This window comes from Pocillopora damicornis, chromosome 5, assembly GCF_964200805.1.
Source record: "Pocillopora damicornis chromosome 5, jaPocDami1.2, whole genome shotgun sequence".
In the NCBI taxonomy this organism is placed as follows: domain Eukaryota; kingdom Metazoa; phylum Cnidaria; class Anthozoa; order Scleractinia; family Pocilloporidae; genus Pocillopora; species Pocillopora damicornis.
The window spans coordinates 18,862,738-18,934,826 of NC_142674.1; the positions used below are offsets into that span (position 1 = coordinate 18,862,738).

General features: G+C 37.3%; 7 protein-coding genes, 1 long non-coding RNA gene and 2 pseudogenes across 9 annotated transcripts; 7 read left to right on the forward strand and 3 right to left on the reverse strand.

Annotated features, from left to right (window-relative positions):
• The first annotated feature begins 8,644 nt into the window (after positions 1–8,644).
• Positions 8,645–11,735, forward strand: LOC149045802 (uncharacterized). Its single transcript, XR_016186650.1, has 4 exons — positions 8,645–8,971; positions 9,843–9,946; positions 10,211–10,320; positions 10,884–11,735. It is a non-coding gene; the product is annotated as an uncharacterized LOC149045802 (long non-coding RNA).
• A 5,373-nt stretch (positions 11,736–17,108) lies between these two features.
• Positions 17,109–18,248, forward strand: LOC149045803 (histamine H2 receptor-like). The gene has a single exon (XM_089206086.1). The coding sequence runs from the start codon at positions 17,274–17,276 to the stop codon at positions 18,246–18,248; it is 975 nt and encodes a 324-aa protein (XP_089062212.1). The 5' UTR covers positions 17,109–17,273.
• Positions 18,249–21,245: 2,997 nt separating this feature from the next.
• On the reverse strand, positions 21,246–23,514 carry LOC149045804 (beta-4C adrenergic receptor-like). Its single transcript, XM_089208382.1, has one exon. The coding sequence runs from the start codon at positions 22,468–22,470 to the stop codon at positions 21,499–21,501; it is 972 nt and encodes a 323-aa protein (XP_089064508.1). The 5' UTR covers positions 22,471–23,514; the 3' UTR covers positions 21,246–21,498.
• Positions 23,515–35,317: 11,803 nt separating this feature from the next.
• LOC149045805 (histamine H2 receptor-like) lies at positions 35,318–37,728 on the forward strand (annotated as a pseudogene). Its single transcript, XR_016186838.1, has one exon. The product of XR_016186838.1 is annotated as a histamine H2 receptor-like (transcript).
• Positions 37,729–41,084: 3,356 nt separating this feature from the next.
• On the forward strand, positions 41,085–42,064 carry LOC149045806 (beta-1 adrenergic receptor-like; annotated as a pseudogene).
• Positions 42,065–46,456: 4,392 nt separating this feature from the next.
• LOC149045807 (histamine H2 receptor-like) lies at positions 46,457–47,821 on the forward strand. The gene has a single exon (XM_089205847.1). It carries the CDS (start codon positions 46,457–46,459, stop codon positions 47,429–47,431), a length of 975 nt encoding a protein of 324 aa, XP_089061973.1. The 3' UTR covers positions 47,432–47,821.
• A 2,957-nt stretch (positions 47,822–50,778) lies between these two features.
• LOC149045808 (beta-4C adrenergic receptor-like) lies at positions 50,779–51,804 on the reverse strand. The gene has a single exon (XM_089206565.1). It carries the CDS (start codon positions 51,802–51,804, stop codon positions 50,830–50,832), a length of 975 nt encoding a protein of 324 aa, XP_089062691.1. The 3' UTR covers positions 50,779–50,829.
• A 9,968-nt stretch (positions 51,805–61,772) lies between these two features.
• Positions 61,773–63,595, forward strand: LOC149045809 (histamine H2 receptor-like). Its single transcript, XM_089207199.1, has one exon. The coding sequence runs from the start codon at positions 61,773–61,775 to the stop codon at positions 62,745–62,747; it is 975 nt and encodes a 324-aa protein (XP_089063325.1). The 3' UTR covers positions 62,748–63,595.
• Positions 63,596–66,247: 2,652 nt separating this feature from the next.
• Positions 66,248–67,322, reverse strand: LOC149045810 (adenosine receptor A3-like). The gene has a single exon (XM_089208294.1). It carries the CDS (start codon positions 67,320–67,322, stop codon positions 66,348–66,350), a length of 975 nt encoding a protein of 324 aa, XP_089064420.1. The 3' UTR covers positions 66,248–66,347.
• Positions 67,323–69,815: 2,493 nt separating this feature from the next.
• On the forward strand, positions 69,816–71,039 carry LOC149045811 (beta-1 adrenergic receptor-like). Its single transcript, XM_089208295.1, has one exon. It carries the CDS (start codon positions 69,941–69,943, stop codon positions 70,907–70,909), a length of 969 nt encoding a protein of 322 aa, XP_089064421.1. The 5' UTR covers positions 69,816–69,940; the 3' UTR covers positions 70,910–71,039.
• The last annotated feature ends 1,050 nt before the right edge of the window (positions 71,040–72,089 follow it).

Genomic DNA, 72,089 nt, shown 5'->3' on the forward strand with positions numbered 1-72,089 from the left:
AAAAAATTGCATTCATGGGTAAAACGAACAACGAGTGACAAAACCTCATTCAAAGTTAAGGTCTTCGATCAGGCTCGTAATTTCGTTTTCTTCCTCCGTCTCATCGACTTTCTATTTTGATGTTAAAGAGAAGACGAAAACTTTGGTGCAGATAATATCATATCTCTTTAAGTACCTTCATAATTTCCACCATTCTCTAAAGTAAAACCAGCTTTACTTTCAATTTAATCTCTCCTTCTTTGCTTCTGCAATTCCTACATACATTATTTCATTAAAAAAATTGAAGTGCGCAGTAATTTTGGCCATTGGGACGTATAATTGAGTCTAAATACAATTTTGTATCTCCAGTCCCTGTTTACTCTAACGACAGCCTACCGTGACCATGAGTCATGTAGACCCTCACTCTACAGCATGTACGAGCATTTACAAAAGAGACTTTTTCTATTGCCTCCTCGAAATTTTCTCAATGATTTATGCCTTTAACTTAAGTTACTAAATTCGCTTACCTACTTTTGGAAACGTTTATTAAATTAAATATAACAATTTCTATCGGTTGCATAATTTCTCAATTTCTTCTGGGGAGATTTTCATTCTCACGATGGGGTAACATCAACATATCATGATATAACTGCCGAATTAATTAAATGTTTCTTTAATTTGAGTTCACCAGCCGTGAGACAATCTTGTAATGCTGGTATTGCGTGACTAGCCTAATTCACAGCAGTCCACAGTTACGCTGAAAAAACTCCACCGCGTTAATCATGAAAACCAACTAGGTCACAATCTAAACAACTTTCACAAATAGTGAGACGAAATTTTTTCCAAGTGAAGGTGAATTATATTCCTGAAGAAAAACGGCAAAACAGGTCTGAAAAGATTATGCACTAAATAAAAACACTTGCGGGAAATGAACAACTTAGTTATCAAAACAAACTGGATTCCCATGGCGCATTGTGTTCAAAGGAATTGGCTCTTGAAATTTTACGAAAGGATAAGAAAGGATACAACAGATGAGTTTCACATTTATAGGAACACTTCTTTGAACGGCTAAATGTTGTTACTATTTTTGACGTGTATAACACGAACGCATAAAGCTGATTTGCATATAGGAATTATTAACGAAGTATTTTTCCGGAAAATTTGAGCCATTTCGTGAAAATATGGCCATAATGATGAATTATATCGATCTTGATACTCCATCACATAATCGTTGGGGGACCTTCAAGTATTTTAGGGCTGCTTTAGAAACCTATCTGCAGGTCGGACCGCCTTATCGTTGGTTTCAATCAAGATGGCGAATATTTATGAAATTCGCGAAGTTCTCTACGATGCAGGATGGAGAGTGCCCAAAAGTTTTATTCTATGTTTAACTTGCTCTATCTAAGTACTTTTAAGCTGCAATAGACTTGACTCTAGATCAGGTCCCACGTAAGAGAAAATAGCTTTCAACCGCATGTACCTCAATCCTCACAAATTTCAATGCTCACGATAAGGTATTTTGAAAGTTTCACAACTCGGTAAAATTTTTATAGAATGCAATCATTTTACCTTTAAAGTATTGAAATAAAGTCATTCTTAAATATGTGAAATAATCAGCAGTAAATAAGGATTTGGTAGCGCTCGATATTTATACCTTAATAATAAGAGTCACCGAGGGCAGTTTTGGGGTGACCTTTAAAATTGTCTGATAAAAAATGAAAAAGGATGAAAAATTATCAAAATAAATGTGATATTTGTACATGGGATAGAATTATCGACTTTCACTGAAAAACATAGGGAAATCGGTGAAGGGACGAAAGTTGCCTTATACGTTCTTACGCGGACAGCCTCTTAAGAGGACATCCGTGCAAAAATCGAACAAAAATGGTATTTCTGACGATTGAGTCTGCGAATAAGGCAGAAATAAATATTTTGTCGGCACGAGATACGACAAGGCCCGGGCCTTAGGCCCGAGCATCATGGGTAATGAGGCAGTGGTATATAAAGGGGAGTATAGCACGTGGCGTCCATCTAGGCCTCAGAACCAACCGTCCACCTCTGACTGATGACAAATTTATTTTAGTTTGAAAACTTATTTTCTTTAACTGTGAAGCCTCGTAGGACGGGTTGCCAACTGCTCTGAGTGTGGGCCATGGTTCCTACCCAGATTTCCTGTCATATTTTTTCCCCAAAGGGGTTTTTTTTTTCTGGCAGGTTTTTTCTGGCCTCCGTATAACCGTAGTAATGTCCTTGTAAGCGGTTGCCCACCTCTGTTAATCCCGACTTGGTGAAGTGTGCATGTTAGTAATTTATACCTATTTTGAATGTGTAAGAAATTGACTTTATATCAGGATTGTATATGGTATATCAGTTGCGAATGTATGTATGCACGCCTCGGACTATATATGCCTCGGGTTGGTTCTCGGCAGGCTTCCCTAAATAAACTTATTTGGTGTACACTACTGTGTTTTTTGTTGTGTAGTGGAGACTAAATATGAAATTTTTATGGCAAGGGTCAAAAATTTAAATTGTCTCAAGTTTTGCACACAAGTAGAACCTAGTAAGACAAGAAAGACAAGAAAGACTGTGTATTTTTTTTCCTCAAATATGTTTTAATTTTCGAGAAAAACGAACTTTTTACTTTCACCCTCTAGAATCGATGGATCGGGTCATGACAGGTCGAAAATTGAACGCTTTCGCTCGCCTCGCATTTCAAAGATATTTCATCAAGGGAAATCTAACAAACGTGTGCTCTTTCATTGAGTCTTCGTCTTCTGTAAAGTGTAAGTTGTGTGGGAATTGGTTGCTTAGAAGCTTTTGGCCATGCGAAAAAGCAATGTCCTCTCTTCCGTTCCAAAAAAATGTCGGTGAAGGAAACCTCTTTTTTCACCATGTGCCATTATTCAGAATTCCACCAAACGTATGTAAATTTCCGAAGGAATGATTTTCAAAATGACGTAAAGTTTTCTTTGGGCAAATGTTTTCCCGCGACGCAGGAAACTCTTCAAAATAGCACACGGAAGACATAAAATCACGCAATGTGTAGATTGCGTGACCAAAGAGTTAAGGAGCATTCCTGCCTTCGAAATGACTCCGGATCCAACAGCAGAACTTTTTCAGAAACAAATAACATAGTTATACCCAGTTTTATTAAATTACTTTTTCGTTTATCGTTCGAAGCTTGTTTCTGCAGAGATATTCTGCCATCGTTCTGTCTAGTACAATTAATCACCAGTGCTAGTAACGGTATACGATTGAAGACTTTGCTGGTCTCTCGCATACGAATCTTAAGTTTCTGCCCATTGTTTAACTTTCTCTATGTGCTTACCCGTGCCTTTTAACCAGCACTCGATAAAAACTAACAGAGTTTTCAAAGTGAGATTTTTGCAGGAGTTAAGTGGACTAACTGAGGGCTTGCATGACCCAATTAGCATAATTGCAGGTATGGTCACTCGACGGTCATTTTGGGTACTGTTATTTTCTTTTCGGATGATAATTTCAATGTTCTTTCACCAAATGAAAGTTTTTGGATAATGTGTTCACTTGTGATGAAGTTAAGGAAGTGGTCGAGCTGTGTGGCTGAGACATACATCCTCGGCACACTACGAGTTTCAACTTCAGCACCTCCTCCATACATGTGAGCGTGTTTCCTGGCGACATTAAATCTATATCGTGGTAGACCGGGAATCCAACTCTGTAACGTTCGATAGTTTACTTTGTCAGCAATAATGGATAGGATTTGCCTTCGTGGGCTCCAGTGGCTCGCATTCTTGTAGCAACTTGGTCCTCTGTCTGTGCCACGTCGTTTGATATCACTATTTTATTCAAGAAGATTTCAGCGTTTCCAGGCGCAGTTTCTTCTAGGGCTGCCATCACGACTTGTCTTACTTTACGAATGTGGTAGTGTTGTGTTCTGCGAGCTAATGAACCCCCTGATGTTAGCAACTGATGACGTACAGGGCTGACATCCCTACATACTGGGAATACATTGAGTGCTTTTCTAGAACTACCTTTTGCCTCTTTTGCACCATCGGATAATTCAGAGCTCTCAGATGGGTGGTAAAAGCTCCCAGGTGTTTCCGCGGTCAGTCCCGGTGGTATTCAGAACTACTACAAGTACCTATTACCTCTTTTGCGCTTTCAAAATCTTCTGAGCTCTTAGATGGGTGGTAAAGGCTCTCCGTTGTTTCCATAGCCAATGCCAATGTTTTCTGGAGTAACCGTAGGATTCATCGGTATGTCACTACTGTTGGCCTGAGGATATATTCAAAGCACAAGTTTGAGTAGCGGCTATATGGCTTGGCACTCTATTTACGGAATTTTTTTGCACTGCAGCAGGCTCGTCGGTTCTCTTGCTTAATAAGGCCCTCCTACATTACTTACAACAACAAATAGAAATTTTAGTATAACTTTATTTACTTCCTCAAAAAGTGTTATTGCGTTAGGAAAAGGCAGTGCAATTCTATTGAACCTATCGATTAGATTGCTCACCATCTTTAGATCCTTGACTGCAAGCGTTAGCTCATCAATCTGTGACTTGCTTTCAAAACTCTCTCTGCATTTTCTACAGACACCTGTGCAATGGTAATAGAAGAAACAGTGATGAAAACGATAACGGTAATGATAATGACAATGATAATAATAATGATGCTGGTGATGTTTATGATGATAATAACGACAATCATGATGAAGACGATGACGACAACAACGATGACGAGTAAAATGACTTTCAGTGAAAGTTAACTTTGACATGGAGCTCTTCCTTCCCATGATCGAAAAAATGACTACAAATCGTGGGCAAGTAATACAGAAAAAAACAAACTTGGCCTAGCCCGTAGCCGTCAAACCTTCGACGTTCTTAATTCAAGGTATGAGTTCCTATCATCTCTAATCTGGACCTGAATCAATTTTAAGACTCACGCAGCCAATAATTTATGTCTACTGAAAAATTGCATTTCTTAAAAAGCACCAATATCTGAATACATAGAGCACATATATTACACAACAATTATCTTTTTTGCAATAGGGTTCATGAAAGCCATGCCTGAACCCAGAGGTACAAGGATGCCGGTTCTCTGAAATATAACTTTTGATATCGCTCTACTAACGCCTTTGTCTCCTCCTTCGCCATCCAGTGCCAAGCTCAGAACGGTGTTAAGGCGTTTATATCCTTTGCACTCATGTAAAAAATGTCTGCTCAGGAAAGGATGAGTTCACTCTCGTTCTCAACTCCGGCAAAACACCAAGCACTTTTATGACCCTGTACATCCTTATTGCACGATACCAAGGGAACCACCTCAAATAATTTACTCCTGTCTCGTCGGTCGTACGAGCAAGCACTTCCAACTCTAAACTTAAATGAGCAAGAAGCTTCCATTTCATTCACAAGTGAGACTTGATTCAGAAAGGGCGGGAAATAATTATTTTTCTTAGTTTCGCGTGAGAAAAATCGAATGGAGCAATGTTTATTAGGTTTTGTTAATTAAATTAATTGTCTCGCTTTTAAATAGAAAAGTCAACAAATATCATAGTTTTACTCACGCAGAAAATAAAATAACACGAGTAAAAATTGAGGAAAACTCAGAGCTAAATGGATATCTAGACTTATTATTTCTTTTCCTCGTATTCGTGCCTATTTAAATGCGGTCGACCGACCCCACTCGTAGGTGTAAATTATTCTGTCACACGAGCACGACGACTCGTACCGCAATTATGCAAACTAGGTCACGCAAGCCCTCAGTTAACTCTTGCAGGGGCCTCTGTAAGGTAACATTTTGTGGATTTTCGTTTACCATGGGCTAGTTAAAAGGCACGGGTTAGCAAGTCAAACAAAGGGCAGAAACTTAAGATTCGTATGCGAGAGACCAGCAAAGTTTTTAATCGTAGACCGCTACTGGCACTGGTGCATAATCGTACTAGACAGAACGATGGCAGAATATCTCTGCAGAAACAAGCTTCAAATGATAAAAGACAAAGTAATTTAACAAAACTACGTATAAATTTGTTATTTGTTTTTGAAAAAGTTCTCCTGTACGATTTTGAGTAATTTCAAAGGCAGGAATGCTCCTTAACTCTTTGGTCATGCAATCTACATATTGCGTGGTTTTATGCTATTTTGAAGAGTTTTTCTGTGTCGCGAGAAAACATTTGCCCAAAGAAAACTTTACGTCATTTTGAAGATCATTCCTTCGGAAATTTACATACGTAGTTTGGTGGAATTCTGAATGATGGCACATGGTGAAAAAAGAGGTTTCCTTCATCGACATTTTTTTGTAACGGAAGAGAGCACATTGTTTTTTCGCATGGCTAAAAGCTTCTAAGCAACCAATTCCTACACAACTTACATTTTACAGAAGACGAAGAGTCTATGAAAGAGCACACGTTGATAAGATTTCCCTAGACGAAATATCTTTGAAATGCGAAGCGAGCGAAAGTATTCAATTTTCGACCTGTTATGACCCGTTCCATTGATTCTAGAGGGTGAAAGCGAAAAGTTCGTTTTTCTCGAAAATAAAAACATATTTGAGGAAAAAAATACACAGTCTTTCTTGTCTTATTAGGTTCTACTTGTGTGCAAAACTTGAGACAATTTGAATTTTTGACCCTTGAAATAAAAATTCCATTTTTGTTTGATTTTTGCACGGATGTCCTCTTAAGAGTGATTGTCAGTAAAAATCAAAGAAATCGTGGCCACGGTCAAAAAATCGATTTCGCTCATACTTTGTCAGTTTGAAGGCCTAGGTAAGTAACTGAAGGATATGAGGTTAGTTTTTTGAAATTTTCCATATAACGGCAGAAAACCACGAAAAACGGTCACCCTACCGGAAGCTCGGATTTCACTTAGCGGAAACTCGAAATTTTACACTTTTCAGCTTCTCGCTACACAGACGTTTACATAGCTGTGAATCTTTCTTAAGTATAATTGAATTCATTGATTCTTCCTTAGTCAAACCATGGGAATTATTTTTATCTCTGCTTATTTGTGAGCGAACTGAGACCCGATTAAGAAGACACACTTTTCTCATTTACGCGAAGGTGTAAAATAATCCAAACTCAGCGACGAAAAAAGCTGACCGGTAGTTCTTCAAATCCTCTGATATTATAACCAAAGACAGTTCAGTCATTGATTTTTAGGTCTACGGTCTTAAATCTTTAGGATCTAGTAGCACTTTTGCATGAACGCCGATCAAAATTCGATAAAATTCCAATTGAGCGCCTTTGAAATCTACAACTCTACATAACAATGAACTATTGAATAAATTAACTCCTTGGCCAAAGTTTGTGCAAAATGAGGGTTTTACTTTCACTGGGTAAAATGCCAAATTTTAGTGTCATTTAAGTAAAATTAAACAACTATTAAACCCAAAGACAAATTTAAGCCATGTTTACTAAACTTAAACATGACTTAAAAATGTGCCTTTGTTTAGGCGAGGTTTAAGCATTCTTAAATGCAAATTAAATCGACTTTGAGATTTAAGCTATGTTTAAGTCATTTTAACCGTACTTAAATCCTTTGAAAGATTTAGGGTTACTTTAAACCACCTTAAATCTAACGTTAAACCTATTGGGGAGATTTAAGGTCTAGTTAAAGGAGCCTTAAATACAACATTAAATTTATCATAATATTTATGCCGTGTTTATGGACCTTAAAAACACATCAAATCTTTTGGTGTACACCAAGTCTACTTTATTGACATAATCTCTCACCAGAACCAGAAACCATACGAGAGCAGCCTCCAGCAACCTTCAATGAATTAATCATAGATTAATATTAATATTATGTATTTAGTAAAGCCACAATATTTCACGCTACTGATTTTATTGCTTTTTCAATTCTTTGGGTAATGAAACTGTCTTTGTTGATTGTGAACAAGAGACTTGATTTCTTGTATTGGAAACTGTTTCACTAAAGGAAGGTGGTTGCACAGGGAATTTGACTAACCTGAGCAAATAAGGTACATTTCTTCAAAACCATATAATTTTAGTATATACCAAACCAGTGGACAGTGTTTTTTGCACGCTCTGATTGGCTACTCAAACTCAGGATAGTACATGCATGTGCTATCCACTTCCCAGCTTAAGCTGAAGTGTGAAAAACTTTTTTTTGCAGTGTTCTGAGATATAAATTTATAATTCTTTTATCTCACTGGTTTGGTATATACTTCACAGCTCATTAAATATCCACCACCACTAAGGGGAATAATATTTATTGTTAAATATATTAAAAACAACAACGACATGTGAATGTAGATTGATGTTAATAACTGGCTGGTAAAATAATGGTACGGCGTGGAATAGGGCAAACTGCCATGAGTTTTACATTGTCAAGAGTTCAATAAGCTCCAGCAAAAAGACTGTGTATCCTATAAACAGGCAAAAAGTAGCTTGATGCTCTAGGTTCAAAGTTATTTGCGTCCCACACACAAAGGGTATTAAAACTTCCCAAGCATTGGTTTTGCTGAACAAGGAAACCGGGATTTCTGAGCATGAAGTGAACAGCTCTGAACTGCAAACGTCACCAGACATCTCTAACTGAACGTTGAAAAGCGCGCGTTTGTATCGAGGACGCGGTATGTCTCGTCCCCAGAGTGAGGCCGAGATCCTTATGCGCATGACAAATACCGTATGAACGCCAATCAAATGTCCAAAACTATAATCGCGGGATATTTGATCTTTCACTGTCGTTCGTTCACTCGGTCGAGTTTCGTTTCGTTGCGGGCACGTGTTTGGATTCTTCCTCGATAGGATGATGGCTGCAAACGATCCAGTTCAAGAGAGACAGCTTGTTCTTATGGAAAGAATGAGTAGAAGGATTGATTCGATTCTCGAAGGGCAAAAGAAACTAGAAGATACGAATGCAGTCCTTCAGCAAGAAAATGCAAAGCTGTAGAACCAACTTGCGAGTCTGGAAGGGCAGGCAAAGAAGAAAGGCAACAAACGTTCTAAAAGCTCTCGCAGAGAATCGAATGTTGTGATTCCAAATGACTTAAGGGTAAATATTCTTTAATTACTTTAAGGTTATAAATTTTTTCAACTTTAGTACCGTTAAGTTGTGTTTCAGATTTTCAGTTGCGGTGTATCAGAAGCATAAAACGTGTCTTTAGAGACACCGCCATTCCGCCACTCCGCCATTCCGCCATTCCGCCATCACGCGTGTTCTGTGTTAACTTAAAGCACAATATGTGTAGATGTTGGTCCTAGTGCTTATCACAAAGTTGGGACATCCTTGTGCTGAATTCTTGTGCCTATTTTGCAAGCATTTAGCAAAAATACTGTTTACCCAGTTTAAAATTCCACTGTGTACTGTTTACCCAAAAACCCTGCTGACCCTGATTAAAGAAATAAACAAGTTTGTGGTTTGAATTGACTTTTGACATATGATGTTCTTCCATATTAAATAGCAAGGCACTAAGAGAGATGGCATGCAAGATATTAGAATTAAAACTTTACCACCAAGAACTAAATCTCTCTCTGACCAGCTTCTTCTAAGGGACTGTTAGTTATCTGTTTTGAGGTCAGTGTTTAGAGTCTGGGGCCAGTGTAAAATATTCAAATTGGGAGTAGGAGGTGGTAAACTTTTAGAATCTGTTATGTTACTATTATGTTGCTGATAGATTAATACATGCAAATTTTTGTTTTGAGAAATCTTTTCCCTCCAAGAACCAGAAATCCTAATGTTAGTTTGAAGGTGTAAAAAGCATGTAGCTTCCGCACTGTACCAGCAGTGATTAGAAAATTATCCCTCTTGTATAACTGCTTTACTTGGATTATTATTTCCTTTTTTGGCTGAATAATAATAATATTATTATAACTGCCTCTGGCTATTGTTTAAAACAAAAATAATATTCTCATTTTTATTACAGTCCACAGTCAGAGAGAAACCAGAGTATTTTTACAAAAGTGAAAGAAGTACTGAAAAAAGAGCATGGAGGAGAAAGCTGCCTATGGACTGACTTACAAATGGAAGGTATTACATTACAGGAATCAAGTTTTAATGTTGTGTGCAAGTTAGAACAAGAAGCATTTACCTTGTGCAAAATCAAACAAATTTTCTGAAATATGTTGGACAGAAAACTTAACAACTGAGAGGGAAAACACAATATTAACAGCATTAATTCTTTTAATTAATATATATCCATAAGCTGATGTTACATATACACGTAGACTTGTCATTGTATTGTAATTTTAGGATATCATGCAGCGATAATAATTATTGTTTTTAACTCAACAGCTCAGTTTTATTGGTACTTCAAAACAACTAAATAAAGAGAGCAGAGGATAAGAAAAGGGAAAAATGAAGAGCATAAAGAAAAGTGCAAAAGGAGCAGGCAATTGCTAAATGTAAGGACTAGCTAAGTTGTCTTGCTTTTGCCATGCTAAACCTATATTCAAGAATAAATTTTCAAGATAGTGTGGCTGAAGCATGGCTTCTGAATCAAACATTTCAATTCAGTTTGACAACAAGTGTTGTTTAATACTGTGGCAAATTTGTGCATGGCATTGTACCAACATAATAATAGTTTGAAAACACAATTTACAATGTGGGATAATATACAGCAACAAAAAATGAAACAATGCCATGCACAAATTTGTCATACACTGTAGGTTGGACTGGTATGTTTACAACTGGTGTACAAATACACATTAATTAGGAAAGTCAACCTTGCTGGTAGTTAACCAAATAATATGGGTTTGCTTTAATTTAGTACTGTTTTGTAGCATGATTTTTTTCTGGGAGTTCTATTTATTGCTGATTGTTATTTTAATATTTTATATCTTTTGTGGGATATCATTTTGAGTTAGAAAAGTATTTCTATTTGACAATAAATTATATGTTTCATAGATATAATTTGGTCTGGTTATTAACTAAATAACGACTGAATTGTTGCTTTTTGTTCCATTAGAAACTGGAAAGGCGTCAGTCATCCTATGAGATGCTACAAGCTTCTATGACACCAAAAGAAAAACAGTATTATAGTGAAATCCTTTACATTGATTATATGAGTAGTGAAGAATCAGATTATGAGGAGCAAGAAGATTTCATTACTGGTGAAAAAGAAAAGAAACTGGCAAGATATGTAACCAAGAAGCTATCATGGGAAAGAACAAGCTTGACAAATGCAAAAGCCAGGCTAGACAGAACCTACAAAAATAATTTGACCCCCCATGCCAGGGCAATGGCTAAGCCAAGGAGTGTTGGTGGCATGTCGGAGAGGCCTGCACCTGCTGGCCCACTTTGGGCTGTCAGGCAGATAAACAAAGAGTCGTGATTGAAAAAATACTTAACACTTTTTCTACTTTTTATTCATTTATTTATCATGTATTTAATGGCAAACTGAAGTAATTGTTTTGTTAGAACAAATTATTGTCATCTAGATCACAGGGATAGTTTCTTCCAAGTATTGTTAAATTTATTGACTTATGATGGGGAAAATTTGTTCCTGTCAAGCATAAATAAGCTAGGTATGTGTGACATTTTAACCCTTTAACTCCCAAGATCTGATTGGTAACTATCCTCTCTAGCTGCTACATATTTCCCTGTAACTTAGTTATGAGAATCTGGTGTGATATCAAGACAAAGACCTATACCTGATAAGTTTGAGAATTCTCATTATCTCTTTGCTGGATAAGGTAAAGATATTTTAGGGAGAAGTTACTTGTTAATCACTCCTGGGAGTTAAAGGGTTAATTACAAATAGGCAGTAGCTTTAAGAATGTGTACCAGTGAATTTAAAGTAAAAGAAATTTGAAACATATATTGTTTAGTGTGATATGTGACCTGGTGGGTGGCAGTTTAGTAATGAAACAACAAAACAATAATATTTCACTGATTTCACAAATTTGATTCAAAACTAAAATAAGCAACAAATTTTGAGCAGATTAATTTGCATTAAATGGTACTTTGACAACATTAAATGTTTGAGCTCTGTTTACTTCAATTAAACAGTACTTAAACATACAGGAATGTTTTGGACACATTTAATGTGCACTTAAACCTGCATTAAGTTTTAGCCTTAAGATAGTATAAGCCAGGTTTAAGTCCAACTTAAATCTAGGTATAAGTGACTTAAACATCAACTTAAACTTATTAAACCTAAGTTTAAGACAGGATTAATCCATGTTTAAGGACACCTAAATATATCTTTTCTCCATGTGAAATTTCTTAGCGGTTTGAACCTTTTAAAAATATATATTGATGTTAAATATTGTCTACACAGGTAAAACAAAATATGAAACACTAAAATTACCACGAGCTGAAATTAAATCTCACAGGCTCGCTCCCTAATCTGTGTGACGCACGAGCGACTTCGCTACAATTAGTACAGTAACAAACAGATATTTACATCTGTTAATTTACAATAAGTCTTATTTTAAAATATGTTACTCAACGATGTGCCAGGTTCCCCAGTTAACTTGCTGAAGTAAAAATAAAAGAAAACATCATAATAGCAATTCAAACTGAAACGATAAGAATTGATTTTATTAAGAATGAGAAGCTTTATACCGTCGATAGCCAATCAGAAGTACCTGTTCTCACGAAAATTGCATCGTTCTTTAAATAAATAAATCCAATTATCTTTATCTGTGAAACATTGCATCTAAAACCAGAGTTTACTGTCGGGGAACTTCATAGAACAGCGATGTCTTGCTCGTTCTTGAATATTGTTGGTGGGATTTGCGGCGCAGACGAACGCACAAGTTCTTCAACTTCCGTCACGCCTCTCACGCGGTGTAACAGGGATATCAAAATTCACAAAAAGTCGTTGAAATTTTCCGGAATTGAAATGGAGGTAGAATTAATTTTGGCGAGATGTGGATGTTTTCAAAAGCCGGCGAATTTATCGGATATGACTATCTGTCCGGTTCATCGTGCCAAGTTAGGTTTAGGTTGGCGAAGGACGGGTAATCTTTGTTGCACCATCCCGGAAGTTGTTTCTGGTCACTGCAAGGAGCTGAGGAAGGCACCCGCACTGGAAAAAGGAATAAATTTATTCCAATCCATGAAGATATTTGAGCTTTCAAAACAGCTCGTCCCTGTGGGCTCAGGTAAGCAACCAACTACTTGATGTTCTACCAAACAGAAACTGTCTCCAATGAATTATTTATTATGGCCATATTGGAGTGATGCAACGACCGTAATTGTGCTATTAGACGTAAACATATAAATGTTGATGTGACGTTTCCACTAGTATACTGTGCAAACTGTGCACTTTGTGGGTGGTTGGGGAGAGAGAGTAGTATGGTTGTTAAATCCTTTCCCCCACCCCCTTCCCTCCTTTTTAAATATCGTAAAAATGACAGTGCACAATATTTATTCTTCGGTGCCCTCTTTGGAAAATTCTTAGTATTTTTCATCGAATATTGTCAAAATTAAACTTTATTTTCTCTATCAATGACAGACTGTAGTGTTGTTTGACAAGCGCAATCAATAAAACATGCAAGTCGTAAAACTCATAGTGTTTTTAATAGTCGCATTGGACAACAGAATGAAGAGGATACAAAACTCATTGGAGACAGTTCCTGCTTGGTAGTACATTTTTTAGTTGTTATTTACCTGAGCCCATAGGGACGAGCTATTTTGAAAGGTCAAATATCTTCATGGATTGGAAAAAATATATTCCTATTCCAGTGCGGATACTTTTCACAGCTCTTGCTGAGTGACCCGAAACAACTTCCTGTATGGTGCAAAAATTAATACTTTTGAACATGATGTATTACTCAGTAAGTGACACAGGCATAATCGGAAAAAAAATCCGAGTGCTTCATGGGACAAACATCCTGCATACTGCTAGGATTGGAATGTCATGTGTGGCATACGCGCAATGGAATAAATGTGATATTTTTAAGCCTGGTGAATAAATGAGAATGATGTATTATTCAGTAAGTGACACAGGCGTACTCGGAAAAAAAGAAATCCGAGTGCTTGAAGATTTTAGATATATGAAAATTCACATATTTGCACTGCGGTGGAAAGATGAAATTAGAAGATCCTCGCAGCTAAGAACACTACTGAAACTAGTAGTTGTAAGTAGGACCTGAAAAAATAAAAAAAATTTCAGGCCAGTACGGGATTTGAACCCATGACCTCTGCGATACCGGTGCAGCGCTCTACCAATTGAGCTAATGAATTGGGTACAAATCCGAGTGCTCTCGGCCATCAGGAGTCGAAACTATCGACATCGTGTCAGGTTATGCCTAAGTGACACGATGAGACGGTACGGGTAGTCATCTCCAATAAACTCGTTGGCTTTTAAAAACACGCTAACCATCTCTCAAGTCCGGAGAGTTTTTTAGAACTTCGTGCGATGTTTTATATCCTTGTTACACAGCGTGAGCAGTGTGACGAAAGCTGAGTAAGGGTAGAAATTAGCCATTGGAAGTTACTTAGCAAGTGCGTTCGTCTGCGCCGCAAATCCCACCGACAATATTCAAGAACGAGCAAGACGTCGTTGTTATGTATGTCTATTAACTTCGCCAACAACATACTCTGGTTATATGGTTAAGTAGATTTGTTTATTTAGAGAACGATGCAATATTTGCTTTTCGTGGAAACAGTTACTTCCGATTGGTTTTCGACGGCACAAAACTTCTCATACTAAATAAAATCAATTATTATTGAGCTAGAATTACTATTAAGGTTTTCTTTTTTTTTTCAGCGAGTGAACTGGGAAACCTGGCACATCTTTGAGTAAGATATTTTAAAAATACGACTTATTAAAAATCAACGGATGTAAATATCTGTTTGTTACTGTACTAATTGTAGCTAAGTCGCTCGTGCGTGACGCAGATTAGGGAGCGAGCCTGTGAGATTTAATTTCAGCTCGTGGTAATTTTGGTGTTTCATAGTTTGTTTTACCTGTGTAGACAATATTTAACATTGATATATATTTTTAAAACGCTTTAAACCGCTAAAAAAGCAAAACCCTTATGTTTTATGTACAAACTTTGGCCGAGGAGTTAATTTATTCAATAGTGCTTTGTTATGTAGAGTTGTAGATTCCAAAGGCGCTCAATTGGAATTTTATCGAATTTTGATCGGCGTTCATGCAAAAGTGCTACTAGATCCTAAAGATTTAAAACCGTAGACCTAAAAATCAATGACTGAACTGTCTTTGGTTATAATATCAGAGGATTTGAAGAACTACCGGTCAGCTTTTTTCGTCGCTGAGTTTGGATTATTTTACACCTTCGCGTAAATGAGAAAAGTGTGTCTTCTTAATCGGGTCTCAGTTCGCTCACAAATAAACAGAGATAAAAATAATTCCCATGGTTTAACTAAGGACGAATCAATGAATTCAATTATACTTAAGAAAGATTTACAGCTATGTAAACGTCTGTGTAGCGAGAAGCTGAAAAGTGTAAAATTTCGAGTTTCCGCTAGGTGAAATCCGAGCTTCCGGTAGGGTGACCGTTTTTCGTGGTTTTCTGCCGTTATATGGAATATTTCAAAAAACTAACCTCATATCCTTCAGTTACTTACCTAGACCTTCAAACTGACAAAGTATGAGCGCAATCGATTTTTTGACCGTGGCCACGTTTTTTGAATTTTCCTTGATTTTTACTGACATTTACTCTTAACTTGTCCAAAAATTAAAAATGATTGTCAAATTGATGTCAAAACCTATCTGTTATTTGCATCTAAGCGAAAGGAGATGACAAGGAAAAACACACTTACTTTTAAGTTGTCAAAACTCCTGCTATTATCAAGGACCACCCGCAAATATCTGCGGGCTAATCAATAACTTTATAGCATCCTCTGCTTTTGTTTTCATACCCAGCATTCTGATTTGACTAACTTTTTACCTCAAAGTGTTGAGACAAACTCGATGCATGCTTTTCGTTGTTTGTTTAATTTCCAAGTATATCGTCCAATCGATTTTCGTTTTGAATCCACTCATTAGCCAATGATTAACATCGATTTTTCTTCCCTCGTAAATACTAGTTCCTGTTTGCTTTTCTTCCTGAGGGAATTACGAGACGCTCTCAACGTAACGCTATACCGTTTTATCGTATGATCAATTAAAGTTTAAATTTCTAATGAAAGAGCTGGAAGTTTTTTTCCCTTCGCTCATGATCAAACCTTATATTTATTCCTTGTTTAGTCCTGAGAATCTTACAATCAATACCATGTCCCCAAATTGATCATCTCTGTTGTTCTTATTACCAGTTTGCTTAAGAATTTCTTCAAATTGCACATTAAGGGTAGTCAAAAAGTTGACTGTATATTAAGAGGAAAAAGTTCGTTTCCACTATAACAAAGTAATTTGGGAATTCTGCGTTTGAGGCAGAAGTATAGATGACATAGGTTTCCTTCTGTTTTATTTGAAGCTGGCATGTCACTTAGTTGTCAGTGCTAGTTTTAAGAGGTTTGGTGAAACAGTTGGCAGTTATAGGCAAAATTTACATAGAAAAAAAAGAAACCATTTCCGAAGCTTAAGTCCGCAACTACCGTTACCGGTTTCTTAATTCTTATTTTAAATTGAAAGCGACGGAAACTTTGATAGGAATAAAAGCATATGTCCTACTGAATCCTTTGCCTTCCTTCCCACCCCAGAAAATAAATACTGACCGTTCCTTTTGTACGATATATGATAGAGAGACTATTTTTTAACGGCTTTCTGCCGTAGAAACCCAAATTGTATGCATCTACTTTGAACAGCAACGATTACTGCAAAGACCGATTCGCAAATAGCGAGAACTGAGATATTAGAAAGAGTTCCATAGCGGATTTTCATTTATTTTTAAAAGGTGAGACGCATTCGACGCGCTTTCATGGAAATACCGCTGAACATATCTTGGAGAACAAATCAGCCATCTGGCGCAATTTTACAATCGGCGTTCAAGTGTCGTTCATGGTGATACCTGAATACCTCAGGGACGGCAGAGCTAGGGGCTGTAGCAAGAGAGGCTTTCAAGGACATGTTTTATTTTGTGTTAGTATGAGTATTAACATCTTCAAGATATATAATTAAAAAACAAGCCTCGGGAGAAAAGTGTCGATTTCAAAATACAATTGAACATCTTGACTTCCTCCATCTGTGAATTAATTTGTCTGACGTAAGCTCTTTCTTTATCATTAGCTGACATTCCAAAAACTCAGATTGCGAGGATTAAGAGGATTCCTTTTCTTAAATTTTATCACTTTTGGGAGGAAAGGTAACATTTTAGGCAGAAAGTGGAATCAGCTCAAGATTTTCTGCCCAAAATAAGGAGAAACTGTCCTGCTAAAGAATCGCAACACGTTCTGTTTGTCTGGAATACAGGGCCCTATCTTTTATGAGTGAGTTGAGATCATGAGCGAATTATTTTGTAACGAGTCTTTGGATTATATTCCCAGATACACTGAACTTAAAGATCTTCGTTCGACTTTTATCACCAATTGCATTTTTAGCAATTTTACAACTCACACCTCCATCATGTTGAATATTGTGACAATCTACGCCATCCACAAAACTTCGGCTATGGCAAAAACTTTGAAAACTCTGCTGCTGAGTCTTGCCTTCTCAGATGTTGCTGTTGGTTTGTTTAGCCAACCAATATACACTTTCTTTCTGGTCAAGTGGTTACAACTGGAAAATATTAACTGTAATACTTACCAAGTGCTGAATATTTCAGGTTATTTATTCTCAACTGCTTCGTTCCTTGGTGTTGTGGCTGTAAGTGTAGACAGGTTCTTAGCTGTTCATCTTCATCTCAGATATCAAGAGCTTGTGACTCACAAGCGTGTTGTCGTTGTGATGATCGGGAAATGGTTGTGCAGTGCATTTGTTTCTTCGACAGTATTGTGGGGGTTGCCTAGTGTTTGGAGTATTACAGAGTCAGTTCTTGCAGCTTTCGGTTTCATTGTCACATTTGTGGTGTACACCAGGATATATTTAATTATACGACGGCACAAGAATCAGATTCATTCTATGCAAGTACAAGAAGTAGCTCATTCTGATGAAATAAAACACTTTATTGTTCTAATTAAATCCACAGTTAGCATATTTTACGTATATCTCTTGTTGTTGATTTGTTATTTGCCTTTTTTCATTTGCAAGGCTGTTATTCGAATCTATGGCTCAAGTGTCGCTTTAAAACAATTTTTCCTTTACTCAATGACTCTCATATTTCTTAATTCATCTTTGAATCCTGTCATTTACTGCTGGAACATGAGACACGTTCGACACGCCATCGTGAACATACTTCGAAAGATGTTTAGAACCAGCAATCGGCCATTACGGATAAACTACAATCGATCATCGAGTGTCATCCATGTTGATAACTGATCCACTCTGTGCGCCCAACAAGGACTGTGCACGGTTTGTTTACCACAAAGTAAATGGGGAGAAAGAATATTGTACATAAACTCAGGACAATACATGGCTCAAAACTTCGATAAGTCATTTTTTTTATTTAGCCATATGTTGATCCGGAGGGGAATTTCCTCGAAGCATCTTCAAAAAAGCTGCTATAACTCATGAAAAAGCGAATTTTTATTATCAATGTAATCATTTTTTTTTTCCATAGAAGCATTACCCTAAAAAGGAGTGAGATAAAGTCCGCGAAGACAAATGCTCGTACCTAAATGCGAAAAAACTTTTACAGGCATAGAGTTAAAAGCATCTGTTTGCGCTAATCTTAATGAATGGATCACGCTGTATGTAGACATCCTGCAGTATTTTTCTTTCAATTTACCACTTTTTACTTCGCAGGATAACTTGTATTGCTAACATCATTGTGGCAATGTGAACTATTTACAATCAAAAAGAATTTTATCGTTATCGCTTTCGTTTGCACAAGTCTGACGATTAACTAGGCTTGTTTGGAAAATAGGAAAACACACACAAACAAAAAAAAAACCAAAATAGCTTTTGAATAACTTAATGTGATCAATTGCAGCGTTTTTACTATTTCCTACGGAATTTACTATTTCCAATGATATGCCATATAACTTTTATCTTAAACGAATGAATTTTACCGCGACAGGTCACTTTTCGCGTGACCATGCTGATTGGGATAGTTCTTTCTTGGTTTATGATAATTTTCACGCACATTTAAGACATAATTTAAGTGGCTTAAAATAGCGTGTTGGAGGAGTATTCGGTGCTCATATTAATAAACAGTCAACTCTTTAACCCCCCCTACTAAAGTGTAATTAAAGAAAGTTTAGAGCAAGCAGATAATGAGAATGACAAAGAAGATCAATTTAGGGACATGGTATTGATAGTAAGATGCTCGGGAATAAACAGCAAATAAATATAAGTTACGACCATGCGTGAAGAGAATAAACTCCTAGCTCTTTCTTAAGAAGTTAAAAAATTTAAATGATTCCACGATGAAATGGTATAGCGTCACCTCTGGAGCGTCACGTTTTTTCTCAGGAAGAGAAGAAACCAGGAGCACGTATTTAAGAGGGAGAGGGAAATTATTGTTTATCATTGTCAATCGAGTGAATGGAAAACGAAAATGGGCTGATTGATATGCTTGAAAACTAAACAAACAGCGAAGAGTATTTCGATTGCCTTTGGTTACACTTTTGTGGTAAAGATTTATTCAAAACAGAGTGCTGCATGCGAAAACGAAAGTTATTGATTAGTCTGCATATGTTTCAATGAGATTTTACATGACACTAGCTCACCGGGAATTTTATGAATTTAAAATTAAGTATGTTTTTCTTTGTAATCTCCTTTCGCTTAGACGCAATAGCAGATAGGTTTTTGAATTAATTTAACAATTCTTTCTAATTTCTAGAGAAGTTCATGGGTCAGTTATGTAAAATATAGTCAAAAAGTTATTCTCGTTATAAAAGTTTGTTTTATTTGACAGATAATCGACGGCTTAAATTTCAGGATTATCCATTACGATTACGTGGTGATTTAAAGATGTCTTTCAAAATCTGGGAGATTATTTGTAACAGCGTCGATTTTTCCTGGCTCCAAGGAAAGATGGAAGGGGTTTCAGTTGTCGCTAACAGAGTATTAAGAGGAGACTGACTGACCGATTAACTGTCAGCTAGAAGGGAGGGGTGATTGGAATCTCATAGAATCTTATGGGGGGCTGTGTAAAGATTGTTGTGACTCGACCAAGATCCTCTAACACCCCCCTCTCCCCACAGGTGACAAATAATGACCAGTCTCTTAGGAGGTAAATGACAGATGAATTATCTTTAATGGCTTTCTGCTGTGAACTCAGATTATACGCATTTACGAGGGTTTTCGAAATATTCTCCGAGATTTTGAAAGGCATTTTCAAATTGCCACATAATCATCATAGATGTGCCCAAAATTTAACCGTCGATTACCTGTATAAACAAACTTTTGAACACTTTTATTTCGAGACTAATTTTTTCAATACATTTCATTTTATTGACCCATCAACTTGTCTAGAAATTGCAAAGAATTGTCATAATGATTTCAAAATCTATCTGTTATTTGCATATAAACAAAAGAAATAACAAACTTAATTTTAAGTTCTCAAAACTCCCGTTATTATCAAGAACCACCTGCAAACATCTCCTGGATAATCAATAACTCTAAAGCCACCTCTGTTTCCCTTTTCATATGCAGCATTCTACTTCGACTACTTTTTTACCTCAAAAGTGTTACGACAAACTCGATGCTCTTTTTTGTTTGTTAATTTTCAAGGATATTGATCATACATTTTCGTTTTGAATCCACTCACTAGCGAATGATTAACATGGATTCTTCTTCCCTCGTAAATACTAGCTCCTGTTTGTTTTTCTTCCTGAGGGCATCACGAGACGCTCTCAATGTGACGCTATATCTTTTTATCATAGGATCAATTAAAGTTTTTAACTTCTAATGAAAGAACTGGAAGTTTATTCCCTTCGCTCATGATCAAACCTTATTTTTATTTGTTGTTTAGTCCTGACATTCTTACTATCCATACTATGTCCCCAAATTGATCATCTCTCTCATTCTTGTTACCTGTTTGCTTGAGAAGTTCTTCAAATTACACATTAAGGGTAGTCAAGGGGTTGTCTGTCTATTAACTAAAGAGTAATTTGGGAATTCTGCTTTTGAGGCAGAAGGATGGATGGCAAAACATTTCCTTCTGTTTTATTTGAAGCTGGCATGTCACTTAGTTGCCAGTACTAGTTTTAAGAGATTCGGCGAAATAGTTAGCAGTTATGGGCAAAATTTACAAGGGAAAAATGAAACCTTTTCCGAAGCTTAAGTCCGCAACCACCGTTATTGGTTTTAAATTCTGATTTGAAATTAAGAGCAACAGAAGCCTTGATGTGAATAAAATCTTGAGTCGTATCCTACTTTTATTTACATCCATAATTACAATTTCACTATCCATCGATGACAAAACCAGCTTTCTTGCTCAAATTAGCCTTTCCCTATCACACTACAGATTATTCGATTTATTGAGTGATTAAAATTAGTACTAAGCGATCGTTTGACTGCTGGATCATATCACAAAGTTTATGCGGTACAATCTTGTTTGTCACTATTTCACTTTGTAGTAAACAACTACTGTATGTAGTGTTTGTAAGCCACACAGAAGGCATCAGTTATCAATATGCACGACACTCGATGACCGATTGTAGTTGATCCGAAATGGCCGATTGCTGATCCAAGACATCTTTCGCAGTATGTCTATGATAGCGTGTCGAACGTGTCTCATCTTCCAGCAGTAAATGACAGGGTTCAAAGATGAATTCAGGTACGCGAGAGTCAGCGAGTAAAGGAAAAGTTTCTTTAAGGAGATACTCGAGCTATAGATTTGAATAACAGCTATGCAAATGAAATAGGGCAAATAACACATTAAAAATACGAGATATACGTAGAATATGCCAACTGTGGATTTAATGAGGACACTGAAGTTGATCTCTTCAGAATGAGCTTCGTTTCGTATTTGCATGGACCGAATCTGATTCTTGTGCCGTCGTACAGTTAGATATATCCTGATGTACGCCACGAGTGTGATAATAAAACTGAAAGCTATATTAATTGTACTTATAAGATCCCGAGTACCAAGAAGCCCCCAAAATATCATCAAAGAGGAAAATGCACTGTACACCCATATGCCAATCACAACAATAACAACACGCCTGTGAGTCACAAGCTCTTGGTATCTGAGATGAAGATGAACAGCTAAGAACCTGTCTACACTTACAGCCACAACACCATGGAACGAAGCGGTTGAGAATAAATAACCTAAAATCGTCCGCACCTGTTGAGTGTTACAGCCAGGATTGTCTAATCGAAGCCAGTTGATCAAAAAGAAAGTGTATAACGGTTGAATAAACAAACCAACAGCAACATCCGAGCAGGCAAGACTTAGCAGCAGAGTTTTCAGAGTTTTTGGCATTGTTGCAGTTTTGTGTATGGCATAGATTGTCACAATATTCAACATGAAGGCGGTGTAAGTAAGAAAAATGTTAAAGACGCAGTTGGTGATACAAGTCGAACGAAGATCTTCAAGTTCGGTGAATATGGGAAAAAACTGCGAAGACTGGTTACAAAACAATTTGCTCATGATTTCCGCTAGGAGCCGCTATTTCAGACAAATATTGAATGGTTTGCGATATTTTAGCGGGCAAACTTCTCACAAGCCTTAGTGAGGATAACAACGATAGTACACTCCGTCATTCAACGTTGAAGTAAACAGTCTTTGGATCTCAGCAGATGGTTGCGGCCGGTGATGAGATAGGAAGCTACAAGAAAATGATTATAAGTCTTCCTTGATTACATCCATTCGCTTAACAAGTGTAACTGCACGTTTGTAGAGCCCATTCAATTTCTCGTTCATGTTCTAAAGATTAAGCTCATTTTAATTGCCTTCGTTTATTTCAGTGTGACAGCTATGTTAACTAGGATATTAATAAAACATAAGAAAGCGCATTTCAGGTCTCATTTGGGAAGAAACTCATGGAGCTCTTAAAGTTTTCCTCGAAAACGTAATACGCGACGCGGTGACATACACTGAGCACGCTAAGCGCAAGACCGTGACCGCCATGGACGTTGTATACCCGCTGAAACGACAAAGACGCACGCTCTACGGTTTTGGAGGCTAAAGAATGAAGAACTTAGCAGAAGAATGAAGAGTTAGCAAGGGTGTAAAGGAAATACTGAAATTTTTTTTGATAGCCTTAAGGAGGCATACATACAACCACGAGCTTCTTCGCAAATGAGACTTGAAATGCGCTTTTTTAATTAATTAATTTCGCGGGACTTTAATTTCTCGATTTGGCCAAAACAAGAGATCATAAACTATTTACAATCTCTTGGCCAAAATTATATATTAGAAGGAACTAAGTTATGCGAAATTTGTCAAAATATTGATCAGCAGGAACAAAAAATTAATTGACAAGTATAAATAACTTGTCATGACGTTTTACAAAGAGTCAGATAGGAATACAATGGCACCTGTACGAAGCGGCGCCACATTAGCGGTCACCCTGTTTTGGGTGGTCGTTTGTTAAAGTGTTGAAAATGGTATCCCTTAGTTAGTGTAATTTTCACCTCCATCAAGCGGTCACCTTTATTAATCCTTTGACCCCTAAGGGTGACTAGCTTCTAATTTCTCTTTACAACATCAACCCTGCGTCACACATTAAGGTTATGAGAGAAAATTGGAAATGATCACCAAATAAAAGCAGCTCTTTCTTGTTACGCAAATTCTCCTTGTCAATGTCATTGGAAATATATAGAGAACAGTATGGAGAATATGCATACTGATGTTAGGGTGTAAAGGTTATCAAGTGGCGGTCACCCTTTCCCGAGTCCCAACGGCTTGTTGTTATCGTTACTTGTCTATTTTGAGATCCAGGTTGATGCTGTTTTTTCATTTTATTGTTGGTTATTTCCCTCCTCTTGAAGTACCTTCATAATAACAACATCTCACTAAAGTGAAACCAGCTTTACTATTCAATTTAATCTCTTCGTCTTTGCTACTGCAATTCCTAAATACATTACGTCAGAATACGAAGAACATCTTGGAGAACAAATCAGCCATCTGGCGTAATTTTACAATCGGCGTTCGACTATCGTATATGGTGATACATGAATACCTCAGGGACGGCGGAGCTAGGGGCTGGGGCAAGGGAGGCTTTCAAGGACACATTTTATTTTGTTTTAGTATGAGTATTAACATCTCTAAGGTATATGATTAAAAAAACAAGCCTCGAGAGAAAAAATGTCGATTTCAAAATACAATGAACATCTTGACTGCCTCCATATGTGAATTAATATGTCTGATGTAAGTTCTTTCTTTGTCATTGGCTGACATACCAAAATCCCACTGCGAGAATTAAGAGGATACCTTTTGTTGAAGTTCATCACTTTTGGGAGGAAAGGTAACATTTTGAGAGAATCACTGCCCGAAATAAGGAGAAACTGTCTTCCCAAAGAGTAACATCGCAACACGTTGTGTTCGTCTGGAATAGAGGGTCCTATCTTTTATGAGTGAGTTGATATCATGGAGATATCGATATCAGTAGCTTGTGACCAATTAAAGTGTTTATTATTTACTTCTTCCGATGATATGGTATACAACCATACCATCACACTTCTCGCGTGACCATGCTGATCGAAATGGTTCTTTCTTGGTTTGCGATAATTTGGAGGAAGATTTAAGTGTACATAATTTGTATAGGTAATCACATGATTTCGAGTGCAATTTGGAATAAATAAGTACGAGTAAATTGTACGAGCCAGTAGGGCGAGTGCAATTTGTGGTCTTTGAAAAAATTAACGAGTGCTTATTTATTCCAAATTGCACGAGAAAAAATCATATGATTACGTGTTCATAATAAACATGAAAAAATACGAGATAGCTTATCGTAATAGGCATAAGCAAAGCGCGTGCATCAAGTGCAAAAATAATTTATTCAAACTGTGCGTTTGGTCAAATCAACCGCGTACGATCAAAACAGTAATATGTATTATAAAATAATTCAAATAGTACGCGCGCTCTGATTGGCCATAAAACCATTTTACATGAGCGTATGTAAACACGGTTTTCGTTCCTCTTTCATCAGTTATTTACACTCGATAAGCTGGAAACCACTCCGCTTCGCGTCGTGGTTTCCTACGCTTCTCTCGTGTTCTCCCAACCTCCCGCGTGTTTACATCAGGCTATATAAACACGGAAACCATTTTACATTTCTTCAATGATATGTTCACATCTTTAAGGCGCAAAAAAGGTCAAAGTCCGGCTAAACAGTTCAAGAAAGGAATTGTTCAGTCTGTGTCCAGATCACTTTCGATGAAATGGAATCGTCGTTTCCGAGGATTAACCATGTTTGTTTTTAATTTCGGCGTTGGATCGCTCGAGCAAAGTGTCAAGCTGGGTCGGTTCGTAATTTTCGATTTCCTTGGCAATTAACTTCTCTAAACAGCCCTTTTTCCAAACCGACAACCAAAAAGCAGTGCTTTTTACAGGGTTTTCGTTGTTTGAGCTGTTTTTCAGCCGCGGTGGCGAAAGAAAACCTACCTAAAACGCCGACCAATTTCTAGATAAGTTAATGCGTCAATTATGTAAAATGTAGTCAAAAAAATTAGTCTCGTAATAAAAGTGATTGAAAGCTTTTGTTGAGATAATCGACGGCTCAAATTTCGGGCTTATCCATGATGATTACATAATGATTTGAAGATGTCTTCAAAAATCTCTGAGATTATTTGTAACAACGTCTCTTGGCTTTAACCTTTTAACTCTCAGGAATGATTTAAAACTAATTTCTTTCTAAAATATCCATACATTATCCAGCGAACAGGTAATGAGAATACTTAAACCTATCAGGTAGAAGTTGTTACCTTGACCTAACATCAAATTCTTGTAACTTACTTACAAGAAAATGTCTAGCAAGTAGAGGGGAAAATTAACAATCAGTTCTTGGGAGTTAAAGGGTTAAATAAAGCGGAAGGGGGGGGGGGGGAGGGGGGCAGTCGCCGCCAACAGAGTATTAATAGGGGACTATAGTAAATTGACTGCCAATCAACTGTCAACAAGGGAGGGAGGGGTCGTAGGAATCTTATAGAACCCTATGGGGGGCTGTGTAAACATTGTTGTGACTCGACCAAGATCCTCTAACGCCCTCCCCTCCCCTCACAGGCGATAAATTATGAGCAGTCTCCCAGGAAGATATATTACACGTGAACTTTTTTAATGGCTTTCTTCTGTAGAAACTCATATTAAACGCTTTTACCGCTAAAAGCAACGATTACTGCCCAAACGCATTTGGGAAAAGCGAGGTCAGTGTTAGAAAACCGGTGATACCGAAAGGTTCATAACTGATTATCGGTTAAGATAACTAAACCAAACATTGCTTATTGTTCAGAACGTATTGTTGTAATCTTGAAAGCTTTTTTATGTTTTATTTATTTCCTAAGGAGGATTTTGGTTGTGTCAAGATAAAAACAATATTATTCCCCATAAGATTGTAATATTCTTATTACCCCCTCCCTCCTTAAAAGCGTGTTAGTTTTTAATAATCTCTCTTTACACTCTGTTGGCGACGACTGATCATCCCCCCCCCCCGAAACTCCCTTGGCAAAGTTTGATCCCCGTTCCGTTGTTCTTAAAAACCAGGAGAAATCGAGGCTTTTAGAAATATTCTCTGAGATTTTGAAAGACATTTTAGAATTGCCACAGAATATAATCTAACAAATTTTTAATATAATCGATTTTTTCTAAAGAAGTATTACTCTAACAAGGAGTGAGATAAAGTCCGCGAAGAAGATTGCACTTACCTTAATGAGAACAAGTTTTTTACGGGCATAGAGTTATAAAGCATCTGTTTGCGCAGATTTTGTTGAATGGATCACGTTGCAGGCAGAGATCCTGGAGCATTCTTCTTTCAATTTACCGAGTTTTTGCCGAGTTGAGTGAGTCTTTCAGTGCGTGAGAACTCATCAAAAAAACGATACTCGAGCTGTGGATTTGAATAACAGCCTTGCAAATGAGGTAGGGCAAAAAAAAAATTCAAAACACGAGATATACGTAGAATATGCCAACTGTGGAGGTAATGAGGACAATAAAGCTTTTTATCTCCTCAGACTAAGCTTCGTTTCGTATTTGCATGGACTGAGTATGATTTTTGTGCCGTCGCACAGTTAGATATATTTTGATATACACCACGAATGTGATAATAAAACTGAAAGCAAAATTAATTGTACCTACAAGATCCCGAGTACTAAGAAGCCCCCACAATATCATCAAAGAAACAAATACACTATACATCCATACGCCAACACGCCTGTGAGTCACAAGCCCCTGGTATCTGAGATGAAGATGAACGAAGGAAAATGTTAAAGACACAGTTAGCGACACAAGTCGAACGAAGATCTTCAAGTTCGGTGAATATAGGCAAAAATTGCGAAAACTTGTTACAATACAATTTTTTCATGATTTCCGCTATTTCAGACAAATATTTTTGCAGGCCAACTTCTCACAAGCCTTACTGAGGATAACAATGATAGTACCCTCCGTCATTCAACGTTGAAGTAAACAGTGCTTGGATCTCGGCAGATGGTTGCGGCCGGTTCTGAGATAGGAAGTTAAAAGAAAATAAATTAATTATCAGTTTTCCTTGATTACCACCATTCGCTTAACACGTGTAACAGTGCGTTTGTAGAGCTCGTTGGATTTCTTGTTCATGTTCTTTAACTTTAAAACAAACACTGAACAAATTAGTGGCTTAATGACGGACTGATCATTGTTTGTCGCAGGACGGGAGTTGGGGGTCGGAGGATTTTGGTTGTCACGATAGAATTTACCTGACTCCCCCATACGCCATTCTTATGATCCTTAGCTACCTTATTGGCAGTTCAATGGCAGCCAATTCTCTATTGTCCTCTGTAGAGTAGTCAGCTAGAGGTCGGCAGGTAGTGCCGGACCCCGGCAGACCTCTCCCCGATTCGTCTCAAGCCTTCTCACGGGCAGAGATGGTATGCTCGTAGATAGTCTTGTACCCACCCCTTTCACAGCCAAGCGGTTGGAACCTACATTTCCCTTACAGATAAACGGTAAGATCTGAATAAGAAATTATAATAGTCCACAGGCTACTGAATTTGAGCGAAACCGTTAAGTTTTTGGCAGAAATCAAAACTGTAAATGAACGAAGGAGGCGCGTTTTGGAGGAAACTGTGCTACTTCGGTGGGGGTATTACGAGACAATTTCATTTTATCTGACTTGATAATGTAAAAAACTGAAGTTTTGGCCGTTTGCGTTTCGTCGGAGTAAATGTCTAAAAAAGTATCACTTGGGCTATTCCGTGCTTTTGACGGTCCGCCTGCTCTTGTTTCGGATTCTCATTCGCTAATTATGGTGTTACCCACTGTTCCGATGCCCGTGTGGATAAGACTGGTTTTGTTATTTCGACACGCCTGCTTTATTCGTAATTTGCGTTTAAATATTCTGAACATGGTTCTTTGGGGTTTACATGCTACATATGGGCCATACTAAGCTCGCCTTATTCCCCCCATTGATACACATGAGGCGCAGTAAAATGAACATGGACTACAAACAAATGTAGAAACGAAAGAAGCAATTTAATTCTCTTTGTATTCTTTGTATAACATTGAGCCTTGCTAGAGCTACAAAAAAATAAGCAACATCAAGTACACAGATACACGAAATTAAGTAGGTATCACTTGGGGAAATAATGAAAATTAATAATGTACGCAAAAGTAAAACATAATTAAGAGCTTGCAGTCCTTCTGAAGGCTATCATAAAAATTTTAGTCTTTCCTTCACACGCTTGCTAACTCCAAAGTTTATCCGTCATGTCAGTTCTTCATTCTTCGGCCTCCAAAGCCGTACAGCGTGCGTCCTTGTCGTTTCAGCGCGTATACAATGTCTATCTGGCCTCCGTTTTGCGCTCAGCGTGTTCATTGTATGTCACCGCGTCGCTTATCATGTTTTCGAAGAAACCTTGGACCTGAAATGCGCTTTTTTATGTTTTATTAACACCGTAATAAACATAGCTGCCACTCTGGAATAAATGAAAGCAATTAAAATGAGCTTAGTATTTTTGATTTTACTCATTGACTCTCACATTTCTTAATTCGTCTTTGAAACCTGCCATTTACTTCTGAAAGATGAGACACATTCGACACGCTATCATGGACATGCTGTGGAACATGTCTTGGGAAGAAATCAGCCATCTTGCGTAATTTGCAAACCGTCTTCACTTAGTGTCGTTCCACGGGTGGACCACACTATGTGTTCATGGTTAATTAGAACAGAATATGTGAGGGTTATGAATAAGGCTCTGAAAATTGCCGTCATATCTAAGTCACATCTCGGTCTGAATATCTCAATAAAGTTCAATGAAATGTTAATCGACGCACTTGTGATATTTTTAGCCTTCATGGGCCGTTTGAGGCGTCTTCGTCCAGAAGTAATTTAGTAAAAAGACGCTTCAAACGGCCCATGAAGGCGAAAAAAAAATACTGCAAATGAGTTGATTAACATTTCATACTTCACATTTTATTTTGCATGTCCCTAACAAGGACTTGTGCAATGACTGTATACTGAGATGCAATCCGAACCCAAAAAGTATTCTATTTATAACAGCGACAACACCTGTGGCTTAAATTCGACGTTTTTAGCAATTAGGCCAAATTTTGCTGCAGATAGTTCAGGTCTGTGCTAAGACGCGGAAATTTCAGATCTTTGTTAAAGGATGAGTTTTTCTTGATTAGCCATGTCGGCCTAGCTTAGACACGGGTTACTCTCGGGTTTTTGTGTTGTAAAAGTATGAAAATAGTATTACCATGTTTAACGAGTCTATTTCGAAAACAAACCTTGTTAAAAAATTGTTAAAAGTTTCTTTTGAGAGATACTTTGACATTTAATTTCGACTATAATAAATCATTCAGTACTTGTTTTAGCAGTGACTTAATTTCGCAGGACTTTAATTTCTCGATTCGGCCAAAACAAGAGGTTATAAATCGTCTACAATCTCTTGGCCAAAAGTATATATTAGAAGGAACGAAGTAAAGCAAAAATTGTCAAAATACTGATCAGCAGCAACAAAGAATTAATTAAGAAGTATAAATAACTTGTCATGACGTTTTACAAGGAGTCAGATAGGAATATAATGGCACCTGTATGAAGCAGCACCGTATTGGCGGTCACCCTGTATTAGGAGGTCGGTTGTTAAAGTGCTGAAAATGGTATCCCTTAGTTTGTGCAATTTTCACCTCTATCAAGCGGTCACCTATATAAACCTTTTGACCCCTGGGAGTGACTAGCTTCTAATTTCTCTTTACAACATCACCTCTGCATCACACATTAAGGTTATGAGAAAAATAAAAAGCAAATTCTCTTTATCAGTGTCATTGGAAATGTATAGAGACCAGTGTGGAGAATATGCATACTGATGTTAGGGGTGTCAAGGGTTAGGCAGTAGCGGTCACCCTTTCCTGAGTCCCAACGGCTTGTTGTTACTTTTACATGTCTATGTTGAGATCCATGTTGATTCTGTTCTTTTATTTTGTTTTGTTTTGTTTTTTTCTCATCGAGTTTCTATTTTGGTTTTAAAGAGACGACGAAAACCTTGATGCATATAATATCATGTCTCTCAATTCCTTCTTCTTCGAGAACCTTCATAATAACAACATCTCACTAAAGTAAAACCGGCTTTACTCTTCAATTTAATCACTCCGTCTTTCCGACTGCAATTCCTTCATAGATTATTTCACTAAAATATTGAAGTGACCAATAATTTTGGCCATTGGGACATCATTGAGTCTAAATACAATTTCGTATCTCCCATCCCTGTTTACTCTAACGACAGCAAACATCCAAACAAAGCGCTTGTTAGCCACACAGAAGATTTCAGCTATTGATGTGGAAGACACTCGATCATAGATATGCCCGAAATTTAAGCCGTCGATTATCTGTACAAATAAACTTTTCAACACTTTTATTATGAGACTAATGCTTTCACTACATTTCACTTTATTGACCCATTAACTTGTCTAGAAATTGAAAAGGATTGTCAAATTGATGTCAAAACTTATCTGTTATTTGCATCTAAGCGCAAAGAGATAACAAGGAAGAACATACTTAATTTCAAAACTTTTGAGAATTTCTTTGAATAACACATTCAAAGGAGTCAAGGCGTTGACTGTATATAATAGGAAGAAGTTCGTTTTCCATTACTAAGGAGTAATTTAGGAATTTTGCTTTTGAGGCAGAAGGATGGATGGCACGGGTTTCCTTCTATTTTATTTGAAGCTGGCATCTCAGTTTTAAGGGATTCGGCGAAACAGTTGGCAGTCATGGGCAAAATTTACAAGCCAAAGAAGAGACTTTTCCGAAGCTCAAGAGCGCAACCACCGTTACTGGTTTGATCTGAAATTAAGAGCGACGGAAACCTTAATATGAATAAAAGCATGTGTCCTATTCTACTTTTATTTGCATCCATAATTACAATTTCATGATCGATCGATGACAAAGCCAGCTTTCTAGCTCGAAGTAGCCTCTGCCCTTCCAGTTGTGATTATTCGATATATTGTGTACTTAAAATTGGAACTATTAAAATTGGCTGCCGGGCCATATCACTAAGTTTATGTACAATCTTGTTTGTTCCTATTTCACTTTGTCCTAAAGAATTACTGTGTATAGTCTTTGTAAGCCACACAGAGGAGATCAGTTATCAATATGGACGACACTCGATGACCGATTGTAGTTTACCCGAAATGGCCGATTGCTGTTCCAAGACATCTTTCGAAGTATGTCCATGATAACGTGTCGAACGTGTCTCATCTTCCAGCAGTAAATGACAGGGTTCAAAGATGAATTTAGATACATGAGGGTCAATGGAATAACAGCCATGCAAATGAGATAGGGCAAATAACAAATCAAAAACACGAGATATACGTAGAATATGCCAACTGTGGATTCAATGAGAACAGTTAAGTTTTTTATCTCCTCAGACTGAGCTTCGTCTCGTATTTGCATGGACTGAATGTGATTCTTCTGCCGTCGTACAGTTTGATATGCCCTGATGTACACCACAAATGTGATAAGAAAACCGAAAGCAGCAATGATTGTACTTATAAGTTCCCGAGTACTAAGAAGCCCCCAAAATATCATCAAAGAAATGAACATAGACTACAAACAAACGTAGAAACGAAAGAAGCAATTTAATTCTCTTTACATTCTTTGTATAATATTAAGCCTTGCTACAGCTACAAAAAATAGGCAACATCAACTACACAGGTACACGAAATTACGACGGCGGTAATGTTTCCGCGCGGGGTTCTGGCGGCGGTTCTGCTTTGGTATTCGCGACTTCCTTAGCGCTTTTCCCTATTTCAATGGGAAAATTGACGCCACTTTGTCTCGAGCCTTCTCCAACAGCTCCATGGTTTCGCCCACAGTGTTTTTGATTGATTTTAAACTCTCCATGAGTTCTTCGTTCGCATTAGGACTAAATTTATGGCCAGATTAAATATCCCGTCCGTTTGAATCGAATTACCATTTTCAGTTACTTTCGCATTCAGCTCGATTTTGACCTTCGCCTTCGAAAGGTCATCAATGTTGTTTTTAATAGTGGTAGCGTCATGGCGTTTTGCGCTAAAATTTTCCTCCATGAATCTTCCGGCAGCCGCGGGATTATCAGAAGTCACAAAAGCCAACTTGTGATTTATTGCTATTGCTTTCAAAGCCTCGCGGACTTCCCATTGGCGCTTTCTTTCAGTCACGAAACAGCGGCGAAACCGTTCTATGTAGGGACAAGTGATCCAAAAGGACAGATAGCATTTTGGCAGAATATTATTTGAGAATTCAGTATATTCGCCCTTTGGGTCCGGGAAACACCCCAGGTCTTCATCTTTCCACTACTGTGGACTTGCACTTTCACTTGTTCCCGCACCCGATGTACCACCAACAGAGTCGGGGAATAGCGGGCATCCTTTTCAGAATGGCGAGTCGGCAAACAGCCACAATATCCACAAGTTGCTCCATCTGACCTCACGAAATCCTCGCTTTCACCACAAGCGCATTTTTCTCCTTCTGTTCCTCGTACGTCCTTGCCCATTTTCAAGTTTTTACCGCGCAATCACACGCCACGCAATTAACTAGTTTAAGCGCAGACGCAGTTGTGTGAATAACACTTCCGGTTAATTATTTTCACCTCCGGTTATTTTTGTCTTGGAGGAGATGAGGGAGGGTCAGATGTTTTGTGTAGGTATTTGTGAAGAGTCATACATTAATCCATTCTGTGAAGTGCGACCCACCCCCCCCCCCTCACCCCCATAATAAAAAAATGTACCTTCCCTTACTCGAGGGTCTCAATGGGGTGATGGCTTTTACGGCTATCGGTTAAAATTTTGGCCAATTTCCGGCTAGTGGTTAACACATTTCCATTGTTTCCACCAGAGATATTTTTTAAGGTTAACTTTTTTTACGACTAACGGTTAAAATTTGTCAATTTTTACGTCTAACGGCTAAATATTTTAGGCCGTTTTACGGCTAACGGTTAACCCCATTGGGACCCTCTTACTCTTTTGGGGTAAAAATTTATTCAAAGCAGAATGCTGCATATGAAAACGAAAACAGAGGTGTCTCTTAAGCTAATAATTAGTCCGCAGATGTCTTCAGGTGATCTTACATGATATAAGCTGACCGGGAATTTTATGAGCTTAAATACGTTTTTTCTTGTGATCGCCTTTCGCCTAGACGCAGTAATAGATATGCTTTTGAATTGATTTAACAATTATTTCCAATTTCTAGACAAGTTTATGGGTCAGTTATGTAAAATGTGGTCAAAAAATTAGTCTCGTGATAAAAGTGCTTTAAAGCTTTTCTTTTGACAGGTAATCGACGGCTCAAATTTCGGGCTTATCCATGACGATTACGTGACGATTTGAAATTGAAATTGATTTTGAAAAATGAATAATGACCGTTCCTTTTGTGGGATAAATGACAGATGAAATATATTCGGTGACTTTCTGCTGTAGACACCCAAATAGTATGCATCTACTTCTAACAGCAACGATTGCTGCAAAAACTGATTCTCAAATAGCGAGAACTGAGGTATTAGAAAGAGTTCCATAACGGATTGTCATTTACTGTTAAAAGGTGAGACGCATTCGACGCGCTTTCATAGAAATACCGTAAAACATATCTTGGAGAACAAATCAGCCATCTGGCGTAATTTTACAATCGGCGTTCAAGTGTCGTTCATGGTGATACCAGAATACCTCAGGGACGGCGGAGCTGAAGGCTGGGGCAAGGGAGGCTTACTGTCAATACCATGTCTCCAAATTGATCATCTCTGTCATTCTTATTACCTGTTTGCTTGAGAATTTCTTCAAATTATATATTAAGGGTGGCCAAAGCGTTGACTGTTTATCAAAAGGAAGAAGTTGACTGTACATTAAGAGGAAGAAGTTCGTTTCCACTATCACAAAGTAATTTGAGAATTATGCTTTTGAGGCAGAAGGATGGATGGCAAAACATTTCCTTCTGTTTTATTTGTAGCTGGCATGTCACTTAGTTGTCAGTGCTCGTTTTGGCGAGACAGTCGGCAGTCATAGGCAAAATTTACATGAAAAAAAAAAAAAAGAAACCTTTTCCGAAGCTTAAGTCCGCAACTACCGTTATTGGTTTCTTAATTCTGATTTTAAATTGAAAGCGACGGAATCCTTGAGAGGAATAAAAGCATGTGTCCTACTGAATCCTTTGCCTTCCCTCTCACCCCAGAAAATAAATACTGACCGTTCCTTTGGTGGGATATATGACAGATGAACTATTTTTTAATGGCTTTCTGCTGTAGAAACCCAAATTGTATGCATCTACTTCTAACAGCAACGATTACTGCAAAAACTTATTCGGAAATAGCGAGAACTGAGTTATTAGAAAGAGTTCCATAGTGGATTGTTATTTGCTGTTAAGAGGTGAAACACATTCGAGGTACTTTTATGGAAATACCGCAAAACATATCTTGGAGAACAAATCAGCCATCTGGCATAATTTTTGCAATCGGCGTTCAAGTGCCGTTCATGGTGATACCGGAATACCTCAGGGACGGCGGAGCTGGTGGCTGGGGCAAGGGAGGCTTTCAAGGACACATCTTATTTTGTGTTAGTGTGAGTATTAACATCTCCAAGATATATGATTAAAAAAAAAGCCTCGGGAGAAAAGTGTTGATTACAAAATACAATTGAACATCTTGACTGGCTCCATCTCTGAATTAATTTGTCTGACGTAACTTCTTTTTTTGTCATTGGCTGACATCCCAAAAACCCATATTGCGAGAGTTAAGAGGATTCCTTTTGTTGAAGTTTATCACTATTGGGAGGAAAAGTAACATTTTAGGCAGAAAGTGGAATCAGCTCAAGATTTTCTGCCCAAAATAATGAGAAACTGTCCTGCTAAAGAATCGCAACTCGTTCAATTTGTCTGGAATAGAGGATCATATCTTTTATGAGTGAGTTGATATCATGAACGAGTTATTTTGTAAAGAATTTTTGGATTATTTTCCTACATACACAGAACTTAAAGATCTTCGTTTGACTTTTATCACCAACTGCATTTTCAACAATTTTATAACTCACACCTCCATCATGTTGAATATTGTGACAATCTACGCTATCCACAAAACTTCGGCAATGGCAAAAACTTTGAAAACTCTGCTGCTGAGTCTTGCCTTCTCGGACCTTGCTGTTGGTTTGTTTAGCCAACCATTATACACTTTCTTTCTGGTCAAGTGCTTACAACTGGACAATCTTAACTGTGATACTTATCAAGTGCTGATTATTTCAGATTATTTATTCTCAACTGCTTCCTTCTTTGGTGTTGTGGCTGTAAGTGTAGACAGGTTCTTAGCTGTTCATCTTCATCTCAGATACCAAGAGCTTGTGACTCACAGGCGTGTTGTTGTTGTGGTGATCGGCAAATGGTTGTGCAGTGCATTTGTTTCTTTGATAACGTTGTGGGGGTTACCTGGTACTCGGGATCTTATAGGGTCAGTTGTTGCAGCTTTCGGTTTCATTGTCACTTTTGTGGTGTACACCAGGATATATTTTACTGTACGACGGCACAAGAAACAGATTCACTCTATGCAAGTACGAGAAGTAGCTCATTCTGATGAAATAAAAAACTTTATTGTTCTTATCAAATCCACAGTTAGCTTATTCTACGTATATCTCTTGTTGTTGATTTGTTATTTGCCTTTTTTTATTTGCTCGGCTGTTATTCGAATCTTGGGCTCGAGTATCGCTTCAAAACATTTTTTCTTTACTCATTGACTCTCATATTTCTTAATTCATCTTTGAACCCTGTCATTTACTGCTGGAAGATGAGACACGTTCGACACGCTATCATGGACATACTGCGAAAGATGTCTTGGAAGAGCAATCGGCCATTACGAATAAACTACAATCGATCATTGCGTGTCGTCCAAGTTGATAACTGATCCACTCTGTTCGTCTAACATGGACTTTGCGTGGTTTGTTTACGACAAAGGAAATAGGGAGAAAGAATATTGTACATAAACTTAGTGATATGACTCAGCAGCCAAATAATTGTGTATTTAGTCGAGTTTTCAATACGCAATACATAAAAATTATAACAAGTGGAAAGGAAGACGCCAATGAAACAGGAAAGCTGGTTTGCTTATCGTTTAATAATTCTTATTAAACGTGCTTCATTTGCTTTTTGCCTCTGCCTGGTTGGCTACCCTAGGGAGGTTAAAATATAACAAAACTGTTTAGGCTTATCACAGTACAAGGCTCAAAGCTTTGATAACTCATTTTTTATGTAGTCATAAGTTGATAAGAGGGGAATTCCTTTGAAGCATGTTCAAAAACGTTGCTTTAGCTCATGAAAAAGCGAGTTTTTATTATCAATATAATCAATTTTTTTTCCATAGAAGCATTACCCTAAGAAGGAGTGATGCGAAGAAAATTTCTCTTACCTTAATGAGAACAAGCTTTTAAGGGCAAAGAGTTATAAAGCACCTGTTTGCGCTAATTATGTTGAATGGATTACGTTGGAGACAGAGATCCTAGAGTATTTTTCTTTCTGTTTACCATTTTTCACTTTGTAGGGTGACTTTTATTGCTAACATCATTGAGACACTGACACTAAGAAGGAGTGAGATAAACTCCGTAAAGAAAATTTTTCTTACGGTAATGACAACATACTTTTACGGGCATAAAGTGGTAAAGCATCTGTTTGCACTAATTATAATCAATGGATCACGTCGCAGGCAGAAATCACGCAGTATTTTCCTTCAATTTACCACTTTTCACTTTTGAAGGGTAACTTTTATTGCCAACATCATTGTGACAATGTGAACTACTGGCAATTAGAAAGATTTTAATCTTTATTGCTTTCGTTTGCACAAGTCTGACGATTAACTAGACTGGTTTGGAAAAAGGAAAAAAACAAAACAAAACGGAAATAGCTTTTGAGTAACTTGTTGTGACCAATTAAAGCGTTTATTGTTTACTTCTTTCAAGGATATGGTATACAGCTTTTATTTTAATTTACTGAATTTTCGTGCGACAGCTCACTTCTCGCGTGACCATGCTGGTCGAGATATAGTTCTTGGTTTATGATGATTTTCAGGAAGATTTAAGTGCACATAATTTAAGTGGCCAAAAATAGCGTGTTGGAGTAGTATACGGTGCTCATATCAATAAACAGTCAATTCCACAACTTCCCTACTAATGTGTTATTTAAAGAAAGTTTAAAGCAAGCAGATAATGAGCCAGAATGACAAAGATAATCCATTAAGGGACATGGTATTGATAGTAAGATGCTCAGGAATAAACAGCAATTAAATGTGAGGTATAAGTGAAGTGAATAAACTTCCAGCTTTTTCGTTAATAGTTTAAATATTAAAATGATCCTACGACGAAATGGTCTAGCGTCACATTTGGAGGGTTTTTTTCCTTAGGAAGGGAAGAAACCAGGAGCAAGTATTTAAGAGGGAAGGGAAAATTATTGTTTATCATTGTCTATTGAGTGGATTGAAAACGAAAACGGTTAATCTATGTGCTTGAAAACTAAACAAATAGTGAAGAGCAGTTCATTTGCCTTTGGTTACACTTTGAAGATAAAAACTTAGTCAAAGGAGAATGCTGCATACGAAAACAAAACAGAAGTGACAGTAAAGTTATTGATTAGCCCGCAGATGTCAGGTGATTTTTCATAATTCTAGCTGACCGGCAATTTTATGAGCTTAAAATTAAGCATGTTTTTCCTAGAAATCTCCTTTCGTTTAGACGATAGGTTTTTAAATTCATTTAACAATTCTTTCCAATTTTTAGACAAGCTAATGGGTCAGTTATGTAAAATGTAGTCAAAAAATTAGTCTCGTAATAAAAGTGCTTAAAAGCTTTTTTTTGACAGATACTCGACGGTTCAAATTTCGGGCTTATTCATGATGATTAAGTAACAGTTTGAAGATGTCTCAAAATCTCGGAGATTATTTGAAACAGCGTCAATTTCTCCTGGCTTTAACCCGTTAACTATTAGGAGTGATTTAAAACTAATTTCTCTTTAAAATCTCCATACATTATCCAACGAACAGGTAATGAGAATACCTAAACTTATCAGATAGAAGTTGTTACCTTGATCTAACGTTAAATTATTATGAATTATTTACAAGGAAATGTGTAGCAGGTAGAGGGGAGAATTAACAATCAGATCTTGGGAGTTAAAGGGTTAAGGAAAAACGGAGGGGGGTGCCGTTATCGCCAACATAGTATTAAAAGGAGACCATAGTAAATTGACTGCCAATTAATTGTCAACAAGGGAAGGAAGGGTCAGGAATCTTAGAAAATTTTTTGGAGGGGGAGGGCTATGTAAATATTGTTATGACTCGACCTACCCCCTCAAAAAAAAAGCAGGCGATAAAGAATGACAAGTCCCTTGAGAGGAATAAATGACAGAGGAAATTTTTTAAAGGTTTTCTGCTATAGAAACCCAAATTATACGCTTTGACTTCTAAAAGCAACGATTATTGAAAAAAATCATTCAGGAAAAACGAGGTCTGTGTTAGAAAATCGATGATACCAAAAGTTCCATAACCTATTCTCGGTTAAGATAACTAAACCAAACTTGCTTATTGTTCAGAATGTACTGTTATCATCTTGAAGGCTTTTTGATGTTTTATTTATTTCCTAAGGAAGATTTTGGTTGTGTCAAGTTAAAAACAACATTATCCGGCCATAAGACTGAAATATTCCTATTACCCCCTCCCTCCTTGGTACCTTGTAAGCTTTTAAGAAAGCTGACAAGCGACGCTGTTAGAAATATTCTCCAAGGCAAGTTTCTCTCTTCCCCCTCCTACCACGAAACTCTCTTGGCGACAACTGATCCCCGCTCTGTTGCCAATGAAAACCACGAGAAATAGAGGCTTTTAGAAATATTCTCCGAGATTTTGAAAGGCATCGTCAAATTGCCACGTGATCATCATAGATATGCCCACAATTTATGCATTCGATTATCTTTACAAAAACTTCGGATTTTCCGTATGCAAAACACGGGTTAACGTTAATAAACCTGCGTTTTGCGTGAATTTAACCTTCGTTTTTCGTACGGTGAATGTTAGTTTTTTTGCCGTATATAAACTTTTGAACACTCTTATTTCGAGAATGACGTTTCCAATACATTCCACTTTATTGACTCATTAAGTTATCTAGAAACTGTCAAATTGATTCCAAAACCTATCTGTTATTTGCATCTAAACAAAGGAAATAACAAGGAAAAACATACTTAACTTTAAGCTCTCAAAACTCCCGGTATTCTCAAGAACCACCTGCAAAAATCTGCAGGCTAATCAATAACTCTATAGCCACCTCTGTTTTCGTTTTAATACGTAGCATTCTGCTTCGACAAAGTTTCTACCTCGAAAGTGTTGACGCAAACTTATGCTTTTTATGGCTTGTTTAATTTTCAAGGATATTGATCAATCCATTTTCGTCTTCAGTCCACTCATTAGCTAATGATTAACATCGATTCTTCTTCCCTCGTAAATACTAGCTCCTTTTTCTTCCTGAGGGCATTACGAGACGTTTTCAATGTGACGCTATACTGTTTTATAGTTTTTAACGTCTAATGAAAGAGCTGGAAGTTAATTCCATTCACTCACGATCATACCTTATATTTATTTGTTGTTTAGTCCTGAAAATCTTACTATCAATACCATATCCCAAAATTGATCATCTCTGTCACTCTTATGACCTGTTTGCTTGAGAATTTCTTCAAATTATACATTAAGGGTGGCCAAAGCGTTGACTGTTTAAAAAGGAAGAAGTTCATTTCTACTATTGCAGAGTAACTTGGAAATTCTGGTTTTGAGGCTGAAGGATGGATGACATAAGTTTCCTGTTTTATTTGAGGCTGGCATGTCATTTAGTTGTCCGTGCTTGTTTTAAGAGGTTTGGCGAAACAGTTGGTAGTTATAGGCAAAATTTACAAAGAAAAAAAAAGAAAGCTTTCCGAAGCTTAAGTCCGCAACTACCGTTATTGGTTTGTTCATTCTGATTTTAAATTAAAAGCGACGGAAACCTTAATATGAATAAAAGCATGTGTCCTTACTATATCCTCTGCCCCCCCCCCCCCCCACAAAGAAAATGAATACTGACCGTTCCTTTTGTAGGATATAGGACAGATGAACTATTTTTTAATGGCCTTCCCGCCGTAGAACCCAAATTGTATGCATCTCCTTTGAACAGCAACGATTACTGCAAAATACTTCACGGAAGGCGGAGCTAGGGGCTGGGGCAAGGGAGGCTTTCAAGGACACATTTTATTTTGTGTTAGTATGAGTATTAACATATTCAAGATATATGATTATGAAACAAGCCTCGAGAGAAAAGTATCGATTACAAAATACAATCGAACATCTTGACTGCCTCCATCTCTGAATTAATTTGTCTGACGTAAGTTCTTTCTTTGTCATTGGCTGACATCCCAAAAACCCATATTGGGAGAATTAAGAGGATTCCTTTTGTTGAAGTTTATCACTTTTGGGAGGAAAGGTAGCATTTTAGGCAGAAAGAGGAATCAGCTCAAGATTTGCTGCCCAAAATCAGAAGAGACCGTCCACTTAAAGAGTCGCAACACGTTCTGTTTGTCTAGAATAGAGGGTTCCATGTTTTATGAGTGAGTTGATATCATGAACGAGTTATTTTGTAACGAGTCTCTGGATTATTTTCCCAGATACACTGAACTCAAAGATCTTCGTTCGACTTTTATCGCCAACTGTATCTTCAACAATTTTCTTACTTACACCTCCATCATGTCGAATATTGTGACAATCTACGCTATACGCAAAACACCGGCAATGGCAAAAACTTTGAAAACTCTGCTGCTGAATCTTTCCTGCTCTGATGTTTGTGTTGGTTTGTTTAGCCAACCATTATACTCTTTTTTCCTGGTCAAGTGGTTACATCTGGACAGTATTAACTGTAATACTTACCAAGTGCTGAATATTTCAGGTTTTTTTATTCTTGACTGCTTCGTTCTTTGGTGTTGTGGCTGTAAGTGTAGACAGGTTCTTAGCTGTTCATCTTCATCTCAGATATCAAGAGCTTGTGACTTACATGCGTGTTGTTGTTGTTGTGATTGGCATATGCATGGGTGCACAGTGCATTTGTTTCTTTCATGACATTGTGGGAGTTGCCTAGTACTCGGGATCTTATTGATTTAGTTGCTACAGCTTTCAGTTTCATCATCACATTTGTGGTGTACATCAGGACATATTTAACTGTACGACGGCACCAGAATCATATTCAGTCCATGCAAATACGAAACGAAGCTCAGTCTGATGAAATAATAACCTTAATTGTTCTCTTGAAATCCACATTAGGCATATTCTACGTATATCTCGTGTTTTTAATCTGTTATTTGTCCTATTTCATTTGCATGGCTGTTATTCGAATCTATGGCTCGAGTATCTCTTTAAAACATTTTTATTTTTACTCATCGACTCTCCTATTTCTCAATTCATCTTTGAACCCTATCATTTACTGCTGGAAGATGAGACACGTTCGACACGCTATCGTGGACATACTGCGAAAGACGTTTTGGAACAGCAATCGGCCATAACGAATCAACTACAATTGATCTTCAAGTGTCGTGCATATTGATAACTGATCCTCCTGTGCGTCTAGCGAGGACTGCGCACGGTTGTTTATGACAAACGAAGTGGGGAGAAAAAACATTGTACATAACCTTAGTGATATGACTCAGCAGCCAAATAATTGTGTATTTAGTCCAGTTTGAACACATAATACATAAAATTATAACAAGTGGAAAAGAAGACGCCAATTAAACAGGAAAGCTGGTTTGGTTATCAATGTGTTTCAGATAATTCTTATTAAACGCGCTCATTGCTTTTTGCCTCAGCCTGGTTAGCTATCTTAAGGAGGTTAAAACATAACAAAACTGTTTAGGCTCACAACAGTTCATGGCTCAAAGCTTTGATAAGTCATTTTTGATTTAGCTATAAGTTGATAAGAGGGGAATTCCCTTAAAGCATATTCAAAAACGCTGCTTTAACTCATGAAAAAGTGAGTTTTTATTATCAATATAATCAATCAATTTTTCCCAAGGAAGCATTACCCTGAGAAGGAGTGACGTAAAGTCCGCGAAGAAAATTGCTCTTACATCAATGAGAACAAGCTTTTACGGGCATAGAGTTATAAAGCACCTGTTTGCGCTAATTTTGTTGAATGATTATGTTGCAGGTAGAGATCCTGGAGTATTTTTCTTTCAATCTACCACTTTTCACTTTGAAGAGTGACATTTATTGCTAATATCATTGTGACAATGTGAACTATTTACAATTAAAAAGATTTTCATTGTTATCGCTTTCGTTTGCACAAGTCTGACGATTAACTAGGTTTGTTTGGAAAATAGGTAAAAACAAAACAAAACGGAAATAACTTTTGAGTAACTTGTGACCAGTTACGACGTTTAACCGATGATATGGCATATAACCTTTATCTTAGAAGGCTGGATTTTATCGCGACAGCTCACTTCTCGCGTGACCATGATTATCGAGATAGTTCTTTCGTGGTTTAAGATAATTTGCAGGAAGATTTAAGACATAATTTAAGTGGCTAAAATAGCGTGTTGGTGTATGCGGTGCTCATCTTAATAAACAGTCAACTCCTTAACTCCTTAAAATGTGTAATTTAAAGAAAGTTTAAAGCAAGCAGATAATGACAACGACGAAGATGATCAATTTAGTATTGATAGTAAGATGCCCAGAAATAAACAGCAAATAAATACAAGTTGTGATCACGAGTGAAGGGAATAAACCTCCAGCTCTTTCTTTAGAAGTTAAAAACTGAATTAAAAACTGATTCCACCATAAAATGGTACAGCGTCACATTTGGAGCATAACGTTTTTTCGTCAGGAAGAGAAGAAACCGGGAGCACGTATTTAAGAGGGAAAGGAAAATTATTGTTCATCATTGTCTATTGAGTGAACGGAAAACGAAAATGGATTGATTGATATGCTTGAAAACTAAACAAACAGCGAAGATAATTTTGTTTCCTTTGGTTACACTTTTGAGATAAAAATTTATTCAAAGCAGAATGCTGTATACGAAGACGAAAACAGAGGTGGCTGTAGAGTTATTGATTAGCCTGCAGATGTTTTCATGTGATTTTGCATAATACTAGCTGACCGGAAATTTTATGAGCTTAAAATTAAGTATGTCTTTCCTTGTAATCTCCTATCGCTCAGACGCAGTGATAGATAGGTTTTTGAGTTGATTTAACAATTCTTTCCAATTTCTAGACAAGTTAATGGGTTAGTTATGTAAAATGAAGTCCAAAAATTATTCTCGTAATAAAAGTACTTGAATTTTTTTTTTGACAGATAATCGACGGCTTAAATTTCAGGATTATCCATGATGATTACGTGGTGATCTAAAGATGTCTTCCAAAATCTCGGATATTATCTGTAACAGCGTCGATTTTTCCCAGCTTTAAGGAAAAACGGAGGGGGTTTCAGTTGTCGCTAACAGAATATTAAGAGGAGACTGACTGACCGATCAACTGGCACCCAGGAGGGAGGGGTCATAGGGGTCTTATAGGATTCTTATGGGGGGCTGTGTAAAGATTGTTGTGACTCGACCAAGATCCTCTAACACCCCTCCTCTCTCCCCACAGGCGATAAATAATGACCAGTCTATAAGGAGGATAAATGACAGATGAACTATTTTAATGGCTTTCTGCTGTAAAAACTCAGATTATACGCATTTACTTCTAACAGCAACGATTACTGCAAAAACTCGTTCAGGAAAAGCGAGATCACTGATACCAAAAGTTCCATAAGTTACATAACTTATTATCGGTTAAGATAATTAAACCAAACATTGCTTATTGTTCAGAATGTATTTTTATCATCTTGAAGGCTTTTTGATGTTTTATTTATTTCCTAAGGAGGATTTTGGTTATGTCGAGATAAAAGTAACATTATAACCCATAAGACTGTAATATTCTTATTACCCCCTCCTGCCTTGTTGCCTGGTAAGCTTGTAAGAAAGCTAAAAAACGACGCTCTTACAAATATCATCCACATCAAGTTTCTTTAGCGGTCCCCCCCCCCCCCCCCCCCACACACACACACACAAATGTCATGTATCCTCCAAAAGAACTGGCTATCATTCATCGTTTGTGGGGGAGGGCGGTCGGAGTATTTTGGTTGTATCAAGACATTACCCATCATAAGCTTCTGTCATATTCTTATAACTCGCTCCCTCCCTGTTAGCGTGTCAGTTTTTAATAATCTCCCTTTATACTCTGTTGACGACGACTGATCCCCACTCTGTTGCCCCTGAAAACCAGGAGAAATCGAGGCTTTTAGAAATATTCTCCGAGATTTTCAAAGGCATTTTCAAATTGCCACATAATCATCATAGATGTGCCCAAAATTTAAGCCGTCGATTATCTGAATAAACAAACTTTTGAACACTTTTATTTCGAGACTTATGTTTTCAATACTTTTTATTTTATTGACTCATCAACTTTTCTAGAAATTGCAAAGAGTTGTCATAATGATTCCAAAACCTATCTGTTATTTGCATATAAACAAAGTACTCAAAACTCCCGCTGTTATAAGGAACCACCGGCAAACATCTGCAGGCTAATCAGTAACTCTATAGCCACCTCTGTTTTCGTTTTCATATGCAGCATTCTGCTTCGACTAAGTTTTTCCCTTAAAAGTGTTAAGGCAAACTCGATGCTTTTTGTAGTTTGTTTAATTTTCAAGGACATCGATCAATCCATTTTAGTTTTGAATCCACTCATTAGCTAATGATTAACATGGATTCTTCTTCCCTCGTAAATACTAGCTCATGTTTGTTTTTCTTCCTGAGGGCATTACGAGACGCTCTCAATGTGACGCTATATCATTTTATCGTATGATCAATTAAAGTTTTTTACTTCTAATGAAAGAGCTGGAAGTTTATTCCCTCCGCTCCTGATAATACCTTATATTTATTTGTTGTTTAGTTCTGAGAATCTTACTGTCAATACCATGTCTCCAAATTGATCATCTCTGTCATTCTTATTACCTGTTTGCTTGAGAATTTCTTCAAATTATACATTAAGGGTGGCCAAAGCGTTGACTGTTTATCAAAAGGAAGAAGTTCGTTTACACTATCATAAAGTAATTTGAGAATTATGCTTTTGAAGCAGAAGGATGGATGGCAAAACATTTCCTTCTGTTTTATTTGTAGCTGGCATGTCACATAGTTGTCAGTGCTAGTTTTGGCGAGACAGTCGGCAGTTATAGGCAAAATTTACATGAAAAAAAAGAAACCTTTTCCGAAGCTTAAGTCCGCAACTACCATTATTGGTTTATTAATTCTGATTTTAAATTGAAAGCGACGGAATCCTTGATGGGAATAAAAGCATATGTCCTACTGAATCCTTTGCCTTCCCTCCCACCCCAGAAAATAAATACTGACCGTTCCTTTGGTAGGATATATGACAGATGAAGTATTTTTAATGGCTTTCTGCTGTAGAAACCCAAATTGTATGCATCTACTTCGAACAGCAACGATTACTGCAAAAACGTATTGGCAAATAGCGAGAACTGAGTTATTAGAAAGGGTTCCATAGCGGATTGTCATTTACTGTTAAGAGGTGAGACACATTCGACGCACTTTTATGGAAATACCGCAAAACATATCTTGGAGAACAAATCAGCCATCTGGCGTAATTTTACAATCGGCGTTCAAGTGTCGTTCATGTTGATATCAGAATACCTCAGCGACGGCGGAGCTTGTCTGACGTAAGTTCTTTCTTTGTCATTGGCTGACATCCCAAAAACCCATATTGCGAGAGTTAAGAGGATTTCTTTTGCTGAAGTTTATCACTACTGGGAGGAAAGGTAACATTTTAGGCAGAAAGTGGAATCAGCTCAAGATTTTCTGCCTAAAATAAGGAGAAACTGTCCTGCTAAAGAATTGCAACACGTTCTGTTTGTCTGGAGTAGATGGTCCTATCTTTTATGAGTGAGTTGATATCATGAGCGAATTATTTTGTAACGAGTCTTTGGATTATTTTCCCACATACACTGAACTTAAAGATCTTCGTTCGACTATTATAACCAACTGTATTTTTAACAATTTTTTAACTCACACCTCCATCATGTTGAATATTGTGACAATCTACGCCATCCACAAAACTTCGGCAATCGCAAAAACTTTGAAAACTTTGCTGCTGAGTCTTGCCTTCTCGGATGTTGCTGTTGGTTTGTTTAGCCAACCAATATACACTTTCTTTCTGGTCAAGTGGTTGCATCTGGAACATATTAACTGTAATACTTACCAAGTGCTTAATATTCCGGTTTTTTTATTCTTAACTGCTTCTTTTCTTGGTGTTGTGGCTGTAGGTGTAGACAGGTTCTTAGCTGTTCATCTTCATCTCAGATATCAAGAGCTTGTGACTCGCAAGCGTGTTGTTGTTGTGGTGATCGGCAAATGGTTGTGCTGTGCATTTGTTTCTTTGATGTTGTTGTGGGGCCCACCTAGTGCCCTGGATCTTATTGATTCGGTTGTTACAGCTTTCGGTTTCATTGTCACATTCGTGGTGTACATCAGGATATACTTCACTGTCCGACGGCACAAGAATCAGATTCATTCTATGCAAATACAAGAAGTAGCTCATTCTGATGAAATAAAGAACTTTATTGTTCTCTTGAAATCCACAGTTGGCATATTCTACGTATATCTCGTGTTTTTAATTTGTTATTTGCCTTATTTTATCTACATGGCTGTTATTCGAATGTATGGCTCGAGTACCGCTTTAAAACAATTTTTTCTTTACTCACTGACTCTCATGTACCTGAATTCATCTTTAAACCCTGTCATTTACTGCTGGAAGATGAGACACGTTCGACACGCTATCATGAACATACTTCGAAAGATGTCTAGGAAGAGCAATCGGCCATTACGGATAAACTACAATCGATCATCGAGTGTCGTCCATGTTGATAACTGATCCACTCTGTACATCTAACATGGACTGTGCACGTGCACGGTTTGTTTATCACAAAGAAAACAGGGAGAAAGAACATTGTACATAAACTTAGTGATATGACTCAGCAGCCAAATCATTGCATATCCTGTCGAGTTTAAATACACAATACATCAAATTCTCACAAGTGGAACGAAAGAGGCCGATTAAACAGGAAAGCTGGTTTGGTTATCGATGTGTCTCAGCTAGCTCCTAAATTGAACGAGCTTCATTAGCTTTTTACCTCAGCCTGGCTATCTGTTCTAAGGAGGTTAAAATATAAAAAAAACTGTTTAGGCAAGCTCACGACAAAACTCAAAACTTCGATGAGTCATTTTTTTATTTAGCCATATGTTGATCGGAGGGGAATTCTCCCGAAGCATTTTAAAAAAGGCTGCTTTAACTCATGAAAAAGCGAGTTTTTATTATCAATATAATCATTTTTTTCCATAGAAGCATTACCCTAAGAAGCAGTAAGATAAAGTCCGCGAAGAAAATTGCTCGTACCTAAATGAGAACAAACTTTTACAGGCACAGAGTTTAAAAGCATCTGTTTGCGCTAATTTTAATGAATGGATCACGCTGTAAGCAGACATCCTGCAGTATTTTTCTTTCAGTTTACCAATGTTACTTCGACTTTTATGGCAAACATCATTGTGGCAATGTGAACTATTTACAATCAAAAAGAGTTTTATCGTTATTGCTTTCGTTTGCTCAAGTCTGACGATTAACTAGGCTTGTTTGGAAAATAGGAAAACACAAAACAAACGAAAATAGCTTTTGAATAACTTATTGTGATCAAGTACAGCGTTTTACCTTATTTACTATTTCCGATGATGTGGCATTTAACTTTTATCTTAAATGACTGAATTTTACTGCTTATCGAGGTAGTTCTTTCTTGGTTTATGATAATTTGAAGGGAGATTTAAGACATAATTTAAGTGGCTAAAAATAGTTTGTTGGAGGAGTATACGATTCTCATATTAATAAACAGTCAACTCCTTAACTCCCCTATGAAAGTGTAATTTTAAGAAAGTTTAAAGCAAGCAGATAATGAAAATGACAAAGATGATCAATTTAGGGACATGGTATTGATAGTATGATGCTCAGGAATAAACAGCAAATAAATATAAGTTAAGATCATGAGTGAAGGGAATAAACTTCCGGCTCTTTCTTTAGAAGTTAAAAACTTTAAATGATTCCACGATGAAACGGTATAGCGTCACGTTTTTTCCTCAAGCGGAGAAGAAACAAGAGGCACGTATTTAAGAAGGAAAGGGAAATGATTGTTTATCATTGTCTATCGGGTGAATGGAAAACGAAAATGGGTTGATTGATATGCTTGAAAACTAAACAAACAGCGAAGAGCATTTCGTTTGCCTTTGGTTACACTTTTGAGGTAAAAATTTATTCAAAGCAGAATGCTGCATACGAAAACGAAAGTTATCGATTAGTCTGCAGATGTTTTAATGATATTTTACATAATACTAGCTGACCAAGAATTTTAAGAGCTTAAAATTAAGTATTTTGTCTTTGTAACCACCTTTCGCTTAGACGCAATAGCTGATAGGTTTTTCAATTAATTCAGCAATTCTTTCTTATTTCTAGACAAGTTAATGGGTCAGTCACATAAAATAAAGACAGATAATCGACGGATTATCCATGATGATTATGTGGTGATTTAAAGATGTCTTTCCAAATCTCGGAGATTATTTGTAACAGCGTCGATTTTCCTAGCTTTAAGGAAAAACGAAAGGGGTTTCAGTTGTCGCCAAAAGAGTATTAAGAGGAGACTGACTGACCGATTAACTGTCACCTAGGAGGGAGAGGTCATAGGAATCTTATAGAATCTTATGGGGGGCTGTGTAAAGATTGTTGTGACTCGACCAAGATCCTCTAACACCTTCCCTCTTCCCACAGGCGATAAATAATGACCAACCTCTTGGGAGGATAAATGACAGATGAACTATTTTTGATGGCTTTCTGCCGTATAAAATCAGATTAAACGCATTTACTTCTAAAAGCAACGATTACTGCAAAAACTAATTCAGGAAAAGGGAGGTCAGTGATATCAAAAGTTCTATAACTTATTATCGGTTAAGATAATTAAACCAAACATTGTTTATTGTTGAGAATGTATTGTTATCATCTTCAACGCTTTTTGATGCTTTATTCATTTCCCAAAGAGGACTTTGGTTGTGTCAAGATAAAAGTAACATTATCCCCCATAAGACTGTAATATTCTTATTACCCCCTCCCTCCTTCTTACCTTGTCTGCTTTTAAGAAAAGCGACGCCGTGACAAATATCCTCCAAAGCAAGTTTCTTTAGCCTCCCCCCCCTCCCCACAAAATTTCTTAGCGACGACTGATTCCCACTCTGTTGCTCCTCAAAACCAGGAAAAATCGAGGCTTTAGAATATTCTCCGAGATTTTGAAAGGCATTGTCAAATTGCCACGTAATCATCATAGATGTGCCCAAAATTTAAGCCGTCGATTATCTGTATAAACAAACTTTCGGACACTTCTTTTTCGGAACTAATGTTTTCAATACATCTCATTTTATTGACCCATTTAATTTGTCTTGAAATTGCAAAGAATTGTCATAATGATTCCAAAACCTATCTGTTATTTGCATATAAACAAAGGACATAACAAGGAAAAACACACTTAATTTTAAGTTCTCAAAACTCCCGGTGTTATCAAGGGTAACCTGCAAACATCTGCGGGCTAATCAATAACTCTAAAGCAACCTATGTTTTTGTTTTCATATGCAGCATTCTGCTTCGACTAAGTTTTTACCTCAAAAGTGTTAACACAAACTCAGTGCTTTTTGTTGTTTGTTTAATTTCCAAGGATATCGATCAACCCATTTTCGTTTTCAGTCCACTCACTAGCTAATCATTAACATCGATTTTTCTTCCCTCGTAAGTACTACCTCCTATTTGTTTTTCTGTCAGTGCTAGTTTTAACTGAGAAATTCGGCGAAACAGTTGGCAGTTATGGGCAAAATATACAAGGGAAAAATGAAACCTTTTCCGAAGCTTAAGTCCGCAACCACTGTTATTGATTTTAAATTCTGATTTGAAACTAAGAGCGACGGAAACCTTGATGTGAATAAAATCTTGTGTCGTATCCTACTTTTATTTACATCCATAATTACAATTTCACTATCTATCGATGATAACACCAGCTTTCTTGCTCAAATCAGCTTTTCCCTTCCACATTACAGATTGTTCGATTTATCGAGTACTTAAAATTGGAACCACGGGATTATTTGGCTGCCGGGTCATATCACTAAGTTTATGTACAATCTTGTTTGTCCCTATTTTACTTTGTCGTAAACAAATACCGCCCATAGTCTTTGTAAGCCACACAGAGGCGATCAGTTATCAATATGGACGACACTCGATAACCGATTGTAATTGATCTGAAATGGCCGATTGCTGTTCCAATACATCTTTCGTAATATGTCTATGATAGCATGTCGAATGTGTTTAATCTTCCAGCAGTAAATAACAGGGTTCAAAGATGAATTCAGGAACACGAGAGTCAATAAGAAAAGAAAAAGTTTCTTTAAAACGATACTCGAGCCATAAAATTGAATAACATCCATGCAAATGAAAAGGGGCAAATAACAAACTAAAAACACGAGATATACGTGAAATATTCCAACTGTGTATTTAATTAGAGCAGTTAAGTTTTTTATCTCCTCAGACTGAGCTTCGTCTCGTATTTGCATGGACTGAATGTGATTCTTGTGCCGTCGTACAGTTTGATATATCCTGATGTACACCACGAGTGTGATAATAAAACCGAAAGCAACAGTAATTGTATTTATAAGATTCCAAGCACTAAGAAGCCCCCACAATGTAAACAAAGAAACAAATGCACTATACACCCATATGCTGACCACCACCACAACAACACGCCTGTGAGACACGAACTCCTGGTATCTGAGATGAAGATGAACAGCTAAGAACCTGTCTACACTTATAGCCACAACACCGACGAACGAGGCAGCTGAAAATAAACTACCTAAAATCGTCCCCACTTGTTTAGGGATACAGCTAGGATTGTCTAGTCGAAGCCAGTTGATAAGGAAGAAAGTGTATAATGGTTGACTAAATAAACCAACACCGACATCCGAGCAGGCAAGACTTAGCAGCAGAGTTTTCAAAGTTTTTGGCATTGTTGAAGTTTTGTGGATGGCGTAGATTGTCAAAATATTCAACATGAAGGCGGTGTAAGTAAGAAAAATGTTGAAGACACAGTTGACGATACAAGTCGAGCGAAGATCTTCAAGTTCGGCGAATATGGGCAAAAATTTCGAAGACTGGTTACAATACAATTTGCTCATGATTTTCACTCACTTATAAATTATAGGGGCCGATATTTCAGACAAATAGTTAATGGGTTGCGATATTTTAGCAAGCCAATTTATCACAAGCCTTACTAAGGAGAACAACAATAGTACCCTCCGTCATCTAACGTTCGAGTAAACAGTCCTCACATCTCGGCAGATGGTTGCGGCCGGTGCTGAGATGGGAAGTTAAAGAAAATAAATTACTTATGAGTTTCCCTTTGTTACCTCCGTTCGCTTAAAACGTATAACAATATGTTTGTGGAGCTCGTTTTTTCTCGTTCATGGTTTTGGTTGTCACGATAAAATTTGCCTGATTCCCCCATAAGCTTCTGTAATATTCTTACAATCCTCTCTCATTGGCAGTTCAATGGCAGCCAATTCTCTATAGTCCTGTAAAGGGTAGTCAGCTAGAGGTCTGCAAGTGGTGCCGGACCCCTGGCACACCTCTCCCTGATTCGTTTCAAGTCTTCCCACGGGCAGAGAAGGTCTGCTTGAAGGTAGTCTCGTACCCACCCCATTCACGGCCGGGCGGTTGTAACTTACAGTTCAATTACAGTTAAAGGGTTGGATCTGGGTACGAGATCACCTCGCAGGCTACTGAATTTGAGCGAAACCGTTCATTTTTTGGCAGAAATCTAAACTGCAAATGAACAGAGGGGGTGCGTTTTCCGAAAAAATGCGATGCTACTTCGGTGGGGGTATTGCGAGTCAATTTTATTTTATCTGAGATGATCATGTAACTTGGACGCTGAGGAGACATTTTTTAAAACTGACAGTTCGAATGTTACCTTTTCGTCGGAGTGAATGGCGCTAAAAGCATCACTCGGCTCATTTAGTGCTTTTGACAGTCCGTCTATTCTTGTTTCGGGTTCTCATTCGCTTATTATGATGTTAACCACAGTTCTGATTGCCCGTGTGGATTAAACTGGTCATGTTCCTTCGACAGGCATGTGGAACCTGCTTTATTCTAAAACTTATGTTTGAATATTCATGCACAATAACCTCGCCTTAGTCCCCCCATGGATACAGATGATTTATATAATTTATCGTTCAGTACTTGTTTTTCGCGGTTCTTAATTTCGCGGGACTTTAATTTCTCGATTTGGCCAAAACAAAAGGTTATAAACTGTTTACAATCTCTTGGCCAAAAGTATAAATTGGAAGCAACTAAGTAAAGAAAAAATTGTCAAAATACTGATCAGAAGGAACAAACAATTAATTTACAAGCATAAACAGCTTATCGTGACGTTTTACAAGTAGTCAGAAAGATATACAGTGGCAACTGTATGAAGCGGCACCGTATTAGCGGTCACCCTGTATTTAGCGGTCGGTTGTCAGAGTCCTGAAATTGTTACCTCTTAGTTATTTTAATTTTCACCTGTATTAAACGTTAAGCTTAACGACTGTTAAGCAGTCGTGGTCGCCCTTTCCTGAGTCCCAGCGGCTTGTCATTATCTTTATAAAAGTCTTGAAAAGTCCATGTTGATGCTGCCCTTTTTTATTTCATCGGTTTTTTTTCCAAGTCCAGGTGAAAGCTGCTGCTTAGGAGAATCGACTGTTATTATCTTCAAAACAGAGAGGTTCCTTAACGGCCCGAGGGTGTGAATGCAACCAAAAAAAAAATTGCATTCATGGGTAAAACGAACAACGAGTGACAAAACCTCATTCAAAGTTAAAGTCTTCGATCAGGCTCGTAATTTCGTTTTCTTCCTCCGTCTCATCGACTTTCTATTTTGATGTTAAAGAGAAGACGAAAACTTTGGTGCAGATAATATCATATCTCTTTAAGTACCTTCATAATTTCCACCATTCTCTAAAGTAAAACCAGCTTTACTTTCAATTTAATCTCTCCGTCTTTGCTTCTGCAATTCCTACATACATTATTTCATTAAAAAAATTGAAGTGCGCAGTAATTTTGGCCATTGGGACATATAATTGAGTCTAAATACAATTTTGTATCTCCAGTCCCTGTTTACTCTAACGACAGCCTACCGTGACCATGAGTCATGTAGACCCTCACTCTACAGCATGTACGAGCATTTACAAAAGAGACTTTTTCTATTGCCTCCTCGAAATTTTCTCAATGATTTATGCCTTTAACTTAAGTTACTAAATTCGCTTACCTACTTTTGGAAACGTTTATTAAATTAAATATAACAAGTTCTATCGGTTGCATAATTTCTCAATTTCTTCTGGGGAGATTTTTATTCTCACGATGGGGTAACATCAACATATCATGATATAACTGCCGAATTAATTAAATGTTTCTTTAATTTGAGTTCACCAGACGAGAGACAATCTTGTAATGCTGGTACTGCGTGACTAGGCTAGTTCACAGCAGTCCACAGTCACGCTACAAAAACTCCACCGCGTTAATCATGAGAACCAACTAGCTCACCATCTAAACAACTTTCACAAATAGTAAGACGAAATTTTTCCCAAAGTGAAGGTGAATTATTTTCCTGAAGAAAAACGGCAAAACAGGTCTGAAAAGATTATGCACTAGATAAAAACACTTGCGGGAAATGAACAACTTAGTTATCAAAACAAACTGGATTCCCATAGCGCATTATGTTCAAAGGAATTGGCTCTTGAAATTTTACGTAAAGCTTTCAAGAAAGGATACAACAGATGAGTTTCACATTTATAGGAACACTTCTTTGAACGGCTAAATGTTGTTACTATTTTTGACGTGTATAACACGAACGCATAAAGCTGATTTTCATATAGGAATTATTAACCAAGTATTTTTCCGGAAAATTTGAGCTTTTTCGTGAAAATATGGCCAAAATGATGAATTATATCGATCTTGATACTCCATCACATAATCGTTGCGGGACCTTCAAGCATTTTAGGGCTGCTTTAGAAACCTATCTGCAGGTCGGACCGCCTTATCGTTGGTTTCAATCAAGATGGCGAATATTTATGAAATTCGCGAAGTTCTCTACGATGCAGGATGGAGAGCGCCCAAAAGTTTTATTCTATGTTTAACTTGCTCTATCTAAGTACTTTTAAGCTGCATTATACTTGACTCTAGATCAGGTCCCACGTAAGAGAAAATAGCTTTCAACCGCATGTACCTCAATCCTCACAAATTTCAATGCTCACGATAAGGTATTTTGAAAGTTTCACAACTCGGTAAAATTTTTATAGAATGCAATCATTTTACCTTTAAAGTATTGAAATAAAGTCATTCTTAAATATGTGAAATAATCAGCTTTCTAGAGCAGTAAATAAGGATTTGGTAGCGCTCGATATTTATACCTTAATAATAAGGGTCACCGAGGGCAGTTTTGGGGTGACCTTTAAAATTGTCTCATAAAAAATGAAAAAGGATGAAAAATTATCAAAATAAATGTGATATTTGTACATGGGATAGAATTATCGACTTTCACTGAAAAACATAGGGAAATCGGTGAAGGGACGAAATTTGCCTTATACGTTCTGACGCGGACAGCCTCTTAAGAGGACATCCGTGCAAAAATCGAACAAAAATGGTATTTCTGACGATTGAGTCTGCGAATAAGGCAGAAATAAATATTTTGTCGGCACGAGATACGACAAGGCCCGGGCCTTAGGCCCGAGCATCATGGGTAATGATGCAGTGGTATATAAAGGGGAGTATAGCACGTGGCGTCCATCTAGGCCTCAGAACCAACCGTCCACCTCTGACTGATGACAAATTTATTTTAGTTTGAAAACTTATTTTCTTTAACTGTGAAGCCTCGTAGGACGGGTTGCCAACTGCTCTGAGTGTGGGCCATGGTTCCTACCCAGATTTCCTGTCATATTTTTTCCCCAAAGGGGTTTTTTTTTTTCTGGCAGGTTTTTTCTGGCCTCCATATAACCGTAGTAATGTCCTTGTAAGCGGTTGCCCACCTCTGTTAATCCCGACTTGGTGAAGTGTGCATGTTAGTAATTTATACCTATTTTGAATGTGTAAGAAATTGACTTTATATCAGGATTGTGTATGGTATATCAGTTGCGAATGTATGTATGCACGCCTCGGACTATATGTGCCTCGGGTTGGTTCTCGGCAGGCTTCCCTAAATAAACTTATTTGGTGTACACTACTGTGTTTTTTGTTGTGTAGTGGAGACTAAATATGAAATTTTTATGGCAAGGGTCAAAAATTTAAATTGTCTCAAGTTTTGCACACAAGTAGAACCTAGTAAGACAAGAAAGACAAGAAAGACTGTGTATTTTTTTTCCTCAAATATGTTTTTATTTTCGAGAAAAACGAACTTTTTACTTTCACCCTCTAGAATCGATGGATCGGGTCATGACAGGTCGAAAAGTGAACGCTTGCGCTCGCCTCGCATTTCAAAGATATTTCATCAAGGGAAATCTAACAAACGTGTGCTCTTTCATTGAGTCTTCGTCTTCTGTAAAGTGTAAGCTGTGTGGGAATTGGTTGCTTAGAAGCTTTTGGCCATGCGAAAAAGCAATGTCCTCTCTTCCGTTACAAAAAAATGTCGGTGAAGGAAACCTCTTTTTTCACCATGTGCCATTATTCAGAATTCCACCAAACGTATGTAAATTTCGAAGGAATGATTTTCAAAATGACGTAAAGTTTTCATAGGGAAAATATTTTCCCGCGACGCAGGAAACTCTTCAAAATAGCATACGGAAGACATAAAATCACGCAATGTGTAGATTGCGTAACCAAAGAGTTAAGGAGCATTCCTGCCTTCGAAATGACTCCGGATCCAACAGCAGAACTTTTTCAGAAACAAATAACAGTTATACCCAGTTTTATTAAATTACTTTTTCGTTTATCATTCGAAGCTTGTTTCTGCAGAGATATTCTGCCATCGTTCTGTCTAGTACAATTATTCACCAGTGCTAGTAACGGTATACGATTGAAGACTTTGCTGGTCTCTCGCTTACGAATCTTAAGTTTCTGCCCATTGTTTAACTTTCTCTATGTGCTTACCCGTGCCTTTTAACCAGCACTCGATAAAAACTAACAGAGTTTTCAAAGTGAGATTTTTGCAGGAGTTAAGTGGACTAACTGAGGGCTTGCATGACGCAATTAGCATAATTGCAGGTATGGTCGCTCGACGGTCATTTTGGGTACTGTTATTTTCTTTTCGGATGATAATTTCAATGTTCTTTCACCAAATGAAAGTTTTTGGATAATGTGTTCACTTGTGATGAAGTTAAGGAAGTGGTCGAACTGTGTGGCTGAGACATACATCCTCGGCACACTACGAGTTTCAACTTCAGCACCTCCTCCATACATGTGAGCGTGTTTCCTGGCGACATTAAATCTATATCGTGGTAGACCGGGAATCCAACTCTGTAACGTTCGATAGTTTACTTTGTCAGCAATAATGGATAGGATTTGCCTTCGTGTGCTCCAGTGGCTCGCATTCTTGTAGCAACTTGGTCCTCTGTCTGTGCCACGTCGTTTGATATCACTATTTTATTCAAGAAGATTTCAGCGTTTCCAGGCGCAGTTTCTTCTAGGGCTGCCATCACGACTTGTCTTGCTTTACGAATGTGGTAGTGTTGTGTTCTGCGAGCTATTGAACCCCCTGATGTTAGCAACTGATGACGTACAGGGCTGACATCCCTACATGCTGGGAATACATTGAGTGCTTTTCTAGAACTACCTTTTGCCTCTTTTGCACCATCGGATAATTCAGAGCTCTCAGATGGGTGGTAAAAGCTCCCAGGTGTTTCAGCGGTCAGTCCCGGTGGTATTCAGATCTACTACAAGTACCTTTTACCTCTTTTGCGCTTTCAAAATCTTCTGAGCTCTCAGATGGGTGGTAAAGGCTCTCCGTTGTTTCCATAGCCAATGCCAATGTTTTCTGGAGTAACCGTAGGATTCATCGGTATGTCACTACTGTTGGCCTGAGGATATATTCAAAGCACAAGTTTGAGTAGCGGCTATATGGCTTGGCACTCTATTTACGGAATTTTTTTGCACTGCAGCAGGCTCGTCAGTTCTCTTGCTTAATTAGGCCCTCCTACATTACTTACAACAACAAATAGAAATTTTAGTTTAACTTTATTTACTTCCTCAAAAAGTGTTATTGCGTTAGGAAAAGGCAGTGCAATTCTATTGAACCTATCGATTAGATTGCTCACCATCTTTAGATCCTTGACTGCAAGCGTTAGCTCATCAATCTGTGACTTGCTTTCAAAACCCTCTCTGCATTTTCTACAGACACCTGTGCAATGGTAATAGAAGAAACAGTGATGAAAACGATAACGGTAATGATAATGACAATGATAATAATAATGATGCTGGTGATGTTTATGATGATAATAACGACAATCATGATGAAGACGATGACGACAACAACGATGACGAGTAAAATGACTTTCAGTGAAAGTTAACTTTGACATGGAGCTCTTCCTTCCCATGATCGAAAAAATGACTACAAATCGTGGGCAAGTAATACAGAAAAAAGCAAACTTGGCCTAGCCCGTAGCCGTCAAACCTTCGACGTTCTTAATTCAAGGTATGAGTTCCTATCATCTCTAATCTGGACCTGAATCAATTTTAAGACTCACGCAGCCAATAATTTATGTCTACTGAAAAATTGCATTTCTTAAAAAGCACCAATATCTGAATACATAGAGCACATATATTACACAACAATTATCTTTTTTGCAATAGGGTTCATGAAAGCCATGCCTGAACCCAGAGGTACAAGGATGCCGGTTCTCTGAAATATAACTTTTGATATCGCTCTACTAACGCCTTTGTCTCCTCCTTCGCCATCCAGTGCCAAGCTCAGAACGGTGTTAAGGCGTTTATATCCTTTGCACTCATGTAAAAAATGTCTGCTCAGGAAAGGATGAGTTCACTCTCGTTCTCAACTCCGGCAAAACACCAAGCACTTTTATGACCCTGTACATCCTTATTGCACGATACCAAGGGAACCACCTCAAATAATTTACTCCTGTCTCGTCGGTCGTACGAGCAAGCACTTCCAACTCTAAACTTAAATGAGCAAGAAGCTTCCATTTCATTCACAAGTGAGACTTGATTCAGAAAGGGCGGGAATCAATTATTTTTCTCAGTTTCGCGTGAGAAAAATCGAATGGAGCAATGTTTATTAGGTTTTGTTAATTTAATTAATTGTCTCGCTTTTAAATAGAAAAGTCAACAAACATCATAGTTTTACTCACGCAGAAAATAAAATAACACGAGTAAAAATTGAGGAAAACTCAGAGCTAAATGGATATCTAGACTTATTATTTCTTCCCCTCGTATTCGTGCCTATTTAAATGTCGTTGACCGACCCCACTCGTAAGTGTAAATTATTCTGTCACACGAGCACGACGACTCGTACCACAATTATGCAAACTAGGTCACGCAAGCCCTCACTTAACTCTTGCAGGGGCCTCTGTCAGGTAACATTTTGTGGATTTTCGTTTACCATGGGCTAGTTAAAAGGCACGGGTTAGCAAGTCAAACAAAGGGCAGAAACTTAAGATTCGTATGCGAGAGACCAGCAAAGTTTTTAATCGTAGACCGCTACTGGCACTGGTGCATAATTGTACTAGACAGAACGATGGCAGAATATCTCTGCAGAAATAAGCTTCAAATGATAAAAGACAAAGTAATTTAACAAAACTACGTATAAATTTGTTATTTGTTTTTGAAAAAGTTCTCCTGTACGATTTTGAGTAATTTCAAAGGCAGGAATGCTCCTTAACTCTTTGGTCATGCAATCTACATATTGCGTGGTTTTATGCTATTTTGAAGAGTTTTTCTGTGTCGCGAGAAAACATTTGCCCAAAGAAAACTTTACGTCATTTTGAAGATCATTCCTTCGGAAATTTACATACGTAGTTAGGTGGAATTCTGAATAATGGCACATGGTGAAAAAAGAGGTTTCCTTCATCGACATTTTTTTGTAACGGAAGAGAGCACATTGTTTTTTCGCATGGCTAAAAGCTTCTAAGCAACCAATTCCTACACAACTTACATTTTACAGAAGACGAAGAGTCTACGAAAGAGCACACGTTGATAAGATTTCCCTAGACGGAATATCTTTGAAATGCGAAGCGAGCGAAAGTGTTCAATTTTCGACCTGTTATGACCCGATCCATTGATTCTAGAGGGTGAAAGCGAAAAGTTCGTTTTTCTCGAAAATAAAAACATATTTGAGGAAAAAAATACACAGTCTTTCTTGTCTTATTAGGTTCTACTTGTGTGCAAAACTTGAGACAATTTGAATTTTTTGACTCTTGCCATAAAAATTCCATTTTTGTTTGATTTTTGCACGGATGTCCTCTAAACTTGTCCAAAAATTAAAAATGATTGTCAAATCGATGTCAAAACCTATCTGTTATATGCATCTAAGTGAAAGGAGATGACAAGGAAAAACACACTTACTTTTAAGTTGTCAAAGCTCCTGCTATTATCAAGGACCACCCGCAAACATCTGCGGGCTAATCAATAACTTTATAGCATCTTCTGCTTTTGTTTCCATACGCAGCATTCTGCTTTGACTAACTTTTTACCTCAAAGTGTTGAGACAAACTCGATGCTTTTCGTTGTTTGTTTAATTTCCAAGTATATCGTCCAATCTATTTTCGTTTTGAATCCACTCATTAGCCAATGATCAACATCGATTTTTCTTCCCTCGTAAATACTAGCTCCTGTTTGCTTTTCTCCCTGAGGGCATTACGAGACGCTCTCAACGTAACGCTATACCGTTTTATCGTATGATCAATTAAAGTTTAAATTTCTAATGAAAGAGCTGGAAGTTTTTCCCCTTCACTCATGATCAAACCTTATATTTATTTTTTTTTTTTGTCCTGAGAATCTTACAATCAATACCATGTCCCCAAATTGATCATCTCTGTTGTTCTTATTACCAGTTTGCTTAAGAATTTCTTCAAATTGCACATTAAGGGTAGTCAAAAAGTTGACTGTATATTAAGAGGAAGAAGTTCGTTTCCACTATAACAAAGTAATTTGGGAATTCTGCTTTTGAGGCAGAAGTATAGATGACATAGGTTTCCTTCTGTTTTATCTGAAGCTGGCATGTCACTTAGTTGTCAGTGCTAGTTTTAAGAGGTTTGGTGAAACAGTCGGCAGTTATAGGCAAAATTTACATAGAAAAAAAGAAACCATTTCCGAAGCTTAAGTCCGCAACTACCGTTACCGGTTTCTTAATTCTTATTTTAAATTGAAGGCGACGGAAACTTTGATAGGAATAAAAGCATATGTCCTACTGAATCCTTTGCCTTTCTTCCCACCCCAGAAAATAAATACTGACCGTTCCTTTTGTACGATATATGATAGAGGGACTATTTTTTAACGGCTTTCTGCCGTAGAAACCCAAATTGTATGCATCTACTTTGAACAGCAACGATTACTGCAAAGACCGATTCGCAAATAGCGAGAACTGAGATATTTGAAAGAGTTCCATAGCGGATTTTCATTTATTTTTAAAAGGTGAGACGCATTCGACGCGCTTTCATGGAAATACCGCTGAACATATCTTGGAGAACAAATCAGCCATCTTGCGCAATTTTACAATCGGCGTTCAAGCGTCGTTCATGGTGATACCTGAATACCTCAGGGACGGCAGAGCTAGGGGCTGTGGCAAGAGAGGCTTTCAAGGACATATTTTATTTTTTGTTAGTATGAGTATTAACATCTTCAAGATATATAATGAAAAAACAAGCCTCGGGAGAAAAGTGTCGATTTCAAAATACAATTGAACATCTTGACTTATTAATTTGTCTGACTTAAGTTCTTTCTTTATCATTAGCTGACATTCCAAAAACCCATATTGCGAGGATTAAGAGGATTCCTTTTGTTAAGGTTTATCACTTTTGGGAAGAAAGGTAACATTTTAGGCAGAAAGTGGAATCAGCTCAAGATTTTCTGCCCAAAATAACGAGAAACTGTCCTGCTAAAGAATCGCAACACGTTCTGTTTGTCTGGAATACAGGGCCTTATCTTTTATGAGTGAGTTGATATCATGAGCGAATTATTTTGTAACGAGTCTTTGGATTATACTCCCAGATACACTGAACTTAAAGATCTTCGTTCGACTTTTATCACCAATTGCATTTTTAGCAATTTTACAACTCACACCTCCATCATGTTGAATATTGTGACAATCTACGCCATCCACAAAACTTCGGCTATGGCAAAAACTTTGAAAACTCTGCTGCTGAGTCTTGCCTTCTCAGATGTTGCTGTTGGTTTGTTTAGCCAACCAATATACACTTTCTTTCTGGTCAAGTGGTTACAACTGGAAAATATTAACTGTAATACTTACCAAGTGCTGAATATTTCAGGTTATTTATTCTCAACTGTTTCGTTCCTTGGAGTTGTGGCTGTAAGTGTAGACAGGTTCTTAGCTGTTCATCTTCATCTCAGATATCAAGAGCTTGTGACTCACAAGCGTGTTGTCGTTGTGGTGATCGGGAAATGGCTGTGCAGTGCATTTGTTTCTTCGATAGCATTGTGGGGGTTGCCTAGTGCTCGGAATATTACAGAGTCAGTTGTTGCAGCTTTCGGTTTCATTATCACATTCGTGGTGTACACCAGGATATATTTAACTGTCCGACGGCACAAGAATCAGATTCATTCCATGCAAGTACAAGAAGTAGCTCATTTTGATGAAATAAAACACTTTATTGTTCTAATAAAATCCACAGTTAGCATATTTTACGTATATCTCTTGTTGTTGATTTGTTATTTGCCTTTTTTCATTTGTAAGGCTGTTATTCGAATCTATGGCTCGAGTATCGCTTTAAAACAATTTTTACTTTACTCAATGACTCTCATATTTCTTAATTCATCTTTGAATCCTGTCATTTACTGCTGGAACATGAGACACGTTCGACACGCCATCGTGAACATACTTCGAAAGATGTTTAGAACCAGCAATCGGCCATTACGGATAAACTACAATGGATCATCGAGTGTCATCCATGTTGATAACTGATCCACTCTGTGCACCTAACATGGACTGTGCACGGTTTGTTTACCACAAAGGAAACAGGGAGAAAGAATATTGTACATAACCTCAGGACAGTATATGGCTCAAAACTTCGATGAGTCATTTTTTTATTTAGCCATATGTTGATCCGGAGGGGAATTCCCTCGAAGTATCTTCAAAAAAGCTGCTATAACTCATGAAAAAGCGAATTTTTATTATTAATGTAATCATTTTTTTTTTCATAGAAGCATTACCCTAAGAAGGAGTGAGATAAAGTCCGCGAAGACAAATGCTCGTACCTGAATGAGAAAAAACTTTTACAAGCATAGAGTTAAAAGCATCTGTTTGCGCTAATTTTAATGAATGGATCACGCTGTAAGCAGACATCCTGCAGTATTTTTCTTTCCATTTACCACTTTTTACTTCGAAGGATAACTTGTATTGCTAACATCATTGTGACAATGTGAAATATTTACAATCAAAAAGAGTTTTATCGTTATCGCTTTCGTTTGCACAAGTCTGACGATTAACTAGGCTTGTTTGGAAAATAGGAAAACACACACAAAAAAAAAAAAAAAAAAACGAAAATAGCTTTTGAATAAGTTAACGTGATCAGTTGCAGCGTTTTTACTATTTCCTACGGAATTTACTATTTCTGATGATATGGCATATAGCTTGTATCTTAAATGAATGAATTTTACCGCGACAGCTCACTTTTCGCGTGACCATGCTGATCGGGATAGTTCTTTCTTGGTTTATGATAATTTTCACGCATATTTAAGACATAATTTAAATGGCTTAAAATAGCGTGTTGGATGAGTATACGGTGCTCATTTTAATAAACAGTCAACTCTTTAACCCCTGCTACTAAAGTGTAATTAAAGAAAGTTTAGAGCAAGCAGATAATGAGAATGACAAAGAAGATCAATTTAGGGACATGGTATTGATAGTAAGATGCTCGGGAATAAACAGCAAATAAATATAAGTTACGACCATGCGTGAAGAGAATAAACTCCTAGCTCTTTCTTAAGAAGTTAAAAAATTTAAATGATTCCAGGATGAAATGGTATAGCGTCACCTCTGGAGCGTCACGTTTTTTCTCAGGAAGAGAAGAAACCAGGAGCACGTATTTAAGAGGGAAAGAGAAATTATTGTTTATCATTGTCTATCGAGTGAATGGAAAACGAAAATGGGTTGATTGATATGCTTGAAAACTAAACAAACAGCGAAGAGTAATTCGATTGCCTTTGGTTACACTTTTGTGGTAAAAATTTATTCAAAACAGAGTGCTGCATGCGAAAACGAAAGTTATTGATTAGTCTGCGTATGTTTCAATGAGATTTTACATGACACTAGCTCACCGGGAATTTTATGAATTTAAAATTAAGTATGTTTTTCTTTGTAATCTCCTTTCGCTTAGACGCAATAGCAGATAGGTTTTTGAATTAATTTAACAATTCTTTCTAATTTCTAGACAAGTTCATGGGTCAGTTATGTAAAATATAGTCAAAAAGTTATTCTAGTTATAAAAGTTTGTTTTATTTGACAGATAATCGACGGCTTAAATTTCAGGATTATCCATTACGATTACGTGGTGATTTAAAGATGTCTTTCAAAATCTTGGAGATTATTTGTAGCAGCATCGATTTTTCCTGGCTCCAAGGAAAGACGGAAGGGGTTTCAGTTGTTGCTAACAGAGTATTAAGAGGAGACTGACTGACCGATTAACTGTCAGCTAAGGAGGGAGGGGTCATTGGAATCTCATAGAATCTTATGGGGGGCTGTGTAAAGATTGTTGTGACTCGACCAAGATCCTCTAACACCCCCCTTCTCCCCACAGGTGATAAATAATGACCAATCTCTTAGTAGGATAAATGACAGATGAACTATTTTTAAGGGCTTTCTGCTGTAAACTCAGATTATACGCATTTACTTCTAAAAGCAACGATCACTGCAAAAACTCATTCAGGAGAAGCGAGATCAGTGATACCAAAAGTTCCATAAGTTACATAACTTATTATGGGTTAAGATAATTAAACCAAACATTGCTTATTGTTCAGAATGTATTGTTATCATCTTGAAGGCTTTTTGATGTTTTATTTATTTCCTATGGAGGATTTTGGTTATGTCGAGATAAAAGTAACATTATCCCCCATAAGACTAGCGATTACCTGCACAAATAAACTTTTCAACACTTTTATTATGAGACTAATGCTTTCGCTACATTTCACTTTATTGACCCATTAACTTGTCTAGAAATTAAAAAGGATTATCAAATTGATTCCAAAACCTCTCTGTTATTTGCATTAAAGCGAAAGGAGACAACAAGGAAAAACATACTTAGTTTTAAGTTTTCCGGCAAAACTCACTTTATTATCAAGAACCATCTGCAAACATCTGCGGGCTAATCAATAACTCTATAGCAACCTCTGTTTTCGTTTTCATATGCAGCATTCTGCTTCGACTAAGTTTTTACCTCAAAAGTGTTAAGGCAAACTAGATGCTTTTCGTTGTTTGTTTAACTTTCAAGTATGTTGCTCAATCCATTTCGTTTTGAGTCCACTCATCAGCTAATGATTAACATCGATTCTTCTTCCCTCTTAAATACCAGCTCCTGTTTGTTTTTCTTCCTAGAGGCATTACGAGACGCTCTCAAAGTGACGCTATACCGTTTTATCATAGGACCATTTAAAGTTTTTAACAACTACAGAAAGAGCTGGAAGTTTATTCCCCTCACTCAGGATCATACCTTATATTTATTTGTTGTTTATTCGTGACCATCTTGCTCTCAATACCATGTCCCTAAATTGATCATCTCTGTCATTCTTATTACCTGCTTGCCTTCAACTTTCTTTAAATTACACATTAATAGGGGAGTTCAGGAGTTGACTGTTTATTAATATGAGCACTACATATTTAGTTGTTGTTTAGTCCTGAAAATCTTACTATCAATATCATGTCCCCAAACTGATCATTTCTGTCATTCTTATTACTTGTTTCCTTGAGAATTTCTTTAAATTACACATTCAAAGGAGTCAAGGGTTTGACTGTTTATTAATAGGAAGAAGTTCGTTTTTCATTACCAAAGAATAATTTGGAAATTTTTCTCTTGAGGCAGAAGGATGGATGGCACAGGTTTCCTTCTATTTTATTTGTAGCGGCATGTCACTTAGTTGTCAGTGCTAGTTGTCAGTTTAATAGATTCGGCGAAACAGTTGGCAGTCATGGGGAAAATTTACAAGCCAAAGAAGAAACTTTTCCGAAGCTCAAGACCGCAACCATCGTTACTAGTTTTTAATTCTGATTTGAAATTAAGAGCGACGAAAACCTTAATAGGAATAAAAGCATGTGTCCTATCCTACTTTTATTTGCATCCATAATTACAATTTCATTATCCATCGATGACAAAACCAGCTTTCTAGCTCAAAGTAGCCTCTTCCCTTCCAGTTGTGATTATTTGATATATTGTGTACTTAAAATCGGAACTTACGTAATTATTTGGCTGCCAGGTCATATCACTAAGTTTATGTACAATCTTGTTTGTTCCTATTTCACTTTGCCATAAACAAATACTGTGTTTAGTCTTTGTAAGCCACACAGAGGGGATCAGTTATCAATATGGACGACATTCGATGACCGATTGTAGTTGATCCGAAATGGCCGATTGCTGATCCAAGACATCTTTCGTAGTATGTCTATAATAGCGTGTCGAATGTGTCTCATCTTCCAGCAGTAAATGACAGGGTTCAAAGATGAATTTAGAAATATGAGAGTCAATGAGTAAAGTAAAAGTTTCTTCAAAGCGATACTCGAGCCATAGATTTGAATAACAACAACGCAGATGATAAAAGGCAAATAACAAATTAACAACACGAGATATACGTAGAATATGCCAACTGTGGATTTAATGAGAACTGTTAATTTTTTTACCTCCTCAGATTGAGCTTCGTTTCGTATTTGCATACACTGAATCTGATTCTCGTGCCGTCGAACAGTTTGATATATCCTGATATACACCACGAGTGTGATAATAAAACCGAAAGTAGCAGTAATTGTTCTTATAAGGCTCCAAGTACTAAAAGGCCCCCACAATATCATCAATGAAAAAAATCCACTGTACACCCATATGCTGACCACTACAACAACAACACGCATGTGAGTCACAAGCTCCTGGTATCTGAGATGAAGATGAACAGCTAGGAACCTGTCTACACTTACAGCCACAACACCAAGGAACGAAGCAGTTGAAAATAAAGTAATTGAAATCGTCAACACATGTTGAGTAGTACAGCCAGGATTGTCAAGTCGAAGCCAGTTGATCAGGAGGAAAGTGTATAACGGTTGACTGAACAAACCAATAGCAACATCCGAGCAGGCAAGACTTAGCAGCAGAGTTTTCAAAGTGTTTGGCGTCGTTGAAGTTTTGTGTATGGCGTAGATTGTCACAATATTCAACATGAAGGCGGTGTAACTAAGAAAAATGTTAAAGACACAGTTGGCGATACAAGTCGAACGAAGATCTTCAGGTTCGGTCAATATGAGCAAAAATTGCGAAGACTGGTTACAATATAATTTACTCATGATATCCGATAGGAGCCGCTATTTCAGACAAATAGTGAATGGTGTGCGATATTTTAGCAGGCCAACTTCTCACGAGCTTTACTGAGGATAACAACGATAGCACCCTCCGTTATTCAACGTTCAAGTAAACAGTCCTCAGATCTCAACAGATGATTGGGACTGGTGCCGAGATGGGAAGTTAAAAGGAAATAAATTAATTATGAGTTTTTCTTGATTACCAACATTCGCTTCACCCTTGTAACAGTACGTTTGTGTAGCTCGTTTAATTTCTCGTTCGTGTTCGATAATTCCAAAACAGAATCCGAAAAAATAAGTGGCTTAGTTAGTGACTGACCAGTGTTTATCAATGTGAAGCGGGTGGGGGAGGGGGGCTGGGGGTCGGAGGATTTTGGTTGTCACGATAAAATTTACCCAACTCCCCCATAACCCTCTGTAATATTCCTCCGATCCTCAGCTGCCTCATTGCCAGTTCAACGGCAGCCAATTCTCTATATTCCCTTTCCCGAGTCCCAACGGCTTGTTGTTATCGTTACTTGTCTATTTTGAGATCCATGTTGATGCTGTTCTTTCATTTTATTGTTGGCTTTTTCCCTCCTCTTCAAGTACCTTCATAATAAAAACATCTCACTAAAGTGAAACCAGCTTTACTATTTAATCTCTTCGTCTTTGCTACTGCAATTCCTAAATACATTACGTCATTTAAAAATTGAACTGCACAATAATTTTGGGACACATTATTGAATCCCTGTTTACTCTAACGACAGCAAACCGCACAAAGCGCTTGTTAGCCGCACAGAAGATTTTAGTAATTGATGCAGAAGACACCTGAGGACCGATTTTAAATTACGCTGGCCGATTTCATCTCCGAAACATGTTCCGCAGTATGTCTACGATGACGTGTCCAATGTGTCTCATATTCCAGCAGTTAATTACAGGGTTCAGAGATGAATTAAGAAATATGCGATTCAAAGAGTAAAGAAAAAATATTGAGCTCATTTTAAATTTTATCCCAGAGTGACAGCTAGCTATGTTAGCTATGTGCTAAAATATTAATAAAACATACGTAATGGAACTTTTGGTCTCGTAACATTTGGTCTGTTTTTGTTTTCATACGCAGCATTTTGCTTTCACTAAGTTTTTACCTCAAAGTGTTAAGGTAAACTCGATGCTTTTCTTTGTTTGTTTAATTTTCAAGTATGTTGTTTAATCCATTTTCGTATTGAATCCACTCATTAGCTAATTATTAACATCGATTCTTCTTCCCTCGTTAATGCTAATCCCTTTTTGTTTTTTTTTCTGAAGGTATTATGAGACGCTCTCAATGTGACGCTATACTGTTTTATAGCAGGATCAATTAAAGTTTTAACTTCTGACAGACGTGCAAGTTTATTCCCTTCACTCACGATCCTACCTCATATTTATTTGTTTTTTAGTCCTGAGAATCTTACTTTCAATACCATGTCCCTAAATTGATCATCTCTGTCATTCTCATTACCTGTTTGCTGGAGAATTTCTTCAAATTACACATCAAGAGTAGTCAAAGCGTTGACTCTTTATTAAAAAGGAACACGTTCGTTTCCCACTATTACAGAGTAATTTGGGAATTCTGCTTTCGAGGCAGAAGGATGGCACAGGTTTCCTTCTGTTTTATTTGAAGCTGGCATGTCATTTAGTTGTCAGAGCTGGTTTGAGAGATTTGGCAAAACAGTTGGCAATTATTTGGGAAAATTTACAAGGAAAAAGAAAACTTTTCCGAAGCTTAAGTCCGCAACCACCGTTATTGGTTTTTAATTCTGATTTTAAATTAAGAGCGACGGAAACTTTGATATGAATAAATCATGTGTACTACGGAATCCCCTGCCCCCCTCCCCCCAAAAAATAAATATCGACCGTTCGTTTTGTAGGATACATGACAGATGAATTATTTTTAATGGCTTTCTCCTATAGAAACCCAAATTGTACGCATTTACTTCTAACGGGAACGATTATTGAAAAAACTGATTCGCAAATAGCGAGAATTGAGGTATTAGAAAGAGGTCCATAGCACATTGTCATTTACTGCTAAAGGTGAGATACATTCAACGCGCTCTCATAGAAATACCGAAGAACATACCTTGGAGAACAAATCAGCCATCTGGTGTAATTTTACAATCGGCGTTCGAGTATCGTTTATGGTGATACATGAATACCTCAGGGACGGCGGAGCTGGGGGCTAGGGCAAGGGAGGCTTTCAAGGACACATTTTATTTTGTGTTAGTATGGGTATTAACATCTCTAAGGTATATGATTAAAAATAAGCCTCGAGAGAAAAAAATGTCGATTTCAAAATACAATTGAACATCTTGACTGCCTCCATATGTAAATTAATTTGTCTGACGTAAGTTCTTTCTTTGTCACAGGCTGTCATCCCAAAACCCCATATTGCGAGAATTAAGAGTATTCCTATTGTCGAAGTTCATCACTTTTGGGAGTAAAGGTAACATTTTTAGAAGAATGAGGAATCTGTGAGAGAATCACTGCCCAAAATAAGTAGAAACTGTCTTCCTAAAGAATAATATCGCAACACATTGTGTTTGTCTGGAATAGAGGGTCCTATCTTTTATGAGTGAGTTGATATCATGGACGAATTGTACTGTGGCGAGAAATATTTATTCACATACGCCGAGCTTAAAGGTCTTCGTTCGACTTTTGTCGCCAACTGTATCTTTAACAATTTTTTTACTTACACCTCCATCATGTTGAATATTGTGACAATCTACACTATACGCAAAACTTCGGCAATGGCAAAAACTTTAAAAACTCTGCTGCTGAGTCTTGCCTGCTCTGATGTTGCTGTTGGTTTGTTTAGCCAACCTATATACACTTTTTCTCTGGTCAAGTGGTTACAACTGGACAATCTTAACTGTAACACTTACCTAGTGCTGAGTATTTCAGGTTATTTATTCTCAACTGCTTCGTTCCTTGGTGTTGTGGCTGTAAGTGTAGACAGGTTCTTAGCTGTTCATCTTCATCTCAGATATCAAGAGCTTGTGACTCACAAGCGTGTTGTTGTTGTGATGATCAGCAAATGGGTGTGCAGTGCATTTATTTCTTTGATGATACTGTGGGGGCTTCCGAGTACTCGAGATCTTCTATGTACAATTATTGCAGCTTTGGGTTTCATTATCACATTCGTGGTGTATATCAGGATATATTTTAGTGTCCAACGGCACAAGAATCAGATTCATTCTACGCAAGTACAACAAGTAGCGCATTCTGATGAAATAAAAAACTTTATTGTTCTCATTAAATCCACAGTAAGCATATTCTACGTATATCTCGTGTTCATGATTTGTTATTTGCCTTTTTTAATTTGCTTGGCTGTTATTGGAATCTATGGCTCGAGTATCGCTTTAAGTCAATTTTATTTTTACTCCACGACTCTCATGTATCTAAATTCATCTTTGAACCCTGTCATTTACTGCTGGAAGATGAGACACGTTCGACACGCTATCATGGACATACTGCGAAAGATGTCTTGGAACAGCAATCGGCCATTACGGATAAACTACAATCGATCATCGAGTATTGCCCAAGTTGAAAACTGATCCACTCTGTGCGTCTAACAAGGACTGTGCACGGTTTGTTGGCAACAAAGGAGTTAGAGAGGAAAAAACAATGTACATAAACTCAGTGATAATTGTGTTTTCAGTCGAATGTTAAATACGCAATTCATCAAATTATTAGGAAAAGGCCAATTAAACAGGAAAGCTGGTTTGGTTATTGTGTGTTTCAGCAAATTCCTAAATTAAACGAACTTCATTTGCTTTTTGCCTCAGCCTGGTTATCTATTCTAAGGAGGTTAAAACAGAACAAACCTGTTCAGGCTCACGACAGTACATGGCTCAAAACTTCGATAAGTCATTTTTCATTTAGCCATATGTTGATAAGAGGGGAATTCCCCTGAAGCATCTTCAAAAAAGCTGCTTTTACTCATGAAAAAGCGAGTTTTGATTATCAGTATAATCAACTTTTTTCCAAAGAAGTATTACCCTAAGAAGGAATGAGATAAAGTCCGCAAAGAAAATTGCTCTTACCATAATAAGAACATAATTTTACAGGCATAAAGTTATAAAGCATATGTTTGCACTAATTTTAATTAATGGACACATTGCAGGCAGATATCACGCAGTATTTTTCTTTCAATTTACCACTTTTCACTTTGAAGGGTGACTTTTATGGCTAACATCATTGAAACAATGTGAACTATTTGCAATTAGAAAGATTTTCATCGTTATTGGTTTCGTTTGCACAAGTCTGACGATTAAATAAGCTTGTTTGGAAAATAAGAAAAAACAAAACAAAACGGAAAGTAGCCTTCGAGTAGCTTGTTGTCACCAATTAAAGCGTTTATTATTTACTTCTTCCAATGATATGATATACAACCTTTATTTTTAATTACTGAATTTTACTGTGACCATGCTGATCGAAATGGTTCTTTCTTGGTTTACGATAATTTGGAGGAAGATTTAAGTGTACATAATTTGTATAGGTAATCACATGATTTCGAGTGCAATTTAGAATAAATAAGCACGAGTAAATTGTTTTAGAGACTAACAAAATTGTACGAGCCAGTAGGGCGAGTGCAATTTGTGGTCTTTGAAAAAATTAACAAGTACTTATTTATTCCAAATTGCACGAGAAAAATCATATTACGTGTTAATAATAAAAATGAAAAAATACGAAATAGCTTATCATAATTAAGCGTAAGCAAAGCGCGCGCATTAA

Excerpts from the sequence above, each read along its gene's own strand:
- LOC149045803 (XM_089206086.1), top strand. The coding sequence starts at position 17,274 with ATGAGCGAATTATTTTGTAACGAGTCTTTGGATTATATTCCCAGATAC.
- LOC149045808 (XM_089206565.1), bottom strand. The coding sequence starts at position 51,804 with ATGAGCAAATTGTATTGTAACCAGTCTTCGAAATTTTTGCCCATATTC.
- LOC149045811 (XM_089208295.1), top strand. The coding sequence starts at position 69,941 with ATGGACGAATTGTACTGTGGCGAGAAATATTTATTCACATACGCCGAG.
- LOC149045809 (XM_089207199.1), top strand. The coding sequence starts at position 61,773 with ATGAGCGAATTATTTTGTAACGAGTCTTTGGATTATACTCCCAGATAC.
- LOC149045804 (XM_089208382.1), bottom strand. The coding sequence starts at position 22,470 with ATGAGCAAATTGTTTTGTAACCAGTCTTCGCAGTTTTTTCCCATATTC.
- LOC149045810 (XM_089208294.1), bottom strand. The coding sequence starts at position 67,322 with ATGAGTAAATTATATTGTAACCAGTCTTCGCAATTTTTGCTCATATTG.
- LOC149045807 (XM_089205847.1), top strand. The coding sequence starts at position 46,457 with ATGAGCGAATTATTTTGTAACGAGTCTTTGGATTATTTTCCCACATAC.